General features: G+C 36.2%; 1 pseudogene; it reads right to left on the reverse strand.

Annotated features, from left to right (window-relative positions):
- Positions 1–1,111: 1,111 nt before the first annotated feature.
- LOC147381891 (homeobox-leucine zipper protein ROC2 pseudogene) lies at positions 1,112–25,249 on the reverse strand (annotated as a pseudogene).
- Between the last annotated feature and the right edge of the window lie 46,840 nt (positions 25,250–72,089).

The following is a 72,089-nucleotide window of genomic DNA, read 5'->3' on the forward strand; positions in this document are numbered from 1 at the left end:
TGTGGGTTGTGGTTTATGGGTTAGGGTTGTGGGTTGGATAATGAATTGGATATGGTTAATGATTTGGTGGGCTTGTAGTGTTGGGCTTGGGGTTTAAAATTGATTTTGGGTTTTAGGGATTGGTTGAGGCGAAGCGGTGGTAGTTAGAGGGGGGTAGGTATCCCGAGTCTGACATTTTAATTTTTTAATTTTTTTAGATTTTTGCAATCATAAAAATGCCACGTGTTGGCGAATCGGGCTTTTTAGGCCCGTTGGTGATATTTATCAAAAATTTGGCGTTTTTAATTTTTGGAAGGGAAGCGGTGAATAATGGGAAAGCGTAAGGTAGGCCGAGTCCTTTTGGTGGCCTCCTAAACCATTGAGAGGTTTTAGGGGTCTCGGGTTGGTAAAAATGTCACTTTTCAATGACTTGGGCCTTTAAGGCCCGTTGGCCCATTTATTTAGAAAATCGATATTTTTGGGCCCTTTCGAGAAGTGGCCCGTTCAAATTGAAGTGTCTACAGCTGCCCTTCTTTGCAGGAATTGCGTGCAAAGAACTGCAAAGAATAGACTAAATCCCTATTTGTACGGGCCAGAAAAGTTCTGTACAAACACGATCTCAAATTATCGATTGTATTGAAGATTTTTGTGGAAAAGGGCTGCTCAAGCACGGGGTCTGATAGAGTTTTGCCTTATTAATTCATTGATCTCGATGGCGCGGAGCTCGTATGAGATCTTCGATTTGATGAAAATTTGATAAGTTTTGAAATTCAACTATTTCTTCGATCGTGTTTTGACAAATCGGAGTTGAGTGCAACTCGAAAGGTTTTTGAAATTCTTTTAATTTTTTTTTTTTTTCACCTTCTTTTGTTGATCTTGCTCTTTTCTATCATAAGCTAAACCTCTCAATTCATACATTGTCCCTTGATACCTTTGATCTTTTCAATGGTGCAAGCACTGAGGTTGTTAGCAGTCGCCACAAATCCAAGAGAGAGTTTTGCAGTTGGAGCACAAGCAATATGGTTGTTAACAGCTGTCACTGATCCACGAGAGAGTGTTACTGTTGGAGCACTCGCAATATGGTTGTTAACAGCTGTCACTGATCCAAGAGAGAGTTTTGCTGTTGGAGCACTCGCAATATGGTTGTTAACAGCTGTCACTGATCCAAGAGAGAGTTTTGCTGTTGGAGCACTCGCAATATGGTTGTTAACAGCTGTCACTGATCCAAGAGAGAGTTTTGCAGTTGGAACCGAATCGACCAAGATCTGGAATGCGACAGTCAATAGAGATCCACCAGACCCAACTTCAGTAATTCTACCTCTATTTACTGTTAGCCCATCGGGGAGTATAGCAAAACCAAGGAGAATGAGTGCTACACAGTCTGGGTCTCCCCCATTTAGAACCACGTTCATTGCAACAATATCAACAGGAGCATAGATTACAAAAGAGCCCGTTGCATCGGTGCTACTCTCTTGTAATATCAACATGTTGTTCTGACTGGAATTGGGAGTATTAACTCGTAGTAGAGAAACACAGTTACAGGATCTCTACCATTAGCAATATGTGCCATTTCTTGAACAGCACCGCCATTAGAAAGAATGTCCCACTCACTTTCTAAAGTTCCCATCGCGAAGGAAATTGAAAACTCCCTTTGGTGGGACTGGAAGCCGAAAGAAGTAGCTGCACTTAGCACAATACCAGGAGGCCTGCCGGGATCATCTATGCGTTTTCCAATCATGGCCCTTACATCTTCAGCGCCACTCCCGGATAATGTTTTCCATGTGTGAACAGTAGAAGCACTTACACCAGAACAAAAACTCATCACCATTCTCTCTCAGCTAACTTCAACTCTTTCGCCCTTCTTGACTTGTGATCATACCAGCATCTCCAGCGGGCATGTTACTAGCCATAACACTTGCAAGGCGTTCACCTTGTCGATCTAGGGTAGCAACCCAACGCTTTGCGCCAAACCCAAGGCTGGAGTTAACCAGTATTTTATATATACTATGAACTGCTTTATCATCCACTTCTACGTGTTCGACCCGTATAACCTTGGAGTAACCATTTAGCATTTCTTGGATTAAATAGCATGATGGCCTTCTTCAACATCTCGATCTCGGGCTAGGACAAAATGATCCAAGGAAACATCGACCACCGTCCAAATCCCCTCAGTGTTTTTACAATACCTTACAAAGAAATTTTCTCAAGTCAGAACCAGAGGTGAAGGGACTTGAAATTCTGCTGTCATCACTTGAAGGACTCCATTGTAGTTTTTCGGCTACGCCTATGATATGACTTCAAGAGTGGTTGCTTTTGAAATAATGTTAGAAAACATGGTGGACCACTGATTCACATCCATAAGGATCTCAACAAGTTAATGTGATTCATGATAACAACGGCAGTTTCTTCGAGAAGCTTCTGATTTCAATCCAAATAGTTTTTGTCCAATTCCCTCGGGAATGTTTGTATGTACTCATCTTCACTTAGAATTCATAAGCATCGTTAAGGGCACGCATTCATAAGGGTTTCCCTAGTTAGGTTATTCTTATAAACTCTTCCATTGCTGCAACTATAAGTCCGATGATCAATGGTTTATCTACCTCAGTAGGCCCGGGAGTGATCTTAGGAGGGGCTTGCCTGCGGTCCCTTCTTCGATGCCTTCGCGTCTCGTCTAGTGAGTCGTGATGATGAGTCAGGCTGAAAAATTGATGATGAGTCGGGCTGTCCGGCTCCGTGCTTTGTAAAAATGCTTCGACTCTTTTTTTCATGATGTTTGATTGATTTCATTACAAAATGTTGAAAGATTAATGCAAAGAAAATAGGTTTTGTACTTACTTGGCCTCAGGTGTATCTAATGCTTTGAAAACTTGAAGTTTTGAATAAGTCCTAGATTTTTTCATCATCGGCCCAAAATAGTAGTTTTTCTTTTTGAAATTTTTATGAAATATCTTTATCAAATGAGTAAGATAAATTCAGAGTTTGTAAAATCTTTGGTTGCGACGATCTTGGTATTTTTACCAATCACAGAGGATATAAACGTCAATTGCTCTTTTGATTCCTTTAGAGTCATTCCCAGTGCCCTAGTATTGGAAGACTATTATCCGTTTGGGTCTCGGGATTTTGGAAAGATTTTGCCGTTCACAGTTTATACTCTTGCGGGCAGAGTTGTTTTTTTTTTTTTTTTTTTTTGTTTTTTTTGTTTTTTTTTTTTTTTTTTTATAACCTTATGGCCTCTGATGCACTAACGGTTTTCATCAGATCCGGTTTCCACATTTTTAACGCATCGACGTCCTTTTTGGGATTTTCATCGTGCTGGTGGCTTTGATCTTGCCATAGTCTGATTCTTTTACTCATAGCGCCCTTTCAGGTTTTCACTATGCCCTTTCACCATGCTTGTATTTTTCTAGATTTTTCGTTACAATTCTGCTCGAAGTCTCAGTGTCTTTGTGGCTTGGTGACTTAAGTTGAGCTGCAAGATCGACGACTCTACTCTTGTAGGGGTACTCTTTTTTTTCGAATATCCGATCTGGATTCCCCTCTCGAGTCTTCCAACGACTGACAATACTTTGAGGTCCGGACTAAGTTGCAAGATCATTGGTGTTGCCACTGTCGTTATGTTGCCCTAGAACATTTCCTGATCAAAAAGGACTTTAAGTAGGACGAAACGTTGGCTTAGGCTTATGGTAGTAGAAGGTTACAAAAAGGTTAAGGTCTGGGTTTTAGTTTATCTAAAGTGGAATAAACATGGGGTTCGTCTATTTTTGTTTCGGAAAAGTGATCTATGTCTCCTCCCAACGTCTATCGAACTTGTTTAGGCTGGAGATTTGGGTCGAGCCAAGATCAAGTGTTCGAGTTTTTGACTTTCTTGATTTTTTTTTTGTATTTTTAGCCGTTCACAGTTTATCCTCATGCGGGCCAGGAGTACTTTGATGCTTTTGATTTTTCTATTTTTTCTGATCTTTTTTTTTTTTTTTTTGTAGTTGTTGACTTACCCCAGTCTTAGGTTAAGAAATGAACGTGATGGCTCAAAGGGGTGACTAGGGTGTGATGGTTTGTTTGGGATAACAAAAATAGCCTTTCGACATCTCAGGGTCAAGTCTTAGGCGTAATATTCTTAATAGTGTCAGCATTGATCGGTTGCGGGAAGACTTGTCCGTCCATTTCTGTGAGAATCAGAGCTCCTCCCGTCATTACCTTCTGTACGATGAATGGTCCCTCATAGTTCGGTCTGAACTTTCCTCTGACGTCTTCTTGGATTGGCAGAATCTTCTTTAAGACCAGGTCTCCTGGCGAGAAATCCCTAGGCTTAACTTTCTTGTTATAGGCGCGAGCTATTCGTCGTTGATAGATCTGTCCATGGCAAATGGCTGCAAGGCGTTTCTCTTCAATCAGATTCAGCTGATCGAACCGAGCTTGAATCCATTCAGTTTCATCTAACTCTGCTTCTTTAAGATTCGGAGGGAAGGAATCTCAACCTCTACGGGTAAGACTGCTTCCATGCCATACACCAAGGAGTACGGAGTTGCCCCAGTTGAAGTTCGAAATGAAGTCCGATAAGCGTGAAGGGCGAAAGGCAACATGTCGTGCCATCTTTTTGTACGTAACTGCCATCTTCTCGATTATTTTCTTGATGTTCTTGTTGACTGCCTCGACTGCTCCATTCATCTTAGGTCTGTAGGGTACAGAGTTGTGATGGTGATCTGGAAGTCTTCGCACATTTTGATCATATCTTTGTTCTTGAAGTTCTTGGCATTGTCAGTTACCAATCCGCTTGGAAGTCCATACCGGCAAATGATGTTGTTCTTGACAAACTTCATGACGTTGCTCCTGTAACATTGGCGTATGATGCAGCTTCCACCCATTTGGTGAAGTAATCGATAGCAACAAGGATGAAACGATGCCCATTTACAGCTTTTGGCGAGATCTGCCCAATGACGTCCATGCCCCAGAGTGAGAAGGGCCAAGGAGTAGTCATATTATGTAGTTCTGAAGGTGGGGCATTGATCTTGTTGGCATATATATTTGGCATAGATGGCATTTGCGGACATGCTTATAGCAGTCACTTTCCATTGTCGACCAATAGTATCCCATCCTCATGATCTTCTTAGCAAGCATATGACCATTCATGTGAGGTCCGCAGACTCCCCATGTACAGTCTCAATTAGTCGTTTCGCTTCTGTTTCGTTTCTGCCACGCACCTAAGTAAGATCTCATGGTGCGACTTTTTGTACAGAATACCGTTGCTCAAGAAAAATTGTCCTGCTAGCTTCTGAATGGTCCTTCTATCATTTGGCGTTGCGTCTGAGGGGAGTGTTCGATCTTCAAGATATGCCTTGATGTCAGAATACCATGGCTTTTCTTCAGATTCTTCTACTTCAACGAGTAAGCAATAGGCTGGCTCATCTTGAATTCCAATCTCAATAGGGTCGATGATTAAGTCTTCTGAGATGTTGATCATAGAGGCAAGTGTAGCTAGTGCATCTGCAAACTGATTCTAGCTCTCGGCATGTACGTGAATGAAATCCTATCGAAGCGTGAGCTTAGTTCTTCCAGATATTCGTGGTAAGGGACCAGTCTTTGCTCTCGGGTCTTCCATTCTCCAGTCGTTTGATAGACTACTAAGCTTGAATCTCCGAAAACATCAATTTCATCTACCTCGAGATCCAGTGCTGCCTTCAACCCTGCTATGCATGCTTCGTATTCAACCTCATTGTTGGAACATTGAAATTTTAGTCTGATTGCGATTGGCACGTGGGATCCACCTGGCTTGATCAGAACTGCCCCTATTCCGTTTCCTTTCTGATTGGCTGCTCCGTCGAAGTACATTTTCCAGCCTGGTTCATCATTATCGTCTTCAACCTCAGTGATCAGTATGGCTTCGTCAGGAAAGTTCGTCTTTAATGGCTCGTAGTCAGGCAACGGGTGCTCGGCTAGGTGGTCGGCGATTGCTTGCCCTTGATGGCTTTTTGAGTGACATAGGTGATGTCAAACTCAGATAACAATAGTTGCCATTTTGCCGTGCGACCTGTTAATGCTGGTTTCTCGAAAAGATACTTCAGGGGGTCCATTCTAGCAATAAGCATAGTTGAGTAACTACAGATAGTGGCGTAGTCGTTGAGATGCTCAGACTAATGCGCAGCAAGTCTTCTCAAGTGTTGAATATTTGCTTCATACTCGGTAAATTTCTTGCTGAGATAGTAAATGGCTTGTTCTTTCCGTCCTGATTCATCGTGTTGCCCTAGCACACACCCCATTGACGTTTCTTGTACCTAGATGTACATCAGCAAAGGTCGCGCCTAGAGTAGGAGGGACTAGGACTGGTGGATTGAGCAGATATTGCTTAATCTTGTCGAACGCTTCCTGACAGTCCTTGTTCCACTTCTTTGGCGTGTCTTTCCTTAGTAGCTTGAAGACTGGCTCACAGATAGGCGTAAGCTGCACAATGAAACGGCTAATATACTGTATCCTCCCCAAGAATGCCCGAACATCTCTCTCTGAAACGGGTGCTTTCATCTCGAGGATATACTTGGTTTTTGTCGGATCTATCTCGATGCCTTTTCTCTGCTAACGATGAAACCTAGTAGTTTGCCCGATGTTGTCCCGAATACACATTTTGCAGGATTTAGCCTTAAACTGTATTTCCTCAGCCTGTCGAACAACTTCTTTAGATTTACCAGATGATCTTTTTCAATGCTGGATTTAGCAATCATGTCGTCTACATAGACTTCCATTTCCTTGTGGATCATATCGTGGAATAGTGCGGTCATTGCCCGTTGGTAAGTCGCCCCTACGTTCTTCAGCCCGAATGGCATGACTTTGTAGTGAAAAGTACCCCATGGCGTGATAAATGCAGTCTTTCCTGGTCTTCTTCCGCCATTTTTATTTGGTTATAGCCTGAAAAGCCGTCCATGAACGAGAATATGCCATGCCCTGCTGTACTATCGACTAGAGTGTCGATGTGTGGAAGTGGGAAATCATCCTAGGACTGGCCTTGTTTAGGTCCCAATAGTCAACACACATGCGTACCTTCCCATCTTCTTGGGTACTGGGACGACATTAGCCAACCACTCAGGATACGTAGAGACTGCAAGAATCCGGCTTCGAACTGTTTCATGACTTCGTCATTGACCTTGAGAGTCCATTCTGGCTTTAATCTTCTCAATTTCTCTGCTTAATCGGCTTACTTCCGGAGGCAATTGGTAGCTTGTGTACGACAAGATCTGTGTCCAATCCCGGCATATCCCTGTACAACCATGCGAAGACCATCTTGATAATCTTGTAAGAGTTTTTTTGATTTCTTCTTTTGTTGTGACGTTAATAAGCCTTCGATCTTGACAATTCGTGGGTCCTCTTTGGTACCAAGATTGATTGAATCTGTATCCTCAATATTTGGCTGAATCCTTTCTCGTGACGTTCTCTACTTTCCAGTCTTCGTCTAAGACTCTTTGATTCGTCTCTTCTTATCCGTTTCTCTCTCATCTTCTTCTATCCCCATGAGGTCAAAGTCGAGTTCAAGATTGAAATCATACTCGTCCCTTTCAAATTCTGTTTTATTGGTACTCATTCGATTGAGACATATCCCTTGAAAACTCTTTTTTTGACTTTTGAAAAATATCTATTTTTTTGTAATTTTAAAAGTTTTGATTTTTTTGACTTTTGAGAAATTTTGAGGAATATTATTTTTTTGTTACTTTTCGAATACCTGAAATAAGAAGAACAATCATGCGAATTCGTTAATAAAGATAGGGAGCCCCAAAACAGTCTTTACCCGAGGACGAGGACTCGTTATGATCCTCGGGCAAACTAGATTGTTTAACGGCATTTTTTTTTTTGAGGCCTCAACAGCCTCAAGGGTCAATGGGAATTCCTCCCAATTGTTCAAAACTTCCCCTTCTCTGAGGGGCGGATGAGATGTGAAAGTGATGTGTTGGGTGATTTGGTCGGTGGTTCGGAGATAACCATGATCTCCGATTGATTTTTGTCAGATTGGGGCATGGTCCCTCCCAAGCTTGGTGGGATGACGACTGATGCCCAGTCAATGCCCGTTGAAAATGGTGAGTCTTCCTTTTGGTCGGTAGTGATTTCCACGTTGGTGGATTTTAAAACGGTCTCGGATAGACTTTCGTTGGAATCCCCATTGAATAGAACATCAATGCCTTCTACGAAGGATGGTTGGGACTCAACAACTGAGTCTTCTTGAAAGTGCAGTGGTGCGATTTTTACCGTTTTTGCCCTTTTTGCCAATGGTGGTTCCGATAGGTTGTCGGGTCTGATATGAGACTTTGAGAAGCTAACGCTAATGTGAGGGACTCGGCCGAGGTTCCAGACATTCGATTCCCGATTTTGCTTTCTTGCTAGTCGAAGTTCTTTCTTCTTTTCTTTCATTTCTGCTATATCCTTCTTTTGTGGGCCTAAACCCCAGACCAAAATAATGAGTATCCTTTCTTGCTTCGACCGGTGTAGCTCTTCCTTTCTCCTGGTCCCAACCCTGCTTGGGTCGATAACCTGCCCTCTTCATGATCCGACCAATCATAAGGTTTGCTCTTGATAGCTTTGCTCTTACCTTCTCCTTCCCCTTCTCGATGTGATTGACAGCCGCGAATTGGTACGAATGGTAGAGTGCCTTGTCCTTCGTCATCTCTATATCAATAAATGGCACGTCCGGAGCTCTGCCGGCCGGGATCAAGTTTTCTGCCAAAACGGATATCATTCTCTGTCCCATGATGAATTTGACTCTCTGGTGTAGAGAATAAGGTACTGCCCCTGCTATGTGGATCCATGGCCTGCCCAGTAATAAATTGAAGGTTGTCGGTATTTCCATGACTTCAAATGTTACTTCGAAGGTGCACGGGCCTATTGTGATGGGTAAATCCACCTCTCCAAGGAGTCTCTTCTTGAGCTGTCAAAGCCTCGGACGACCTTGTTGTTGGGCTTCACATGAGACCAATCAGCGTTGAGCTTCCGGAAGGTTTCAAGTGGACAAACATTAAGCGCTGAGCCATTATCAATCAGCACCCTCGCAACCATCATGCCCTTGCATATGACCATGATGTTTAGTGGCTCGACGTGCCCCGTTCCTCCAAGGCACAATTCATCTTCAGTGAAAATAATGGGATTGGGGGCCATTATCTGGCCAATCGTTTGTTCTAGTTGCGTAGGTGAGGTAGTTGCAGGTACATGCGATTTTTCCAAAACTCTCAGTAATGCCTCTTGGTATTCTTCTGACTTTTGCATTAGACCTAGGATACTGATTTGAGCTGGCTGTTTGTTCAATCTGTCCACTATATTATGCTCTCTCTTGAGGACGAGCTTAATAAAGTCTGTGGCTTCTTCGTCTGTCACTTTCACTTTTTCTTCCGTCTTCTCCTCCTTATACAGCTTACCCTTTCCCTTTTGCTTCTTTTCTCTTCGTCGGTCACCCCTTTGCCTTCTTCCTTGATTTTCACCCCCATTTTTCGATATTTTTTGTATCGCCCTGCCCTTGTCATATGCCCAATGTCGGCCACCATTGCTTTCTTCATGGCTTCCCCCGGAGGTTGTGGTGATGGTTGTCTCGTAACTCCAGGGAACTGCCTGGATAGAGTTATAAGGGAATGGTTTGGGTGAGTGTATGGTCATGGGAGGTGGATCGGGTTTTACATTGAGGATGAGAGAGGTGGTGGCGATGGTTTGATGGAGTGTATGGGATGATGAGCGGTGGTCGTGAAGATGAGGTGTATGGTATATGGAGAGGGGGTCGAGTTGATCCTTGGGAATATGGTGGTGTGTAGGGTATAACAAGGGGAGGTCGGGTTGAATTTTGATGATGGGGTGATCCGTAAGGTATAACTAAAGGGTCGGGTTCGGTAGCGGTATTTTGATGAGGGGGATGGATGGTGAGGTTGGCCATTCTGAGAGGTAGCTGTGAATTCTGCGATGAATCTGTATAAACGGTTGACTGTGTTAACCGTTGACGTCCTTGATTCCTTCGTGAAGCGTACCCTGACTTTTGCACCGATAGGCGCTATCAAATCCGAGGGATTGAAGTCGAGTTCTCCGCAGATGACATTTACCCTATGCCCACTCCCCTCTCCATTGTGAGTAGGTAGGGGGTTTTGATTGATATTCTGTTGTTGGGGTGGGTTGGCAGGTCCATCCAGTATGAGTGCTTTTTTATCTATCAAATTTTGCACCTGGTGCTTGAGTTGCCAGCACTGATCAGTAGAGTGCCCCGGTGCACCCATGTGAAATTCACAAAACAAGCTGGGGTTATACCCTGGTCCTTTCGCAGCCTCTGGATTTGGTGGTCGTTTCGTGAGGTACTCTCCCCTAAGCAAGAGCGGAAGTAATTCTGTCAACGTCATAGGCAATCTGGTGAATACTCTGTTTACCCTGTTGGGTCGTGCTTGTTGATTTTGCCCATACTGTGGTACTGGTTGTACTTGCGGAGGAACTGTCTGAAAGAGATTCTGCGGTGCTGGACCCAAGCAGTTCGAGGTACTGGCGCCCAAGGGACTTGTGGTGCCTGCGGCCTCTGAACTGGTGCCTGAATGAAAAGAGGTTGGCTGGGTTGTACATTGTTGATTTGAGTTTCCTCTTTCTTTTTGACAAAAGGCACGAACTTCTTCTGTGCCGATGTCCCTGCTGCTGCACTTAGGGATGTGAAGTCAAATATTAAACCAGTTCGGATCCCATCCTCGACCGGTCTGCCACTTGAACAAGATTGGAGAAAGTGCCCGTGGTATGTCCAACCAGATGCGTATAAAGGCATGCCCTAGTGTTGAGATGAACGTGGTGTTCATCTCTTGTTCAGTCATTGCAGGCCTCACTTGTGAAGCAGACTCCCGCCATCTTTGGGCATACTCTTTTACTGTTTCCCTCTGTTTTCTCACCATTTTAGCCATGTCGTTTCGATCCAATCCCACATCCGTATTGAACCGATAATTATGCCAGAACATTTCAGCCAAGTCTTGCCAACTTTTGATAAGCGTATGGTCTAATCCGGAAAACCATTTAAGTGCTGGCCCTGTCAAGCTTCTTTGAAACAATTGCACCAGTAGCCTGTCATCTTCGCCGTATTGGCACATGGATCCGCAGTATAGTTTTAGATGTGACAGAGGACACCCCACCCCACTGTACTTCTCAAACTCCGGACATTTGAACTTGACCGGCAACTGTGCATTAGGATAAAAGCAAAGGTCCCTGAATCTTGTTCCTCCTAAAGTATTTGTACCCTTCATCCGTCTCATTTCTTCTTGGAGAGACTCTATCTGCTGGGCCATTTTGTTATCAGTGGCATTTTTGGCCTCAGGCACCCTGAAGTCACACTCATCATCTGGGATTACCACCGGAGGTGGTTGATTCTGTGGGATGTAAAGTGGAGGGCCCTGATACATTGGCACCGTAGGAGGTGTGGTAGTCTGTTGATCTGGTCGTGTCTGTTCAAGGGGTTCTGGATTTGATCCAGATGCTTGGTGCTGAGCGGCTTGCGCTTGTAGGAAGTTAGTATTACTAAAAACAGCCATCAACATTTGTTCTTGTCTTTTCGTTGTTTCTATTAACTTCGCTATCATTGCATTAGCTTCAGCAAGTTCACTTGTCGCAGGTTGTGGGTCCTCTGAGTTGCTCATAGTTGATGTAGATCGAAGGAAATACGGAGGCTTCTCAGGTTGTTGTACTTCTTTCGTTTGGCCACCTTTGGGTACAGAAGACCAAGCATTACTATCTTGTTTACAAAAAGAAAAATGCCTGACATTTTATTAGGTTGGGTAAAAGTTATTTATTTTAAAGCGAACGAGTTTTAAAGAAAGAGTTCTTTGGTTTGGAGCCGACATTAACGCGAAGTTGGCATTAACACGGGGACTAGCAAAATATTTTGAAAAAGAATTACATCAACACAGAGTTGGCATCGACACGGAGTCGGGAAAATATTTTGAAAAATGTAATTCATCAGCACGGAGCTGGCATCGACACGGAGTCGGGAAAACATTTTTGAAAAAGAAATTTCATCAGCACGGAGCTGGCATCGACACGGAGTCGGTAAAATTTAAAAACGATTTCATCAGCACGGAGCTGGCATCGACACGGAGTCGGTTAAAGCATTTTGAAAAAGTGAAATTTCATCAGCACGGAGCTGGCATCGACACGGAGTCGCTGAAGTATTTTTGAAAGAAGAAATTTCATCAGCACGGAGCTGGCATTGACACGGAGTCGGTAAAATTTAAAAACGATTTCATCAGCACGGAGCTGGCATCGACACGGAGTCGGTAAAGTATTTTGAAAAAATGAAATTTCATCAGCACGGAGCTGGCATCGACACGGAGTCGGTAAAATTTAAAAACGATTTCATCAGCACGGAGCTGGCATGACACGGAGTCGGTAAAGTATTTTGAAAAAGTGAAATTTCCAGCACGGAGCTGGCATCGACACGGAGTCGGTGAAGTGATTTTGAAAAAAAATTTCATTAGCACGGAGCTGGCATCGACACGGAGTCGGTAAAGCATTTTGAATTTCATCAGCACGGAGCCGGCATCGACACGGAGTCGGTAAAGGTATTTTAAAAAAGATTTCATCAGTACGGAGCTGGCATCGACACGGAGTCGGTAAAATTTAAAATGATTACATCAGCACGGAGCTGGCATCAACACGGAGTCGGTAAGACTTTGAAAAGAAGATTACATTTTGAATTTTGTACACCAACCCATTAAACAATTCATTTATGCCATGATTATCCACAAATATACTGAAAGAAATTTCATTGAACTATTGAAATTGTTTGACAAATAGGATTTTCATTGAATTACAACTTTCAAATAATCCTGTTTTACATTCTTTTACATGGACGCTTGGATTTGTTTTGATCGTCATCAGGATTGCTGGGACAATTAGGCTTGCTTCTTTTAGTTCTAACGACTGACTCTTTGAACTCTGCTGGTCCATCTGGATACCCTAGGTGCGTTTGTTCCAAGCCTTCTCAATGAGATGCACTAACTTTTCAGTCAATGGTTCGGAGAAAAAGAATTGTTTGTGTTGAGGTAGCAAAACTCTATAGGTACTCCGTACTGTTCTGGGATCAGAGCAGGTTGGTAAAAAGATGTCTCATCCAGTCCGATCAAACGGACATAATAGGATCCTTTGGTACCTAAAACAGGGTAGTCCGTCATCCACCAAGGGCATCTCAAACCAATATGACGTGCAAGACGAGAATCCAACCATTTGCCCCAAGCCTTGACTGAGTTGTGACGCACTAACATGTTTCTCTTGGAAAAGTGCTCTGGCCTATACTCGAGGGTTGAAAGAATGTCCACAATTTTGAGACGGTCGCAGAGCCACATATAAAGAGGCGAGGGCTTCCTTTGAAATCCCTTCCCTCACCATTTTTTATGGCATCCAAACCTGAGAAGGTTTCAGCTAGAATAAGAGGTACGGGATTGGCTTTTCTAGAGAGCTGGGAAGCTATGTCTATGAAAGACTCAAGAACAGTTTGACCCTCACTTTTGGAGGTCAGTATGTATTTGGCTAAGATCCCTAAACACAATCGATAGTCTCTAGTGGCTCTCCAAGCATCTGGCTTTACATTGATGGGATGACTGCGGGAGTGGTATGGACTCAATAAGGGTATTAAATCCAATCTCCCGTTACGGACTAAGGCCTTGGCTTCTTCTTTTGAAATGTTTAGGCCTGTGGCGAGTTCACCCGAATATCCTGTTTTCAATGAAGGCCTGACTAGAGGACCTGAAGTAGATATCCCCATGATACCACAATAGTCTTCATGAGTAGGACACAAGTGCATATGCCCAATGTGGAAGATGTGAAGATATGGGTTCCAACGCTTGGCCATAGCGCGCAAAAGATTCCAATCTATCTCAAACTCGTGAAAGTACAGGGTGCATCTCAACATGAATTTTGCAAAGTTGAATTTCTCTACGGTGTGCATCCCTGTGATGGTTGTTTTGACCAATTGGTCGATTGGGTTATTGCCTGCAGCCAGCATCCTGAGTTGACACAAGAGAATGTTCAGTACATTTTCAACGTCAATGTAAATTTACTTTTCTTTTGAAAATCTTTTTTCTTATGGAAAATACTTTCTTGAAAACACTTTTCTTTTTTGAAAATTTGATTTTCATTTTGATTTAAATGGCCCGGCCTATCATGATCATTGGATCGAGATGGACTGGGTCATATTTTTTTGCAAGAAATGGATTCTTTATTGGGTCGGTGTACCCATTTTAATTCTGAAAACAAAATTTTGACCCTTGAGGACAGTCATACACTTTGATCTTTTATTCACATACATCCACATACATCAATCATCAAGTTCTTTCAACAACCCGGGAACACCCGCGATAAGTTCGAGTCGTGACTTACAGGGAAGGTTTTTAGACTCTAAGCTTACTACTGCAATGCATTTTTATCTGGCTACTCTTGCCCAAGCACACCTATATACCTCTCAAGCGTACTCAATCAGACGGTACATGGTGACTTGGTTTGATATACCGTATAGGTGACAATCTAAAATTTCAATTCACTTCTCTGAAGCCAAAAACAGTCAGTTTGATCCCCAGTTGAGAGGTGGCGCACGATGCTGAGCAAAGGCCCGCTTAAGTACCTCTCTCGTCTAGAATAGACGTAATCTATCCCCCTCGTACAGTAGGGTACAGCGGGGCAGGATCTTGCTTAGGCACTGGTTTTGACCAAGAAGTGCAATTGATGTACTTGGATTATCTTTTATATACCTATGGGTATGAGTCAAGAGTTGTAGCTTTCATAAATGGTTTTCGCATCCCGCGAGGGGACCGACCACGTACTAGTACTACGTTGGCAATCGGGACATGTGACCGTGCGGCTTACAATAGGACAAAGGCTCAGGTCGCTCCAACATGGGTGTATCGAATACCTTTCAGAATCACCTGATCAAACGGTATTGATTCCCCAGTTTTTTATACCTTACGGTACGTGATTGGAGTTGTGGTTTTCATGAATGACGTCGCATCTCCGAGGAGACCGGGCCACGCACTAGTGCCACGTTGGCTATTAGGGACATGCAAGCTTGCAACACAGCAAAGTAAACGTGCTAGTGGTGTGTGCAAATAAGATAGGGTGTGCCCAGGGTATTTTCCAAATGAGTAGGCCCGTTGGCCAGATCACAGCCTTTTAGATAATTTGTCCGTAACAGTCGCACATTCATCATCAACCATCAATTTTTTTTTTTTTTTTCATCATTTTTTTTTCAATTTTACGAATGAACTAATCATAAAAGGACTTCTCATTTTTTTTATTTTTTTTTATAGTCCAACCAATGATCACTTAGAATTTCATTTTGATCAATCAAAAAGTGGCGAGCGGTACGCCCTAAGTTTGGAAAAGATGATCCGTTTTGATCTTTTGAAGCATTAAAACTTAAAATAAAAATAAATTCCAAGAGGAAAGTTTCCAAGACAATGTAAGGAACAAGTTGAGCAAAAAAAAAACAATTTTTTATTTATTTAATTAATTTTTTTTTAATTAATTTTTTTTTGTGCTCATTTTGAGGCACATTGCCTCTGGTTTTTGGCTTGGGCCAAATTTTTTTTCCTTTTTTTATGCTCTTTTTTTCCTACTCATTTTGTATCGCGACGAGACGTCAAACGAAAATGATAGCGTAAACGATAGTAAATGAGCTCAAAAACCGATTCTGACTTGTCAAAATGTTGCTGACTTTGTCACATTTGGTAGAAAATTTTGTTCTACCCCCCCAGATATGCACTAATAGCTAATCGGAGATCGGACGAGAAAGTTATGATCATTTTAAGTTCGACTGTCCATTCGGCCAAAAAAGAAGAAAAATGACTTTTATTTTTTTATTTTTTTTTATTTTTTTATTTTTTTATACACATTTTGAGGCACATTGCCTCTGGTTTTTGGCTTGGGCCAAAAAAGAAATTTTTTTTTTCATTTGTTTGATGATACGCATGCTTAAAATGACATAATCGGAGAAATAAAGTGAAAATCGGATTTTTTGTTTTTTTTTTTTTCAACCGAGTAAATAAATAAAGGAAACCTACCTAAAAAATAAATACAAACACACAACAAGTATTGTTAGCTTGCAAAAATAAAAATAAATAAAAATTGAAACCTTCCTTTTTTACCAAAATAACGAGTTGACACGAGGGTGGAGTCTTTACTCCCCAGTGGAGTCGCCAAGCTGTAGACACGTGATTTCGTCATTATGACGACTACATATACAATGGTTTGGAGTCGCCACCATTCATATTATAAGTGGGTGTGAATGGTCACCCGATGTGCATTTTTTTGAAAAAGTGACATTTTTGACGTTTTAGCGACTCTCGATGGATAGGAACTAATCGAACATTTAGATTCGGGGTAAGCGGCTCGGTTGGAGAAAAGGGAAGGTGTTAGGCACCCTTTTCTCCCCACTAAAGAGTGGTAACCTCAACTAACTCGGTCATTTTTTATTTTTAAAAAAAGTGTGAAAGATAATGTGCCACGTGGGTGCATTTGTACCCTAAATAGGGGTTCATTTCAGCTTGATCATAGGGTCATTCCATTGATGAAATGACCCTTATAGACCTTTAGCCTTGGGGTCCATTCATCCTAAAAAATAAAATGAAGGGGAGAGGGGTGATAGAAGAGGGAGGAGGAGAGGGTGTAGAAGAAAGGGGGGGATTGCTTTGAATCAACCTTGTATCTTCTTTCTTCTTCTTCTTTGAGTCTTCTTGAGTCCTTAGTATTTTAAGCAAATACAACTTTTGTATGGTTGAAGGAATAGAGAAGAGATGATGAGAGAGATGAGTGTAGTAGGTGGTTTTTTTGTGTGAGACTTGAGGATGATTAGTGAGAGAGAATGGTAATCTTGGTGAGAATTGGTGATGGTTGTTAGTAGAGAGAGTGTTGGGGAGAAGTTTTGTAATGAGAAGTTGGGGGCCATTTTTGGGAAGAGGAGGAGGGTATTTATAGATGTTGAGGAGTTTATTTTAGGGATATAATGGGGTGAAGTGAAGAAAAAGGGTAGAATGGTTATGAGTTTGAGAGAGAAGTGAGTGTAATTTAGAGGAGATTGGAGGTATTTAGGGAAGGGGGGTTAAATGGGTGAGTTTTGACCCAAATGGTTTGGATCCTACCCAACCCATTTGGGTGGAGTGTTTGGTGAGGTGAGTTTAAGATGATGGTTTGTGATTAAATGGTATTTGATTTAAGAGAATGGAGAATTTAAAGAGGTGGTTGATGATATTTTGGGAGGGTGAGGGAGATGATGCCATGTGTTAAGGTGGGTGGAAATAAAGGGTTGGGATAGGTTGATGGGAGAGGTTGAGTGTTTGACTTGAGAGGATGGTGTAGGTTTAGGTTGTAGATGTAGATTTTATAGGGAATGATGAGGGTAGATTAGGGGAGGTATAGGTTAGGGATGTGGGTAGATGTGTTTGATTTGAGAGAAAAGGTGATGGGTTGATGTGTGGGTAGATGGGATTTAAAGCAAATTAATGGGGGTAGGTAGTTGGGTGAGCGAGGTGAGATGGGGTGATGACATGTGTCATCTTTTGATGATAAAAGAGTGATTGGTTGATGTGGGTTGTGGTTTATGGGTTAGGGTTGTGGGTTGGATAATGAATTGAATATGGTTAATGATTTGTGGGCTTTGTAGTGTTGGGCTTGGGTTTTAGAAATGGTTTTGGGTTTTAGGGATTGGTTGAGGCGGAGCGGTGGTAGTAGAGGAGGGGTAGGTATCCCGAGTCTCACATTTTTAATTTTTTTAGATTTTTGCAATCATAAAAATGCCACGTGTTGGCGAATCGGGCTTTTTAGGCCCGTTGGTGAAATTTATCAAAAATTTGGCGTTTTTAATTTTTGGAAGGGAAGCGGTGAATAATGGGATAGCGTAAGGTAGGCCGAGTCCTTTTGGTGGCCTCCTAAACCATTGAGAGGTTTTAGGGGCCTCGGGTTGGTAAAAATGTCACTTTTCAATGACTTGGGCCTTTAAGGCCCGTTGGCCCATTTATTTAGAAAATCGATATTTTTGGGCCCTTTCGAGAAGTGGCCCGTTCAAATTGAGGTGTCTACAATCCCCTTGATTACAATGCAAATGGTTGTATACTTGCCTTACCCACTATGTAAGGCAAGAAATTGCACAATCCAAGTAATTTGATAATTCGAAATCATTTCACCTTAATAAATAGAACATGAAGAATTTTGATAAAACATTTCAACAATCAATTATGTGAAGTGATTTACCGAATAATGAAATAATGTCAAAAGGATCCTTCTGACATTAGATTAGAAAACATTTTATACAGTGTCAAAAAGATTCTTCTAACATTAGATCAGAATGTATTTTTAAGAATGTTAGAAAGAGCTTTCTAACATTGAATTTTTTCATTATATTTAAGTATCTATATTGTAAAACCCCGAGTTTTTAATTCGTATCTCGAGAAAAAAAATAAATAATGAAATATTAAAAAAATCTTAAAAGTGGGACTTAGAAGTAAAACTTTAGGACATTTCTGATCATTTTTATTGGAATCTGACCTAACCAATGGATTCAAAATGATCGAAAAACATACTTTACCCTGTAAGCATGCTCAAATGCGAGTCCGAATATAAAAATTGCAAAATCCTCGATTCCGAGTCGGACCATGCTAAAATAGTAACTTTTTGATAGGACAAGAATTATTAAGATTCGATTATACCATTGGGTCGTAACAAAAAATTATTGAACATAGACTATTTATTTGTCATTTTTGGAGATTAGGAAGTCGAATTATCGTCAAAAACAAAAACGACATCAATTTTAAGGGTCACCTCAGGTCAAAAATGTAAATTTTTGTTAGGGATAAAATTTATAGAAATTGACCATATTATTAGATCCGGAACGAAAAATTAGATGAAATAGAGTATTCATTCGTCATTTTTGGAATTCGAACGGTCAAGTTATCGTCGATCAAAACAATAGGCAAAATATCGATTTCGTCCCAAGATATATATAAATAAATTTTTTTAATTTTTTTTCACTTTCACCTTCGTTTTAAATAACCCAAAAATCAGCCAACCTTTTTAAAAAAATTTGTTTTTTTTTTTAATTTTCAACCTCAGATCTGTTGCAAACTGTTCGTCGTCGACGATCGACGCAGAAGGGAGAAACGTCCGCAGGCGTGTTCTCTACAAAACCCACCCAACCTCTTTCCATTTCACTTTCTTTTTCATCCTGTATCATCAAAAATCAGTCGTATTTATATACGGCGTCGAGATCTTCGAAATCACAGGGTCGGTTTAGAAAATCAGCAGTCTCGAAATATGAGTTACCTTGATTTCCGTGTCGATCGCCTTGATTTTTCGTGCACGTGCTTCAATTCCGTTGCATAGAGATAGTAAGTAACTCTCAATTTCTATTAGTAATCGTAAATTGTGAAAATTGCATTTAGGATTTTATTAAAATTTTGTGGTGAGTTTCCAAAAATATAGAATTCAATTGGTTATTTCAAATTCACGTCAGAACTTGCATATTAGATATGTTTAATTATATTTCTTGACAAATTATACGTGGGTAGGATATTTCAACTGGTTATTTCTGTCAATTGAGTCCTGTGCACCGTTCGGACCCCGTTTTGATCTAAGTGTTGTACTTTTTCAATATTATTGATGAAAATGAATTTCATAATTGGAAAAATGATTTAATATTCAATGAACTCATATTGATTTGATGAATATAAGAAAATTGATATTTTGTTTGACAAATTAAAAACTGTGAAATTTGAAAAAAGGGAAAAAAGGTATGAAAACGGTAAAATATCAAAGTCATACCCGAGGGGTGATGTCTGCATTTTACATTGTTGTGTTGTGTGTAGGTTGGTGAACGGATATCCAAGGATAATGTTACTGGTTGCATATTTATTTACTTTCTGTTAGTGCGAGGCACTGTTTACGTTTCTGTTCCGTTATTTATTTTAGACCGGTTGGCCACAGTTGCATGGTAGGAAACTGGATATCCATTATCAATCTTGTATTTTTAATTTCTCTTTTTTCAAATGAAAATTATATATGTATATGTTGCTATTTTGTGAGTTGTTAAAGAGTCTGTGAATGCCTGAAGGGATAGTGCGTCATATCATCCGGAGTGGTGTACTCTCTTGAGATGTATGGTAGGGACCACCAAGCTCATATGTGGTATGAGACGCGTATGAGAGTGGAGTCACAACTGGAATCCGTGTTTATTCCTCTCTATCTTTACCAATGAACTTGTAATGTAAATGTGGTCGTATATAAATAGTTTGTATATTTGGGAATCACATGCACGTCTGACAGGCATAGAAGAAGATGATTAGTCAGTGATCACTAACAATCTATAGTAGTCGAAAATTCTGACACATCAAAAATAGACCCATTGCTTACGATCACATCAAACGGCCAGCCTGAGCCGGATAAATGGTCAACCAAACGTGGTAAATGCAACAACCGGCCACAAAATCATGAACTAAAAGTCAGAGAAGAATTGTAATATCATGTCCCGACTGGGAGCGATCCAATCATGAATCCCAACTCTCTAAGTCCAATACTCCACCATAGTGTATTATGTATCTGTTGCCTTACTTTGATATATAAAATGAAATGCATGTTTAATATTTCTGTTTGGTCAATTAGATTTGTATATAAAGAAAATGAAATAGTGTGTACTGTTGATTGATGTAATGTCAGTTTTAAAATGTTTAGTTGCTCATCCCTAGCTATATGTACTAATTAATCGTAGTTTCTTCTGTAAAATTTTATATATTTTAAAATGATTTAGTATGCTTATTCTTTCATGCTAGAAGAGATTATTGGCAGAAATTATTTTCTTCCTTATTGGGTAATCATTGTTACTCACTCTTTCCTTCTCCAATTTTTTAGTTTAAGATTCAGATCTTGGCGAGGTAGGTATAGAGCACGAGTGAGGATCATCTGGTGGGTCAGATAGATAGTTAGAGTCCCTTACTTGGTGAGTATTGGGGTTATACCCCTAATGGTGTCAGATTCGTCTTGGAGTATTATGATTTTTTTATCGAGCATTAGGACTTTTGTTAGAGTGAAAAAATAGTTGTATAATTTTGTATTTTGTTATCCTTCCGTACTCTGATCTATCGTACGTAGTTAAATGTATGTAGGTTTCCGCTATTGTAATATTTATTATGCATATATGCAGGATTATATGTCGTTTATCAGGTGCAGGTTGATCACCTTCGAATGCTAACATAAACATAGGAGACCATGCCAAAATTTCGAGGTGCCACCTAGTACCTCGAGATCTGACATAGGGATTTGTGTTAACGTTTGGCGGGGCGCCACATATATGATCAAATATATAAATTAATCCACATAGCCATCTTATCAGCCATCCTCTCCATCAATTTCCTTAGGGCCTAGGCCCAACCAAGAATCATAAAAGTTGCTAATGCGACAAAAGGAAATACGCAAAATACTTCATCTCCAACAAATGTCTCCATCCCCATCGATAGATTAAGACAAAGTTGTCACGCCCCAAAATCCCAACATGAATCCCTATATGATTCATCAGTCAGAATCTCGAGGTGTGATGTAATCAATCATACAACCTGCTAGAACGTTCACAAGTAATAATACTTATGAATATATATATATATATATATATATATATATATATATACGCAACGGAATAAACATTTAACTAACATTTATACAAGACTGTAGAGTAAATAGAAACAATCATCAAATAATATATCATCCAATTCCTCAGTCTCATAATATATGGAATTACAAAAATTTTAAAGGCTAACATGTTTCTTATCTACAATCAAAAATCGCTATGATCCTCTACTAGTCCTCAAAGACATGGCGGCAACAAGACATCAATCTGATCTTCATCGGGGACCTCCTCAAAAGACTCATCAAATAACGGCTCCTCAAGAGCTGAATAATCTGAAATGTGAAGGATAGGGTGAGTAACAAGGGAATGTTACTCAGCAGGATGAACGCCGTTTTAACAACGAGTCATACATGCACGAGTAATCATCAGAACAATTAAATGATGCAAGTTTTCATAATGTAACATATGATAAATGTCTAAGCATACTCAGTAAACAGTTATAATAACTTTAATCTATCATTTTCAATCATTTAAAGTAGCATATGCATATTTTAAATGAAAACATCTAACAATCATTACAAAATAAGGAAAAGATACAGAATCAGAACACGGCGGTGTAATCGATAAGAGAATAGAAGAACATGTCGATATAACCGCCTCAGCTATGGTAATATGATATTCCAAACTTAACCTCCGATGTGGAATCCCATCGTTATAATATGATTTTGTGGCCAGTCTATCATACCACGGTTGGATGACCATTTATCCGACTCAGATTGGCCGTTGACCAAGAATCCAATACTGAGTTCAACTAACAGTGAGGTCGACCGTTTAATGACTACAGACTAAAAGTGATCACTAACTAGCTTAGGAGACCCCTCGGGTAAAAGCCTATCAAGAGGAAATGCATGTGAACCCCACCTAGATCTACACTATACAGAGACCGTCTTTACATACAACGTTCCCCAAGAAATAAGTAGGAGAAATTCCTGGATCTCATAAGCTGTAATATGCTCTAAGTATCCCATACTACAGAAGAGCATATGACATCTAACACTATCCTAAATTGACTCGTCGCTTCTGGATACACAACAACGCGTCACTCTTTATGGGTTTTCTACGAACCTTTTCTAGTAAACAAAATAGTTTATTTTGTGTATAGTATAGCATTTCTTTTAATCGAAAATACAAACAAAGTCTGGTAGTACCCTCTAGTGACAGTTATCTGTCATTTCCATCCATCAACCATCTCATATCTCTATCTATCTATCACATTTTACGTGGCATGGCCACTATGTAGAACTGGAGGCACTGTCCCATCAATTAGTCGAGAAGATATGTTCTCTCTATCCATCCATCAATTAAATCGATCAATATATCATCTAATTTCTTACATATCTATCAAAGTAATTTCACCTTTGAAGAAATTCGAAATCCATAAAGCATCAACCAATTCCATTCGATGGTTTTTGTTGAGTCGAAAGACTCGAAAATAAGGATAAAACCATAAGACTTAAAAGTTGAAAATCTGTGAAAATTTGGCTAAGTGTTGAAAAAATGATTTTTCAAAGTCGAAATTTAAAACGGGTTATTTCTTCCTTTCTTTATTTATTTAATTATTAAAAAATTAAATTAATACTTAACTGTTTTTAATGAAATAAAAGTAGAAAATGGGTATACATACTATATGGAAGCAAAAAAAAAAAAATTAGAACCAAACTCAACATTTGGATACTTTTCGAGTTGCTAATTTTTCGTCAAAACTTGATCAAAATCGATCCAAATATTATACCAACTATAAAACACTCATATTACATCAAATGAACTAAAATCAATCATAAATAAGTATGCAAACATGATTCAAATCATTCAAATATGTATAAACTTAATTAAACAATCAATTTATCAACGATAGCATTGATTTTCTATGAAATTATCGCATAACTAGAAGGTAGAAAGGAAGGCAACCTACCTCAAGCTATATTCAACGATTAAACGGAGTTTAAAATCGCGTCCGGTCAATCTCCAAATTTTTCTTCTGACGAAAATCAGATTTCTTTGTGTCCACTCGTAACCCTTGGCGAGAGGAACAACTTTCCTTCTTGCGGCTAAGCTCGGATCGTTCTCGTTTGACGTAAATCTTGAGTTTCAAATATCGAGGGAAAAGGGTAGAGATTTGTTTGGAGAGAAGAATAAGAAAAATCTAATTTTTCTAATAGAATTCAGATATTTATATAACTTAGTTGGGACATACTTGTCATTTTGATAATTATTTTTCCTGAATACCAAATTAGACAAACTTATACTCTATTTCGGGTGATTTTTCAACACGAATCTAATGGTATGATCGGTTTCCTCAAATTACGTCTCTAAAGTGTCGTTTACCTATTGAGAAAATATCTAATGCGAAACTTGAGGATTTGATAACTTTTTCAATCGACTTCAGATTTACGCGTGCTTATAAGCTAAAGTATGTTTCTCTAGCCTTCTAAATCTATTGGTGAAGGTAATTTTTCTCAAATATTAAAAATTAAGAATCTATACTTTTAAATCAATGCACAGATCTAAAATTCTTTCCTCGAGATACATTTTAGGATTTTCAGGTCATTACATCCTCTTCCCCTTAATAAGAATTTCGTCCTCGAAATTAAACATACCTCAATCGAAGAATAATTCTAGAAATTGAGCACGTATCTCCGTTTCTTTCTCCCAAGTCGCTTCCTCGACATTGTGATGTCTCCAAAGCACCTTAACCAACGGAATAGCTCGTGACCTCAACATTTTCTCTTTACGGTAAAGAATCTATACTGACCTCTCTTCATATGATATGTCTTCCTCTAGATTCAAGGACTACCAGTCAATGATCTGGGATGGGTCCGGTTCATACTTTCTCAACATCGATATATGAAATACATTATGAACCCTTTCTAATTGAGCAGGCAAAGTCAACTTGTATGCAACTGTGCCAACTCTGTCTATGATCTCAAACGGTCCTACATACCTCGACTTTAGTTTACCCTTAATCCCAAACTTACTGATTCTTCTTCTTGGAGAAACCTTCAAGAATACAAAATCATCGATTACGAACTCTAACAGTCGTCGACGATGATCTGCATAACTTTTATATCTACTCTGTGCTACCCGCAACCTTTCTCGAACTATCTTAATCTTCTTGGTAGTCTCTGAGACGATGTTGGGTCCGAATAGAATACTGTCTCCAACTTCTGCCCAACAATTCGACGATCTGCACAGTCTGCTATGTAACGTTTCAAATGGTGCCATGCCTATACTAAATTGGTAACTATTGTTATAGGCAAATTCAGCTATTGCCAAGTGATTCTTCCAGTTACCTCCAAAATCTAGTACACAAGCCCTCAACATGTCTTCCAATATCTGATTAACACGTTCTGACTGCCCATCAATCTGTGGGTGGAATGCTGTACTCATCTTCAACTTCGTACGAAATGCAACTCGAAAACTCTGCCAAAATTGTGATGTAAAATGTGGATCCCTATCAGATACAATAGAAACTGGGACTCCATGTAACTTCACAATCTTTGAGACATAAATCCTGCTCAGCTTATCCACAGTGTAAGTCATCTTGATAGGTAGAAAATGAGCAGACTTAGTAAGTTTATCTACAACCACCCATACAACATCAATCCCATCATTGGCCTTCGGCAATCCACTAACAAAATTCATAGTCACGTGCTCCCATTTTCATTCCGGAATAGGAAGTGGTTGCAATAACCCTGCAGGTCTCCTATTCTCAGTCTTTACTTGTTGACATATCATACAACAACTCACATACTGGGCAATGTGCTTTTTCATTGCCGGCCACCAAAAATTTCTTTTCATGTCCTGATACATCTTGGTACTCCCTAGATGAATAGAAAAATGCGAGTTATGGGCTTCATCCATTATGTCCTTTCTCAACAAAATGTCGTGAGGAACCCAAAGTCTATTCTTGAACCGTATACTACTATCATCATGAATTCTCCAACTCTGCTCACCGAAGTCCTCTGCTTTCTCCTGGTACCCTTCCAATTCTGTATCCATCTTCAGAGTTTCAATAATCCTCTCAATGATCTAGCGTTGTACTCTCATGTGAGCTACATCGGATTTCTGCTCATCTATTTTTGAGGGAATGTTGAATGCGTAAGCGGTTGCAGTTTCTAGCATTTTTCATTCCTCAATCCTTATGTGAGCAAACACCCCATCTTTCTTACGACTCAACGTATCTGCTACTATATTAGCCTTACCATGATGGTATGCAATGTAAAGTCATAGTCTTTCAGGTACTTCATCCATCGCCTCTGCCTTATATTCAATTCCTTCTGCGAGAATAAATACTTTAGACTCTTGTGATCTAAATATACTTCGAAGGTCTTCCCATACAAATAGTGTCTCCAAATCTTGAGTGCGTGCACTATAGCCGCCAACTCTAAATCATGGGTTGGATAGTTCTTCTCGTGGATCTTCAACTGTCTCGATGTGTAAACAATTACCTGACCATCCTGCATTAATACACACCCAAGTTCTATATGAAAAACATAAGCATAAATGACATATTTCTTTCCTGACTTAGGGATTATCAAAACGGGTGCCGTGGTTAGTCGAGTCTTCAACTCCTGAAATGCTGTTTCGTAGCTATCAGTCCATTCAAACTTGACCCATTTCTGAGTTAACTTCGTTAATGACGAAGCTATCTTCGAGAAGCCTTCTACAAACCTACGGTAGTATCCCGTAAGTCCAAGAAAACTCCTGATCTCAATAACTGTAGTAGGTCTCTGCCAGTTCATAACCGCTTCAATCTTCGACGGGTCCATCGATATCCTATTCTTGGAAATCACATGACCCAAGAACTTCACTTCATCTAACAAGAATTCGCACTTGGAGAATTTAGCATACAACTTCTCCTAGTGCAACCTGTGAAGTGTGACATTCAAATGATCCTCATGCTCAAATTCCTTCTTTGAATAGATCAAGATATCCTCAATGAAGACGATAATGAAGACATTCAAGAAATCCCAAAATACTCGCTATATGAGATCCATAACATCGCAGGTGCATTAGTCAAACCGAACGGCATTACTAGGTACTCAAAGTGCCCTAACCGAGTTCAGAATGCTGTCTTTAAAACATCCTCCTCTTTGATCCTCAACTGGTGGTATCCCGATCTTAGATTAATTTTTGAGAAGTACTTGGCACCTCTTAGTTGATCAAACAGATCATCAATCCTGGGGAGTGGATACTTGTTCTTTATCGTCACTTGGTTCAATTTTCGATAATTAATGCATAATATCATTGACCCATCCTTCTTCTTTACAAACAAAATTGGAGCACTCCAAGGTGAGCTGCTCGGATGAATGAAACCCAAATCTGTCAACTCTTCCAATTGACTTTTTAGCTCCTTCATTTCTGCTGGGGCCATTCGATAAGTTGGAATCGATTTGGGTTTAGTTCTTGGAATTAGTTCGATTGAGAAGTCAATCTTTCTAATTGGGGGTAACCTAGGTAACTCTACAGGAAAGACATTGGGATAGTCGCATACTATTCGGATTGCCTCCACCTTTAGTGACTCTTCGTTCCCCTTACTAACAGTAGCATTCATGTTATACAACCTATCCCAATTATTCCCATTCTTAGATGGTTCTATCACTCGGATTACATGATTCCGAATTCCCTTAAACTTGAACTTAAACTCTGGCTGTCCTGGCACACCAAACTTAACTGTCTTTGCATAACAATCTACAACTGCATGGTATGCAGCTAGCCAGTCTATAACTAGGATGATGTCGAAATCTCGAAATTCTAAGACTATCTAGTTCAGTTCAAATGAACTATCTCCTATCTTAAAAATGTATGAGTTACACACCTGATGTGGTATTATTTTGTTTCCCAAGGGAGTCATCAATGAAAGTGTCATATTGGTGTTTATTGTAGAGAGTTCTAACTTATCTACCATGCCAGACGACACAAATGAATGCGTGGAACCTGAATCCATCAGTACATGTGCTAAACAGTTGTATAACATAATTATACCTTCCATGGCATCCTCGGAAGCTGTAGCATAGACCCTTACCTGGGTCATTGAATCACGGGTCTGCTGGGGAATCTTGGGGCATTGTCTCCTCAGATGTCCCAACTCTTTACATTCATAACATCTGACCGGCTCCCTACTAGCTTGACTTGTAGGTATCCTTTATGACAGTAGTGGAGGTCTAGCAGTCTAAACCTGAGGCCTCGAAGTCTCTCCCTGGCCTTTAGTCATCTGACTATGCGAACGAGTAACATGACCCCTACCTACACTGGTGCTGCTGTCCTCTCTGGAAATTGGCCTGTAGATACTGGGGGTCGGAAACTGCCCTGACCCTGTAGTTGGCTAGTTCATTGTTGCCCTGAACTACTGGGCCTATAAATCATTTACCTCTTGGCTGGTGGGGGTACCGTTCTCATCCCAACACTCTGCTCATGGATGAGTTCATCTGCCCTCTCTAGCCTTTGGGCTCTCGTAACCACCTCGAAGTAGTAGTAACCTTGAAGGTTGCCATCCTACTTCTGAAAGTGATTTTCAACCTTCTAACGAACTTCTCGACTTTCCTCTGGTTGGTAGAAATCAACTCGGGAGCATAACGAGCCAATTGAGTAAAGCGGGACTCGTACTAGTCCATAGTCATGTTACCCTTTGCCAACCGATCAAACTCCATCCTCTTTATGTCCCTTGAGCTAGCGAGAACATACTTCTCTAGGAACATTCTTTGAAAGATCGTCCAATTATTCTGAATCTCCGATTGGTTGTCTTTCATCGAAGTCTACCAATGTGCTGCACCCTCTGAGGCATAAAAGAGGCACACAGGACCTTCTGGGTGTCTGAACACTCCATAGTGCACAAGTATTTATCAGACTCCTCCAACCATTCTTCTGTCATAACGGGGTCCGCAGCTCCATCAAAGCTGGGTGGCCTCATACTCCTATGCTCTCTCAAAAGAGCACCTGTAAGACCCTGATATGGTGGTCGCACCAACTACACATGTCTCAGTATCTGTGCTGGTAGAGGTGGGGGTATACCTTGATCAGGTGTGGAGTCAGGGGTGTGTTCCGGAGCAACCTCAGGTATATGTGCACCTGACTGGTTCTGGCCTCCTATCATCCCGGTTAACTGTCTCATCAAGACTGCCTGATCTTCTATCATTTTCATCTGCCTTTCTTGTATTCTTTCCTAGTTCTGGGACATCGCAGTTATGGCTTCCATCATCAATTCCATCTCTGTTGGTTGTCTAGCCTCAGATATCTCTGCATCTGTAGGTTGGGGCCTCTTGCTTGGCCTACCTCTACCAGCCATCTAATAATATCTACAATTTAAACAATCTCTATAATTTCTCCAAATCCAAAAAATATTTCATCAAACTTTAGGTAGAGTACTAATTACACATCAAGCATTTATGCATTGAAACATATTCCATTTAACACTACTTAGTCCATTAATTTATCAAATAACTATTGTCTCATATTTCAAAACCTTAAGGAATTTCCAATTATTCTTAATCCTAGCTTCAATCTAGACTCTAATAGACTTTTAGACACAGAAGAGCTCTCGTCCCATCCAGAACTAATATTGAGCTCTGATACCACGTTGTCACGCCCCGAAATTCCAACATGACTCCCTATGATTCATCAGTCAGAATCTCGAGGTATGAGGTAATCAATCACACAACCTACTAGAAGATTCACAAGTAATAATACTTATGGAAAATATATATATATATATACGCAGTGGAATAAATATTTAACTAACATCTATACGAGAGTCTAAAGTAAGCGGAAACAATCATCAAACACTGATATCATCCAAGTCCTCAGTGTCATAATATATGGAATTACAAAAATTTCTAAGACTAACATGTTTCTTATCTACAACCAAAAATCACTAGGATCCTCTACTAGTCCTCAAAGACATGGTGTTGGCAAGACTCCTCAAATAACGACTCCTCAAGAGTTGAATAATTTGAAATGTGAATGATAGGGTGAGTAACAAGGGAATGTTACTTAATAGGATGAACGTCGTTCTAACAACGAGTCATACATACACGAGTAATCATCAGAATAATTAAATAATGCAAGTTTTCATAATGTAACATACGATAAATGTCTAAGCATACTCAGTAAACAGTTATAATAACTTTAATCTATCATTTTCAATTATTTAAAGTAGCATATGCATATTTTAAATGAAAACATCTATCAATCATTACAAAATAAGGAAAAGATACATAATAAAAATACGGCGGTGTAATCGATAAGAGAACAGAGAAACACGCCGATATAACCGCCTCGGCTATGGCAATACGATATTTCAAACTTAATCTCCGATGTGAAATTCCATCGTTATAATCTGATTTTGTGACCGGTCTAGCATACTATAGTTGGATAACCATTTATCCGGCTCAGATTAGTCGTTGACCAAGAACCAATACTGAGTTCAATTAACGGTGAGGTCAACCGTTTGATGACTATAAACTAAAAGTGATCACTAACTAGCCCAGGAGACCCCTCGCGTCGAAGCCTATCAAGAGGCAATGCAGGTGAACCCTGCCTAGCTCTACACTATACAGAGACCGCCTTTACATACAATGTTCCCCAAGAAAAAATAAGTAGGAGAAATTTCTAGATCTCATAAACTGTAATATGCTCTAAGGTATCTCATACTACCGAAGAACATATGACATCTAGCGTTATCCTAGATTGATTCGTCGTTTTCAGATACACAGCAACGCATCACTCTTTATGGGTTTTCTACGAACCTTTTCTAGTAAACAAAATAGTTTATTTTCTGTATAGTATAGCATTTCTTTTAATCGAAAATACAAATAAAGTCTGGTAGTGCCCTCTAGTGACAGTTATCTGTCATTTTCATCCATCAACCATCTTATCCCTCTATCTATCTATCACGTTTTACGTGGCATTGCCACGACGTAGAACTGGAGGCACTCTCCCATCAATCAGTCGAGAACATACGTTCTCGCTATCCATTCATCAATTAAATCGATCAATCTATCATCTAATTTCCTACATATCTATCAAAGTAATTTTACCTTTAAAGAAATTCGAAATCCATAGAGCATCAACCAATTCTATTCGATGGTTTTGGTTGAGTCGAAAGACTCAAAAAACAACGATAAAATCATTAGACTTAAAAGATGGAAATTTGTGAAAATTTGGCTAAGTGTTGAAAAAATGATTTTTTAAAGTCGAAATTTAAAACGGGTTATTTCTTTATTTATTTAATTATTAAAGAACTTAAAGTAATACTTAACTGTTTTTAATGAAATAAAGGTAGGAAATGGGTATATATACAATATGAAAGCAAAAAAAAAAAAAATTTAGAACCAAACTCAACATTCGGATATTTTCTGAATTGTTGATTTTTCGTTGAAACTTGACCAAAATCGATCCAAATATTATACCAACTATAAAATACTTATATTACATCAAATGAACTAAAACCAATCATAAATAAGCATGCAAACATGATTCAAATCGTTCAAATATGTATAAACTTAATGAAATGATCAATTTATCGACGATCGCATGGATTTTCTATGAAATTATTGCATAACTAGAAGGTAGAAGGGAAGGAAAACTACCTCAAGCTATATTTAACAGTTGAACGAAGTTTAAAATCGCCTCCGACCAATCTCTAAATTTTTCTTCCGACGAAAATCTGATTTATTTGTGTTTACGCGTAACCCTCGACGAGAAGAACAACTTTCCTTCTTGCAATTAAACACGGATCGTTTTTGTTTGGCGTAGATATGAGTTTCAAATATAGAGGGAAAAGGGTTAAGATTTGTTTAGAGAAGAGAATAAGAAAAATCTGATTTTTCTAATAAAATTCAAATATTTATATAACTTAAGTTGGGACATACTTGTCATTTGGGGAATTATTTTTTCTGAATGTCGAATTGGATAAACTTATACTTTATTTCGGGTGATTTTTCGACACGAATCTAATGATATGATCGATTTCCTCAAATTACGTCTCTAAAGTGTCATTTACATGTTCGGAAAATATCTAATGCGAAACTCGAGGATTTGATAACTTTTTCAATCGACTTCAGATTTAGGCGTGCTTACCGACTAAAGTATGTTTCTCGATCCTTATAAATCTATTGGTAAAGTTAATTTTTCTCAAATATTAAAATTTAAGAATCCATATTTTTAAATCAATGCATGGATCTAAAATTCTTTCCTCGAGATACATTTTAGGATTTTTAGGTCATTACAAAAGTACTAAATGCAATGAAACAAATAGCAAGAAAATAGAAGGGGCCGGCTAAACCAAGTAGGAAAAATCGAAAGAGTTAATTTTATGAATTGTTTTGCTTAATTTATTTTTTTATATGAATACAATGTGAGAAGGAATGATTTTTCTAATATTATATAAAATACAATCTGATCTCATGTCAAAAAGATGCGTTTAGGGATATAGAGTTTATTAATTATATTTCAAAGGGATTCTTTATGAGAAATTTTGATCATTTTATTGTAATAAGGTCAACATGTGAATCCTATTGATAGAAATAATTTATATTTTTTATACTGAACGTAAAGATAAATTAAGATTTTCAATTCTAATATACAAATATTGGTACAAATACAAGCGAGTATCTATTTTATTATTTCTATCAATATATTTAATATTTGTACATATGTTGAAAAATGTAAGCCTTTTAATACTTACAGGTGTTGTGCATAAGGATGACCAGGTGAACATGGATAACCTTCAAATAGGACTTGAAGGTGAGTCGATATAACTATTTAATATTCACGGTCTCATTTTAAAGAATTTGAAAGATGTAAAATTTACTTATGTGCTCCTTATGATATAGAAAGTGATAAGAAAATCCAAAAAACTCCTTATGCATGATGACCTGGGAGTACCCAAAAGGATGTCACGACATTGTGAAAGAAAAAGACATAAAAAGTGCGAGCACCTGTTGTGAAACGTACAAAACTTGTGAGTGGTAAGTTACATTTTTTGTGATTTAGATTTTAAATAATTTATTTTTAAAGTTGTGTTGTAAAACCCTGAGTTTTTGATTCGTATCTCGAGAAAAAATAAATAATAGAATGTTGAGAAAATCTTGAAAATGGAACTTAGGGTAAAATTGTAGGACTTTCTTCTAATCATTTTTAATAAAATCTAATCTTACCATTGGATTCAAAATGATTGAAAAACATACTTCAGTCTTTAAGCACGCTCAAGTGCGAATCCGAATAGAAAAGTTGTTAAATCCTTGATTACCGAGTCGGACTAGGCTAAAATAGTGACTTTTTGCTAGAGAAAGAATTATTAAGATTCAATTATACAATTGGATTCGTAACAAAAATTTATTAAACAAGATAATTTACTTATCATTTTTGGAGCACAAAAAGTCAAATTATCGTCAAAAACAAAAACGACGACAATTTTAGGGTCCCACTGGGCTAAAAATGTAAATTTTTGTTAGAGATAAAATTTATAGATATTGACCACACCATTAGATCCAGAAAGAAAAATTAGATAAAGTAGAGTATTCATTTGTCACTTTTAGAATTCGGATGGTTAAGTTATTGTCGAATGAAACAAAATACCAATTTTGTCCCAAAATTTATATAAATAAATTTTTTAATATTTTTTTATTTATATTCATCGTCTTCCCCAACCAAAGTCGTGACATTTAAACAAAATATTTCAATTTTTTACCGATTTTCAACCTCATATTCACTACAAACGGTTCGCCGTCGACGACCGACGTTGAAGGGAGAAACGTCCACAGCCGCATTCTCTACAAAATCCACCCAACCTCTTTTCCTTTCACTTTCTTTTTCACCTCATATCGTTAAAAGTCAGCCAAATTTATATACGGGGGTTTAGAAACTTCAACCTTGAATTGCATCCGTTTCGGGATCAAACCGTCCTCCGTTGCAGAAGGAAGAAAAGATGACGACGTCGAGATCTTTGAACTACCAGGTTAGATTCAGAAATCAGGCACTTCGAAGTTTGAGCCTTCTAGATTTTCATACTAATCACCTTGATTTTTGCGTCCGTGTTTCAATTCTTTCGCATAGAGATTATAAGGAACTCTCGATTTCTATTAGTAACCGTAAATTATGAAAATTGCATTTAGGATTTTATTAAAAATTTGTGGTGTATTTCCAAAAATTTAGAATTTAATTGATTATTTCAAATTTTGCCAGAACATGCATATTTGATATGTTTAATTGTATTTTATAATAAGTTATACGTGGGTAGGATATTTTACTGGATTTTATGTTGGCCAGTTGGGTTTTGTGCACTGCTCGGACCCCATGTTGATAAAAGTTTTATAATTTTTCAAGTTAATTGAAAAAAAAATTTTAAGGTTTGAAAAATGATTTAATATTCAATGAACTCATTGAGTTGATGAATATCAGAAATGAAATATTTTGTTTGAAAGATTGAAATCGGTAAAAATTAGAAAAAGGAAAAAATGGTATGAAACGGTAAAATGTCAGAGTCACACCCGAGGGGTGATATCTGCACTTTACATTGTTGTGTTGTGTGTAGGTTGGTGAATGGATATCCAAGGATAATGTTACTGGTTGCATGTTTATTTGCTTTCTGTTAGCGCAAGGCGCTATTTACTTTTTCGTTATATTATTTAATTTAGGCCGAGTGGCCACACTTTCATGGTAGGAAACTGGATATCCATTCTCAATCTTGTATTGTTAATTTCTCTTTTATTTTCAAATGAAAATAATATATATATATATATATATATATATATATATATATATATATATATATATATATATATTGTGAGCTGTTAAATAGTCTGCAAATGCCTGAGGGGATAGTACGTCATATCATCCGGAGTTGTGTACTATCCTGGAATGTACATTAAGGACCACCAAGCTCATACGTGGTATGGGACGCATATATGAGTGGAGTTACATTTGGAATCCGGGTTATTCCTTTCTATCTTTACCAGTGAACTTGTAATTAAAGTTGGTCGTATACGAATGGTTTGTATATTTGGGAATCACATGCACGCCTGATAGGCATAGACAAAGATGATTAGTTAGTGATCACTAACAATCTATAGCAGTCGAACGTTCTGACACATCGAAAAGAGACCCATTACTTACGGTTACGTCAAACGCCAGCCTGAGCCGGATAAATTGTCAATCAAGCGTGGTAAGTACAGCGATCGACCATAAAATCAAGAACTATAAGCCAGGGAAGAATTGTAACATCATGTCCCAACTGGGAGTGATCTAGTCATGAATCCCAACTCTCTGATTCCAATACTCTACTATAGTGTATTATGTATCTGTTGCCTTACTTTGATATATAAAATGAAATGCAAATGTTTCTATTTTGTCAATTAGATTTGTATATAAAGAAAATGCTATAGTGAATACTGTTGATTGATGTAATGTCAGTTTTAAAATGTTTAGTTACACATCCCTAGCTATATTTACCAGTTAATCGTAGTTTATTCTATAAAATTTTTCATATGTTAAAATAATTTAGTATGCTTATTCGTTCATGCTAGAAGAGGTTATTGGCAGAAATTGTTTGTTTCCTTATTGGGTAACCATTGTTACTTACCCGTTCCTTCCTTTTTTTTTAGCATCAGAGCGTAAAGTTGGTGAGGCGAGTGTAGAACCAGCGAGTGGGGACCATCTGGTAGGTCAGATAGACGATCAGAGTCCGTTACATGGTAAGTAGTGGGGCTATACCCCTTAGTGGTAACGATTTGTCAAAGAGTATTATAGATTTTGTTCTGAGCGATAGGACTTTTGTTAGAATGAGGAATTTCTATATAATCCTGTATAAAAATTTCTTCTTCCACACTATGATCTATTGTACGTTATTATCAGTATATAGACTTTTGCTAGTATTATATTTTGTATGTATATATGCAAGATTGTATGTCGTTTATCAGGTGCAAGTTGAACGTCTTGGATTGCTAACATAAACAGAGGAGACCATGCCAGAATTTCGAGGTGCCACCTAGTACCTCGAGATCTGACATGGTAATTTGTGCTAGCATTTGGTAGGGTGCCATAAATGGTATCAGAGCATAGCATTAGATTCGTATGGGATACAACTCTGCTATGTTTTGAGGAATAGGCTGATACCACAGATATTGGAGATAATTATAGAGTGTTTGTAGGAATCTGATATTCGAGCTCATTAGTAGTTCCGTATTAGAATTACGAGTTTTTTCGTGTCTAGAAGTCTATAGAACTTAGTAAGCCTAGGATAGGATTCTAGGTTTGTTCTATTAGTAATGGAAATGGAATCCATTACTAAGTTTCAAGCTTCGGTAGTAATTAATAGTTATGTAAGAACGATTTCGGCCTTATTCTGATAAGTGCCTTGTTACTAATAAAATCAAGCCAGAGAAGTGGATGAAGCAGAGGTTGAAACGCAACGGAGACGAGACAGATTCTGGATCAGACCACTGACCCGATAATATAGCTAATGTCATTCATGGGACAGATGGCTGAGTCTCATGTCAAGTTCAGAGAGGAAATACGAATAATACAACTACCACCACCTCGAAGCCAAGTGAAAGGAAGACAATTAGTATCTAATAAGAGACAAACAATTACGAAACTAGCAAATTCATAGGAAAAATAATCATACGCGCGGAGTGATATTATAAACATACCAACTCAATAGATAAAATTTTTTTTATAAGAAACAACAACATATACTACTAAACTAGTCGAAAAAAAGAGTTGCGATATATTATGAATGTGGTAAATTGGGATATAAAGAAGAAAAATGTTCGGATAGAAGTCAACCGATTAAGGATGCGTAATTCAAAAAGATGCTAAGCAAACCAATTCAAGTAAAAATAAGGCCACCAGACTTTAATAAAGTTGATAGCGTACTCGTGCCTCTCCGATCAGACAAGACTAGCGATCAGAAGCGAGAAATGGTATACGACTTACCACAATTGCAAGGTTCACCACTAAAATCAAGAATTGAGGGAACATTGGACTTCTTCACAAGAGGCAAACACTATTCCACCTCAGGGACCACTACCATAGGTCGTGCTTTTGAAGAATGAGAGAATTCCCTAACCCAAAGGATAAGTAAATCTAGGAAAATGATTGTAGAATTTTCAACGATTACGTCCACCAAGATTGGGGGTTTTTTTTCAATCCAGTAGAGGTTAATGAGTGGGTTTTGAAGACTTGAAAGATTTTGAGTGCCATATAGTGCCCGAGAGATCAGTGGGTGATGGTGACTACATTCTAGTTGGACGGGGATGCCATTCATTAGTAATATTTTGAGAGGAATGTATTGGAAGATGGATCGTTTGAGTGGGTAGACTTCGAGAGGATGTTTTCTCAATAGATTTATATCTGAGACTGCTCAAGAAATCAAGCACTAAGAGTTTTTGAAATTAGTGCAAGGTAATCTATCAATTACAGACTATGATATGATGTTCACTAGGTTGTCACGATATGCACTCAAGCTTATCCTGACATATCTATAGAAGGCTTGTAGATTCTTTAGAGGACTATAACCTTACCTAAGGGCCAGAAGGTCGATGATTGAGACTATCAATTATAGAGATACAAAGAGTCGAGCTCGGAGGGTAGAGTGAGGGGAGATGGAGTTATAGACCTCTAATGGGTAAATTAGTCGACCTTAGACTTCTTTTCTTCCGAAATTAGATCCAGACAAGAGGTCGATGTATTCGTGGCCAATCTCCCCCAAATCAATGAACCCACAATATAAAACTCATCTACTACCGAGTTGTAGAGTTTCCCCATCACTGAGTTATAGACAGCTGGAACTCCAATGATGCCAATAGGGCCAAAGGAACTAACTAGGCAAGTTCAAAGCATACAGGCTCCAATTTACCAACTGCATACTCCATAGAAACCTACGAAGACAAGATCATTGACATGTTATACGTGTGGTTAGGTGGGACATGTCAAGAGAGAGTGCCTTCTATTACAATCGCGAGCAAGGATTGTGGTCCAGGAGAAAGTACTTGTCTCCGACGAAGTTTTGAAAGTTACGATTTTTAATTATAATATTAAAAAGTGGAGTTATATTCAACACTAGTTCCTCTAGATCATATAATTTTGTTAAGATTTTGCACACTTACTAGAGCTAGAAGCAACTGATACAAGTCAAGTAATGAAATTATCTATACCATTGGGAGGCCTTGCGAAGAAAAAATGAGATTTTTGGAAGGCCATTTAAGAACTTGCAAACATAGGTATTAGAATAGCTGTAAAGTGTGAGAAGACGAGTGCGATTTGTAAGGCTAGTGATGTGACTATGTAGCAAGTGAAATATGTGTGATGTGGGCAAGATGAAGTTAAATAAATAATGTTTAATCGATATTACAATGATATTTAAGTAGTAATTAGTAGAAGTTGTAATTTTGGGGGTAAAGTAAGAAAGTGTTTGTCTTGCAGAATGATTCTACCATCGCAACTCGAGCAAGCCTTCAATGTGTTCCACGTGTCCATGCTGAAGAAGTATTTGTTAGATCTTTCACACGTGGTTAATTTGCAAGATAATTTATTGGATGTGTTTAAAGGAGAAGTGTAGGTTGATTGATATAAGGTAGAATGGAAAGTACATATATATATCGAAATAGAGTTGATGGGATGTAGGATTTATCCCCTCGAGTAAGATTTTAAATTATAAAGATTATACAGAGATTTTGAGGAAATATCACAATAAGTAGAAAATGCAATATTGAATTGAATATAAAGATAGTGGTGCATTTACGGTAAGACTATGCATTGAAGAGTAATATTCATAGTAATTATGAGTAAAACATAATAGACGGTATAATTGGTGAGAAAAGTAAAGATGAAGAATAGAGAAGATGTGAAAGGATTGTGGTTGATAGACATGGTGAGGAAATGATACAAGGTAAATAGATTGTTATCTTAGGGTTATACAAATAATGGATCAGTTGGAGTATGAGTTTGAATTAGAGTGATTAATTAATAAATGTATTGGGTTGACAGAATATGGGAGACATAAGGTTACGAGTTATAAATGAGATTGACTTGGAACTAAGAATAGATGGTAATCGAAAATAGGTATTGTTCATTATACATGTCTTGTTAGTGCAATCGCGACAAAACTTGATAAGGTATGATTTCAATTTCGAGGAAAATTTTTTTATTAAGAGGGGGAAAATGTAAAATCCTGAATTTTTGATTCGTATCTCGAGAAAAAATAAATAGTAAAATTTTGAGAAAATCTTGAAAGTAAAACTTAGGATAAAATTATAGGACTTTAATCTGATCATTTTTAATAAAATCTGATCTTACCATTGGATTCAAAATGATTAAAAAACTTACTTTAGCCTATAACGCTCAAGTGCAAGTCCGAATAAAAAAATTGTAAAATCCTCGATTACCGAGTCGGATCAGGCTAAAATAATGATTTTTTGCTAAAGAAAGAATTATTAAGATTCGATTACACCATTGGGTTCGTAACACAAAATTATTGAATATGAACTATTTACTTATCATTTTTGGATCACAAAAAGTCGAATTATCGTTGTAGATACGTGATTTTCGTCATTATGACGACCACATTTACGATGATTTAGAGTCGCCACCATTCATGTTGTAAGTGGGTGTGAATGGTCACCCGATGTACATTTTGAAAAATTACCATTTTTGACATCTTAGTGACTCACGATGGATAAGGGGTAATCAACCTTGGGATTCGGGTAAGTGACTCGGTTGGAGAAAAGGGAAGGTGTTAGGCACCCTTTTCTCCCTGCCAAGTAGCAATAACCTCTACACAACTCGGTCATTTTAATTTTTTTAAAAGGTGAAAAAGCAAGTGTCACGTGTGTGCATTTTGTACCCTAGATAGGGATTCATTTTCGGCTTGATCATATGGTAATTTCATTGATGGAAATGACCTTTATGAACCTTTAGCCTTGGGGTCCACTCATTTAAAATAAAAATAAAAGAGAAGAAAGGGATGTTAGAAGAAGGAGAAGGAGAGGATAGAGAGAAGAGGGGGGGTGCACTTCGAACCCACCTTGTATCCTTAATCTCCTTTTCTTCTTCTTTTTTTAGCTTCTATATCTTCTTGAATCCTTAGTGGAATGTGAGAGAGTTATTGTGAGAGTAGGAGAGTAGAAGAGAGATGAATAGGGATTAGATTTTTTTTAGTGAGACTTGGTGAAACTTGATAACCATTTTTGGAAGGAGGGGAGGGGTATTTATAGTGTTTGGAGGAGGTTTAGGGGTATAATGGGGTGAAAGTTTAGAAGAATGGGTAATGGCATTGTTTTTAGAAGATGGGGGTATGAAATTTGGAATGAAAGTAACGGTATGTTTTAACCCAAATAATTTGGATCCTACCCAAATCCATTTGGGTAGAGTATTTGGTGGGATGAGATGAGTGATGGTTGATGGGAGAAGTGGGGGTGTAAGAAAGTTGTTTGGAGAAGGAGTGTCAGGTTGGTTGAAGAGGTGAGGTGTTTAGATTTAGGAGAATTGGTTGTGTAAGAGGTTGGTAGATTGGTTTTTGGGAGGAGGAAGGGGATGATGTCATGTGGCATATGTGATGAGAGGATGAGGTGATGAGATTGGTTGATTGGTGATGATGGTTGGTTGATTAGAGAGGAAGGTATGGGTTAGTTTGATGATGATGATGGGAGGTATGGGTTGAGGTGATTTTATTAGAGTGTTTTAAGGAAAAGTGATGGGTGGTGATGTGGATAGTTGATGATGTTAGAGAATAGTGATGGATTAGGGTATGGGTTGAGGTGTGGGTTGTTGATGATGTTAGAGAATGGGGAAAGGTTAGGTTAAGGTAGGTGTAGACACCCCATTTTTGCACCCGCCTGATTAATCAACTCGTCAACCCGATCATAACGGTTCCCAATGATAGATATTTATTCCAATGCTTTATTTTGTTACCAGATATGTTTCAAAAATTCGGATGAGGTATCTTGAACTGACAAAGCCTTAGAAATCACGTTACACTAGGAAAATATGACCCCAGAAACATAGAAATCATCATCTTGCAGACCAAAAAGAAGCTTCACGATAAAAATCACTAAAAATGACCAAATTATCAAAATACCCCTAACATCAAAACAACCCTAGAGCCTACATTACGCTTAGGAAAACCCATTCAAACACATAAAACAACAAATCGAAACCAAATAAATCATTTCGTCAATTTTCACAGAATTCGACAAATTTACGAAAATGCCCCTCATTAAGTTTACAAATATTTCATACAAAAAATTTCATAAATGACAAAATCCAACATTCCCATTGATATCCTTATGAAAAACTGATTCCAAAACATCCTGGAACATTGAAAAATGACTTAAAACGTAAAAAATCCCCTCCGAGGGTAAAACGGTAATTTTACAATTTTAATAATTAAAAATTTTGAAATTAATAAATAAACCATTAAATAATGTACAGTGAAACATTAATAAAATTAATTTAAAAATTTTAACCAAAAAATCGATCAATCAGGCTTTCAGGCAAAATTGTTGATGGTTGCCAAGATATTTATTCAAGGATCCCTCCATCTGGGGGCCCAAAGAATTAAAGATATAATAAAAGGGGGTTCTCCAAAAATTAAAGTCAATCAAGTAAGACTAAAGTCAATCTTATAGTCAATCAAGTAAGGTTAAAGTCAAGATATTAAAAGCCAACCAAGAAAGACTAAAGTCAAAGTATTAAAGTCAATCTCATAAGACTAAAGTCAAAACCCTAATCTAAACTAATCAAGTCAATCTCAAAGACTAAAGTCAAAACCCTAAATTAAAACCCTAAAGACTAAGTCAATCTCATAAGACCAAAGTCAAAACCCTAATTAAAATTCTAAAAGAAACCCTAATCAAACCCTAATTCTTCTAAAAAACTTTATAAATAGGAGCCTCCACACCCTATTTTCGTATAAAAGAAAAAATCCTAGAAAAAGTAGGTCAAGAAGCCTCTACAACCTTCCCAAAACCCTAATTTTGAAGTCCTAACTCCTTACCTAACACCCATACTTCAATTTTAGCTTGAAAAATACCTAAAAGCCCTTCAAAAACACCTCAAAATCCATAACAAATTCGAAGAATCCATATCCAAGAAAGAGATACTTTGCCTCAGAGATCAGAAATCAGATACGGAGACAGAACAAAGTAAGGAGTACGGTACAAGGAGCAGTTTCATCAGATCTAAGGGAATAGAAACTTTGCGTATCGAAGGTAAAATTTCTGTTATTGTTTTATCTAGGTTTTGTCATTAGCAATGTAGTCTTATTTGGGATAAGTAGAGATCGGGATTGGCCGCGCGGGGTTGGTGCCTAACACCTTCCAACCCCATAACGTGATCCCCGGATTCAGTTTTTCTGTAGTAGATTAGTTTTTTTATCCGTTTTGAGTCATTGATCGGTTCCTAGACCGTAATAACTAAGTGGCGACTCCCAAACCTCAAGGGTCAAAAGTGGATCCGCGCACCCCGCGGATCGAGGGAACTTTCAGTGGCGACTCCACTGGGGATCATTGAGGATCAAACTTGAAAAATCCCAAGTATGGGAGCATCGCTAAAATAACCTAGATTTTTTTTATTATTATTTGTTCTTTGTTTGTTTGTTTTATCATTATTTGCATCTTTGTTTTTAAAGTTTTTTTTTATTTTGTTCGATTATTGAGCATGCCATTTTTTACCTTAGATATTTGGCTTTGGCATATTATTCTTGTGAGTTAATCAAGGGCCGTCTAAGGTGATCCTAAATAATGCGATATTTCAATATGGATGATTTTATTGAGGATGGGATGTTGATAGTTGGACAATAAATTTTTTTAAATGCATAGGTAGATTTGTTTATTTTTTAAGAGCCTTAGTGTGCGCTTGATCTGTTGTTCGATTTAAAAAAAAAAAAAAATTCTCTTGCAAACTGTGTTGTCCATTCACAGCAAGAAGAAAAGAAAGAAAGTATAAAAAAAAGGTTTTTTTTATTATTTTATTTAGAGGTTCTGTTAGTACTTAGGCAACTCCTCGTTTTAACTATTGGTTGGTGTGTCCCAAGTGAAAACCGACTTTTTAATTGTTAAACCCTTTTTTAAAAAATCAATTTTCATTTGATTACTTCGTCTCTCCCAAACGTTTCTGTTGTCTCTAACAGAGATTTGAGAAGTTTCAGTCGATTGATGTTCACATCTAAATCTGATCGGTTTTTTCCTATTACTTTGAGTGGAAGATTAAGAGATCAACTGAAAAAATCCTTTGGTTTGTTTCAGGCTTTTAGCGAAAATCTGATTGTGGGTTTTGAATCTAAATCTTGCCATGTTTCGATCGACGAAGGAGGATCTTGTAATTGATGATAGAGATTGAAAACCGTGGGTTCCATTGAGTTTTCTGCGACAGTTTTGGGCTACAACAGAACGGTAATGGCAGATGAAGGTTAAGAGATCACTAAAAAAAAATCATTTTGCTTTGTTTCGGGTTCTTAGCGAAAATCTGATTGTGGGTTTTGAATCTAAACCTTGCCGTGTTTCGATCGAAGAAGGGGGATCTTGTAGTCGATGTTAGAGATTGAATGAAAACCGTGGGTTCCATTGTGTTTTCTGCATTGGTTTTGAGTTTTAAAAATCATTAATGGCAGCGATTTTTTCTTTAATCCGGGTTTGAAATCACAGGAGATCGGTGATAAACGAGGAGTTGTAAATCGATCAAACTGACCTCAACCGATCGGATTGAGAGTCTAGATTAGTTTTTGTAAAAAAAAAAAAACATGAACATGGCTGAAAACCGATGGAGAAGATGGTGTGAGGGTTAAATAAAATCTTCGTTTTACTTAGGACACATCCCCTTTTTTTGAATACGATGATTAGTTGTTATGGCTAACAGCACCCTACCAAATTGCCTCTTGTTTTATTTTATTTATTTGTTTATTTTTTTTTAGTTTTTTTTTTCTACTGTTTTTGCTTGTTGTCCTTTTAATAGTTTTTTTTAAAAAGAAAAAAGAAAGAAAATGTGTTCTTTTAAGTTTGTTTATAAAAATAAAAAAAAATCGATTTGTTTTTTAAAATGTCTCATTTTATTTATTCTTTTTCTCTTTCTCAATTTGTTTAAAAATCATCATAACTTCTCACCCCAACGATTGTTATTTCATTCTTAATCCAATATCCTCAGAAATATCAATTTGGTTAGGGTCACCCCAAAATGACCCTTAATTAGACTATAAAAATTACAAAAATTGTGCCTATTGCAATGATCGGATCTAGTTGATTATCATATGCCATATTCATTGATTAATTTGCCATGATTGATGTATGAAGGTGATGTGCATGTTTAAATCTTAAATAGGACCATATGAATATGTTTCTGATCGATGTATGCCTGTACCTGTTTGGTTTAATACGTTTGCTCGTACGGTTTAATTGAGCCCTTGGACCCATGTGTTTGAAAAAGGCCCCGGGCGCACCCCACCCTGTGTTGCACACACCACATGCACGTTTACTGTCTTGCACACTTACACGTCCTATATAGCCAACGTGGCACTAGTGCATGGCCCGATCTCTTTGGAGATGCGACGTCATTCATGAAAACCACAACTCCAGTCACGTACCTTAGGGTATATCAAACTGGGGCATCAATATCGTCTGATCAGGTGATTCTGACATTTTGTACAATGTCAAAATGATCGTTCTTATATTACAACATAATATATTTTATTCAATGTCAAAAGGATCCTTCAGACATGAATTCATAGTGTATTTTATATAATCTCAGAAGGCTCCTTCTAATATTAGATCAGAATATATTTTATACAATGTCAGAATACTCCTTTTGACATTAGATTAGAATGTATTTTATGAAATTTAATATAATACAGTCTTTGGCTTTATAGAATATCCTTGTCGCCTTGTAGTTCATCGACATTCATATCATTGGAACATCTCTTCTAAGGAATGATCCATCTTCCATCAACACAACCATTCTATCAGCCATCCTCTCGGCCATCCTTATAACTATCCTATCAGCCATCCTCTTGGCCATCCTTACAATTATCCTATTTGTAATATCTCAAGATTTAATATGTATCTCGAGGAAATCAAATGGTGAAATTTTAAAAAAATTCTAAGGAGACTTAGGGAAAAATATGAGTATTTTGTTTTGTTCATTTTTAACAAAATCTGATTTTGTTATCGGATTCAAAATGATCGAAAAATATGTTTTAGTATGTAAGCATACTCGAATTTGAGTTCAGATTAAAAAGTTATATAATCATCGAATTCGATGTTGAGTGTGACTTAAAAGGATAAATTTTCGTTAGAACGATAATTAGTAAAATCTGATCACACCATTAGGTCTGCAATAAAAAATTATATAGAACAATAGATACATAATTCACAATGGTGGAGTAGTAGAATTAGAGAGTTGGGATTCACGACTGGATCGCTCATCGTCGGGACATGATGTTACAATACTCTGTTGATTTTAAGTTCCTAATTTTGTGATTGGTCGATGCATCATACCACACTTGGTTGACCATTTATCTGGTTCAAACTAACCGTTTGGCATAACTATGAGCAATGGATTTCTTTTCGATGTGTTAAAGCATTCAACTACTATAGATTTTTAGTGATTGGTGACCAATCATCTTCGTTTATGCCTATTAGATATGCATGTGATTTTCAAAATATACAACCACATTTACATTACAAGTTCACTAATAAAGATAGAGAGGAATGAACTCAAAGTCTTGTTGTGAATCCACTCTCATATGTTTCTCATACCACATATGAGCTTGGCTATCCCTATCGTACATTCTAGGATAATGCATTACTCTAGATGATATGATGCACTATTCCTTCAAGCATTCACGAACTCTTTAACAGCCTAAAAAATAGTTATGTATATATATATTTTTTTTTAGTAAATAAGAAATTAACATTATAAGGTTGAGAATGGATATCCAGTTTCCTACCATGTAATGGTAGCCCACTAGCCTAAAATAAATAACAGTACAGAAACATAAACTAGTGCCTTGCGCTAACAAAAATTAAATAAACATGCAACCGATATCATTATCCCTATGTATTCATTCACCAACCTACACTCAGTACAACATTGTAAAATGTTGACATCACCCCTTGGACGTGATTCTGACATTTCATTGTTTCATCCATTTTTTCATTTTTTGATATTTTCATTTTCCAACTTTTCGAGCACAACATTTCTTTTTCAAACTTTTAAATTCATTTTGAATATTAAATAAAAAAATAACCAAAATTTAGTCAAAACGGGATCCTAATAAATGCTCGAAGTCAAACTAGCAAAATTAAAAAATTTGGTGGAAATTTGGCTAAGTGTCGAAAACATGATTTTTCAAAGTTCTTGAAATTGAAAATGGATTTTGGAAATGAAAGTTTTGAACACGAGATTCGACAGCATGTAATTTTTATAATTCAATTCAAAGTAACGCAAAATATATTTGATTTTGAAAATCTGATGAAAACATAAAAATTTACGTTTTGTTCTTCAAACCAAAAATTAGATTTTAATCTTTTGAGATTTGGATTTTGAACTCATTCCCATTGTTTTGAAATGGGGGGTAAAACGTCAATTTCATTAAAGAATTTAAAGTAAATGGAAAGAAATGTAAAATAAAGGGTAAAAATACACATTTGAGTTGTGGGGAGAACAACCTATAAACAAAAAATAATTTTCTGTCCAAAAAGATTTATAACGGCGGAGGCGTCAACAAGCTGCTCAATTCACAAAAATTGGATTTTTCATCCAATTTTTCGGGTATCCCTTCCATTCTTCGAATCCTTTGTCCCATCCATGAATTAATTGTAAAAATTTGATAACAGCACATCAAATATGTAATTCTAACATGAATTTGAAAATAAACAAAGAATTTCTATGATTTAGAAACACAACACATATTCGATAAAAATCTTAAATGCATGTTTTTGCAATATATGATTATCAATAGGAATTGAAACTCTCCTACCAAAGATCGTGATTGTCAGAAGTACTGAATTAGCATGAAAGTCAAGGATTGACAACATGAAACTCGAGGTTGAGTGGGTTTGGTTGTGAACTAACGATGGTTTGCGAAACTTTCGATGACGATATTATTCCTCCTTCTACAATGAACAACGATCATTCTTCAACTCGATGAAACTTCAAATGGGTGGTATCGAAACCCAGTCATTGTTTTTTATGAGATACGGAGAGAAAGAAGGGAAAGTGAAGATCAAAGGTGGAGAGGTTGTAGAGCTTGTCGATGTCGACGACTTTTCTTCTTCATCGATGATCAATTCGGACTCGATCACAATGGATCTTGATGAGAAAGGGTTGAAACCCTTATATTAGATCGTCTAGTGTTTGGTGTTTTGGAGAAGAAGAGAAAGTAATAAAAAAAAAAGTCAACTTTCTTTTATACAAAAAGGGTTGAGAGTATTTTTGTAATTTTTCTATTTGTTTCAATGGTTGACGATATCTTGACTTCCATGACTCGAAAATTGATTAATGAATACTCTATCTTTAATATTTTTTTCGTTGTATACCTAATGGTGTGATTAGATTTTATTAATTTTTACTATAATGAAATTTCACCTTTTTAGGTCTCTCTTGATACAAAATTCAATGATTTTATAATTTTTTCATTCGAACTCGAATTCAAGTATGCTTATAGGCTAAAGTATGTTTTTTGACCATGTTGAATCTAATGGTAAAGTCAAATTTTATTAAAAATGAACAGAATAAAATATGATTATTTTACCCTAAGTCTTTCTTTTAGAATTTTCTCAAAATTTTACTATTAGGTTTCTTCGAGACATGAATTAAAAACTTGGGGTATAACATTCTCCCCTTCTTAAAAAAAATTTCGTTCTCAAAATTGAAATCATACCTTAGTCTCAAAATAGTTCTGGATACTTAGCCTGCATCTCAACATCTTTTTCCCATGTAATTTTTTTAATATTGTGGTGTCTTCACAATACCTTAATTAGAGGAACAGATTTGGATCTGAGTTGCTTTACTCTCCTGTCAAGTATCTGTACTGCAACTTCCTATAGGATACATCTTTGTTTACCACTAAATCTCACCAATCGACCACATGTGAAAGATTTGGCAAATACTTTTTCAGCATGGACACGTGGAAAACATGTGAACCTGCTCAAGCTGCGATGGTAGAATCAATCTATAAGCAACTGGCCCTAACCTTTTCACTATCTCAAATGGTCCCACAAATCGTGGCTTCAATTTACCTTTTACACCAAACCTAGAGATTCCTCTTCAAGATGATACTTTCAAGAATACTCTATCCCCAACTTGGAATTCTAAAGGTTTGCGTCGTTTGTCTAGATAGCTCTCCTGTCTACTCTAAGTAATTTTTAGTCTATCCCATATTATTTATCCTTGTTAATAAAGTGACAACGACAATGTGTAAAACCCCAAATTCCAATTCATATCTCGAGAAAATCAAATATTAAAATTTTAAACAAAAAATTCTTATAGAAGAACTTATGATAAAATACTCATATTTTATTTGATTCATTTTTAATGAAATCTAACTTCTCCATTGAATTCAAAATGGTCAAAAAACATATCCTAGCTTGTAAGTACATTCGAATTCGAGTTCGGATGGAAAAGTTATAAAATCCTCGAATTTCGTATTAAGTAGGACCTAAAAATAATGAATATTTGTTAGAGTGAGTATGACGCCCCGCCAAATACTAATACAAATCCCAAGGCTACCTCGAAATTCAGACATGGCTCCCTCCTATTTATGTTAGCGTTCCACGAAACTCGAAAGTATCGTAATCTAATATACCACAAATTCTGACTATATAAAAAGGCAACACGAAAAATAACAACGGAAGACTGAAAATATCTAACACGTGAGTATATCAGAATGTGAAAAGTTTACAATATACAAGATTACAAAAAGCTTTCACTCTAACGTGAATCTAATTACTCAACCCCAAAAACTATATACATCTCCTAAGACGAAAAAAATCCTAGTGTATGTAGTCCCGATGCTAACCGGATAACGAACCCTAGTCGTCGATATGACCCACCAAATGATTCTCACTTGACGGCTTTATGACTACCTCTTCGACTGTAAGCTTTGGGCTAAAAAAATGAAAGTAAAGGGTGAGTAAAATCACGATAAAATACATCAAATACATTAGTTCTAACATGAATTTAAAGTAATTATAACAATGTTCTACAATTTTTAAAACACAAAATAAGTTTCGAAACATCCCTAAATATAATTTTCTAAAATCTATGGTTATTAATAAGAATCGAGAGTCCCTTACTTAATTTGTGGTTGTCAATGGTGATGAACCAACACAAAGGGTCGATATTCGGCGGTTTGAAGTTTCGAAATTAGTTGAACTCGGGTGCCAATGGTCGAGTGGGTCATGAAACCCTCTTTGAAGGTATCCTTTCTCTTTCAACGACTCTCCTTCGATTTGGATGAGGTTCCAAGTACTTATAAACAATCATATTTGTTGATTTTTGTGAGAGACGAAGAGAAAGCAGAGGAACTGGAGGTTGGATGGGGTGAGCACGTAGAACTCGACAACGCAGACGACTTTGCCTTTTTCATCGAGGTTCAACTCGGACTTGATTGAAACGGATCTTGCCAAGAATGAGTTGAAACCCTAGGCTAGAAGAATGACTGATTCTTTGTGAGTTGGAGAAGAAGAAAAGAAATAAAAAAAGTTATCTTTCTTTTAAACAAGGGTTAGGGGCATTTTTGACATTTTCTACTTATTTTTATTTTCAACGAAATCCAGACCATTCGAACTCGAAAATTGATATGTGAGTATTCCATTTTGAATAACTTTTCGTTACGGACCTAACGGTAAGTTGAATTTTTCTGATTCTCGTTCTAACAAAATTTCATTGTTTTGGATCCCACTTAATGCGAAATTCAAGAATTTTATAACTTTTTCATCCGAACTTGAATTCGTACTTACTTATAGACTAAAGTATATATTTTGACCTCTTTACATCTAATGACAGGATGGATTTTCGTTAAAAATAAATGGACTAATATCCGAGTGTTTTACTCTAATTTTCTTCTTTCAAAATTTTCCTCAAACTATCACCCTTTGGTTTCTTCGAGATACAAGTTGAAAATCCAGAGTATTACCATTGTGGAGGGTACTTTAGTGGTAAGAAGACCGCTATAAAAATCTTACAATACGGTTTTTTCTAGCCTAATATTTTTCGTGATGCCCACAAGTTTAGCAAATCTTGTGATAGATGTCAGAGATTAAGAAAAATCTCCAAGAGAAATAAAATACCTCAAAACCTATCCTAGTCATCGAAATTTTTGACGTGTGGGATATAGACTTCATGAGACCATTTCCTCTCTCCTAGGATTACCAATACATCCTAGTTGCCATTGACTATATGTCAAAATAGGTCGAAGTTGTCGCATGTAAAACTAACGATCACAAAGTTGTGATAAAGTTCATCAAGGAGACGATTTTTTCAAGATTCGATACTCCGCGAACTATCATAAGTGATGGTGGCTTGCATTTTTGCAACAAGATCTTTGCTGTATTGATGAAGAAATACCTCATAACACATAAAGTTGCCATATCTTACCACCCACAAACAATTGGGCAAGTGGAGATTTTTAATAGGGAAATAAAGACTATCTTAGAAAAAATAGTCAATCCTTCAAGGAAAGATTGGTCTTTGAGATTGAGTGATTCACTCTGGACCTATAGGACTGCATTCAAGACACCCATAGTAATGGAATTCGAGTTGCTGACCCAATAACTCAAGTTGATGTTTCCAAGTCTTCTCAAGAACCATTACAAGGAATTGGCGGTCCGATGACTAGGACAAGGACAAAGAGGATGGAAGAGGCATTACAAGGCTTGATTGTAGAAGTACAATAAAAGAGGTCATTCTAGAAGATTCTAAGGCTAACTTCGGAGATATCAAAGTTTCATCAAGGATGGTCAACTATCTTTTTATGCAAGAGATCAATTTGGAAGATCAATTTGAATATAAGGGTTAATTGGGAATTTTTATGTTCTAATTGTCCTTAGTTTTGAATTTTTTATTTCTTAAGGACTAATTAGACTTTCTTTATTTTTCGAAGGACTAATTAGAATTAATCTTGCTCTAATTTGTCTATAAAAGGGCACCTCATCTTGTAATTGAGACACAATTTACAATTTACATTTTATGAGCAATTCTTTGAAGTTTATTCAAGAAGTTTCTTAAGTCTTCATGTGTTCTTTATGAGTTCTTCCTTGAGTTCTTGAAGAAGTGCATGAATCTTCGACTTATCAAATGAGTGATCATCCTTTGTAACGTCTCAAGGTTGGGGTTTTAAGGACATAGCTTCATTAAGGTTCTAATCCGATCAACTTCATCTCTTATTTCTACACAACTTGTATTTCCGAATTATTCCTAGAAGAGATCATCAAGAGGAGTTTCCAAGAGGAAACATATCACATAGGGATGTCTCCCTACCGGTTAATTTTTGGCAAGGCCTGTCATCTCTCTGTAGAACTCGAGCATCGTGCGTATTGGACGATCAAGCTCCTTAACTTTGATTTTGATAAAATCGATGAGAAACAAAAGTTAAACTAGAGGAGTTAGAAGAGATTAGAAATGACTCATATGATTGTGCCAAAGGGTACAAAGAACGTACCAAATTCTTTCACGATAGGCACATTCTTAGGAGATATTTCATTCACAATCAAATACTTTTGTTGTATGATAATAAACTCCACTTTTTTCCAGGAAAACTCAAGTCTTGATGGACTGGCCCATATATTATCCAAATAGTTTATCCCCATGGTGCTGTTGAAGTCCTTAATCCTAAGGACGGATCCACTTTTAATGTGAATGGTCAACGTCTCAAACTATTTCTCAAGTATGTTCCGCAGGAGGAAGTTCTTCTCCTCGATGACCCCGTCTATCAAAATTAACTATGTTTTCGTCTGGCTAAAGTCTTTAAATTTAGCACTTCTGGGAGGCAACCCACGCACTTCAGGGGACATTGTGTTAAATATCAATAGGACTGTAGGGTCTTTTTCAGGTGCTATCTAACCCACTTCATTTCATTTTGTTAATTTCAATTTTACCTTGGCATATATATGTTGAAATATTGAGGACAATATAATGTTTAAGTTTTGGGGTGTATGGGTCGGATTTTCATTTATTATTTTCTTCTTTTATTTAAAAAAAAATTTGATTGGTGACTTTGTTGTATTTGCCCAAAATCTTAGCTTGTATCTTAAAGCACTTAGTTAAAACTATTTAATTAGTCTTTCATTGGAAGTTATGATCTGGAGTCCCCATTTGTGTTTCTCTTAGGCAAAAGTTAGAGCAAAGTTATCTTTTGGCCTATAGTCATTTCTAATAAGGTTACCAAGAGTCTAGATTATATTAAGAGAGCTTGTTACCTTCTTCCTACCTAGAGTTTAAGTCAAAATTGGGTTTGATGAACTTTGACTTCCTTGTTCAATTGGTTGGCTAATTAGAAGAAAAATAGAACTGGGTTGCATACACCTTGTACAGCAACCATTGAATTAGATTGGGTACCTTGAAAAGGACTGCCTAGTTTTCTTAGAAAAAAAGTGAATAAGTAATAGAAAAAAAAATCAAAAATCCAAAAGTTTATGTAAAGTTCAGTAGGGTGAAAGCTATCAAGTGTAAAAATGTGAGTATACTGGAATATCACAGATAAAATCCTTTAGAGGTATTAAAGTGAATGTCCACACTTCTTACTACCCTAGACAGGATGCTAAGTTTAGAATTAAACCCTAAGTTACTCCAGCTATTCTTGAGTAGTTAGAAGGTTGAAACCCATTCTAGGAAATCGAATCTCTTAAATTTCTGAATTAGAATCACTATCGCTCAAAGGTTAATTTAAGTCTAAATTTTGACGTAGAGAAATAAGGATTGAGATTCTATACCAAGCATTACTTCCAATTGATTGACAAAACCAAAAATAGACTTGTGCTTTTCAATATAAGTTTTGATTTTGACTATTTTTACTTCAAAGTTGTTTTAAATTTTGTGCGTATATTTTCTACAAACCCTCACGAGTTAAACTCGTCTACTAAGGGTAACCTAGCTATTCAAGGGCTTGCAGCATTCGCTAAATGCAGTCGAGGTGCCTGCGAAAGTGACAGATTTATTTTCTAGGGACTAGAAAAAAGATAAGTTTAGGGGTGTGATGAGTGTCTCGAAATACTCAATTATATGCACGTTTTCTGGACATTTATCTTGATTTTTGTCCCTATTTATCCGTATTATGGTAATAATCATGATAAGCCTCGAAACACCATGTTGCATATTAATTAGGCTTAATTATACATAAATAAATTTATTTACTAGATAAATCTATTTACGTGTGTTTTTTGTGCAGAAAATCAACATTTTGGAATCAAAATCTCAAGACAAAAGTATTTGGGCCCACTTTGGAATGTCCTAATCCTTAGGAATGCCCTAATACTAAACTCATGTTCTTTTCTTTTATCTTTTTATGCAAAGAAAAGTGGAGGTTACTTTTAAACTCTTCTACACATATTTTTCTCTATAAATAGAGCCTCAATCTCTAGAGAAAGGGTCTCTCTTGATTCTTTTATCTAAGACTCCTTTAATCTAAGGGTCTTAGCCTATTCTCTTATTTTTTGTATTTTTATCTTCTAATTATTTTCTTTTTAGCAAAATAGTCTTGTAAGAAATAGAAGAAGAAGAATTTGTAAGTTTCTCCATAAAATAAAGAAAAGTTATTTCATCTCTTATCTTCCCTCTCTTACAATGACATTAAGCTAAGCTCCCCTCCATTGAAGAGTGGAAAAGCCCAGAGCAAGTTCTTGTGTTGTTACTAATTTCATATATTTTTTTTATTTAAAATACTTATGAGTTCTCTTTACGATTTCTTACATATTTTATTCTTAATATAGAAACTTTATACTTAGATTAGATCAAGATAAAGCTTGCTTAAACTAGATAATTGATAATAGGAAGTTTTCAAAGAATTCTACTTTGTTTATGTTCCCTCATTTGATCTCCTTTGCAAAACTTTTCGATCTAAGGAGTTAACACCAAGCCCTTACGATTGAGTTATAAAAAGGCTAGAAACTAAGAATTGCTCATCAACATGTTCTAGGTAAATCCACCTCCAATGGTGTTTTAAGTTCATAAGTTTACTTGCTTTTAATTTCATTTACTTTGATTAATTTTCTAGCAACTTTAAATCTTCTTGATAAGTTCAAAAATACAAAGAAAAATAATTTTAATTTCTTTTGGTTAATTCAAATTTTATCCTCTTAGCTTAACTCTACTCCCCCTTTCTCTTGGGTTCTATCCCTTACTTGCCCCACAAGTAAGGTAAAAGTAAGATTAATATTAACTCCAATGGGAAGAACAACGATAGTCTCATCATTAGACAACTTAGTATGTGTTGCATAAACAAAAGCTGTAATTGAAAGTTCCCTTTCTAAATATATAACTTTATTCATACATTTAGATATGTTCAAGGTCATCATGCGATATCGTTTGGCAAGATAGTAAGCTCTAGTCTATTTTTTCTAATCAATGGTACTAAACCATTTGTAATATTCGAGTTGAGTGTCGTGCAACCCAAGCCTCTCGTGTTCAAATGCTGGAATACTATATATCTCTTCCATCATCTAAATCTTCTATTTGGCAATGTTATCTTTGAATTCACGTAGGAAGTTATCACATACATGTCTTAAACAAAACCTATGGATGACATTGGGAAATACAAGAGAGACATTCTTTAGAATGCCTAGGTGAGGATTAGGTATCAATACAAGCTGACTTTCAATTCCAATAACTCTATCTACAAGGATTCGAAAAAACTATGACCATGAATTGGTATTTTCACTCTCAATGACTGTATAAACTATAGGGAAGACTTTGTTATTACCATTTAAGCCAATTACAACTAAGAGATGGTCATGGTATTTACTTTTTAAGTAAGCTGCATCAACCAGTATAATGTCTCTTATGTTATTTTTATAACTCTTAATATAAGAACCGAAAGTAAAAAAAAATCTCGCAAACCTATCTTCTCCTCTACATACAAGTACAGTGACGACATCAGGATCAACAAGCATTAACTTTGTATAATATGATGGTAATATATGATATGACTCATCCTATGAATGACCCAACTCCGATATAGCAAACTTTTTTTCCTTCTACGCCTTACGATATAAAATTGTAGCACCGAAGTATTTTTGAAGATACGTGATGTGGTGCCCCCAAAATACTAACACAAAGTCCCATGTCAAATCTTGAAGTACTAGGTGGCGTCCCAAAATTTCGGTATGGTTTCCTTTATTTATGTTAGCATTCTAAGGTACTAAATACCTATCAGCTGATAAACAATATAAATAATATCCTGCATATATATACAAAATAAAATAATAACAAAAGCCTATATACATTTAATAATGTATGATAGATCATAGTGTAGAAAAAGAAATTAATATATAAGATTATATAGAAACTCCTTACTCTAACAAAAGTCCTAACGCTCCACCAAAATCTATAATACAACATGGACTAACTTACACCACTAGGAGATATAGCCCCAGTACTCACCAGGTAACAAACTCTGGTTGTCTATTTTTGACCTACCAAATTATCCTCACTCATGTTCTATACCTGCCTCGCCAAACACCAAATTTGGAACTAAAAAATATGGAGAAGGAAAAAGTGAGTAACAATGGTAAACTAGTAAAGAAGTAGACAATTCCTACCAAAAATCTCATCCTAGTATGAACAAGTATTTTGAATCATTTCAAAAGTTTTACAGAATAAACTACAATTAACTGGTACATATATCCAAAGATGAGCAACTAAATATTTTAAAAGATTCATATTACATCAATCAATAGTACTCATTATAGCATTTATTTTTATATTATTTTAATTTATAATAGTGAAACAGTAAATACATTTTTCATTTTATAATTCAAAATAGAGCAACAAATACATAATACACAAGGGTGGAGTAGTGAAATTAGAAAGTTGGGATTCTACGACTAGATTACTCCCAGTCGAGACATGATGGTCCAAAATAAAGTATTACTTCCTGATTTGATGGCTGGTCATTGTTTACCACACTTGTATGACTATTTGTCCAACTCAGATTGGCCGTTTGACTTGATCGTAAGTAATGGGTCTATTTTTGATGTCTTAGAACGTTCGATTACTATAGATTGTTAGTGATCATTGACTAATCATTTTCGTCTATGCCTATCAAGCGTGCATGTGATTCTCATTATACATCCTCATTCGTGTACGATCACTTTTACATTACAAGTTCATTAAAAAAGATAGAAAGGAGTAATCCAAATTTTAGTTGTGACTTCACTCTCATACACGTCCCATACCACGTATGAGTTTAGTTGCCCCTACCGTACATCCCAAGATATCACACCGAATGATATGACAAACTATCCTTTTAGGAATTCCCAAACTCTTTAATATTTCACAAAATAACTACATATATATATCATTTTTTCTTTCAAAATAAATAAGAAATTAACATTACAGAGTTGAGAATGGATATCTAATTTTCTACCATGCAAAGTGGCTCATTGGCCTAAAATAAATAACAGTTCATCGTGCATAATCGTAAATAAACATAAAAGTCACCTCGTGACAATAAAAGGTAAATTAACCTTGGATATATGTTCATCAACCCATACATAGCATCACAATGTAAAATACAGACATCACCCCTCAGGTATGATTTTTACATTTTACGGTTTCATCCTTCTTTTTTCTGATTTTTGTACTTTTCAAATTTTCGAACACAACATTCATTTTTTGATATTCATCAACTCAATATGAGTTTATTGAATATTAAATTCATTTTTCAAACTTTGAAGTTTTTTTTTATTAATTAAATTGAAAATTTACAAAACTTGGATCAAAACGGGGTCTGAGCAATGCACAAGACCTAATTGGCAAAATATTTTGTTACTCATCCCTAGCTATATGTACTCGTTAATCGTAGTTTTTTCTATAAAACTTTGCATATTTTAAAATGATTCAATATGTTTATTCGTTTATGTTATGAGAGGTTATTGGCAGAAATTATTTGCTTCCTTATTGGGTAACCATTGCTACTCACCCTTTTCTTCTTCATTTTTTTTAGTTTCAGATTCAAAACTTGGCGAGATAGGTATAAAGCACAAGTGAGGATTATCTGGTAGGTCAGATAGACAACTAGAGTCCATTACCTGGTGAGTACTGGTGTTACACCCCCTAGTGGTGTTAGCTCATTCAGGTAGTATTATGGGTCTTGTTCTGAGTGTTAGGACTTTTGTTAGAGTGAGGAATGGTTGTATAATCCTGTTTATTATTTATCCTTCCGTACTCTGATCTATCGTACGTTACTAGATGTATATAGGCTTCCGTTAGTATTATATTTTGTATATGTATATATGCAGGATTGTATGTCGTTTATCAGGTGCAGGTTGAACGCCTTGCAATGTTAACATAAACAGAGGAAACCATGCTAAAATTTCGAAGTGCCATCTTGTGCTTCAAGATCTGACATGGGGCTTTGTGTTAGCGTTTGACAGGGCGACACAGGGCAGAGTCAGGAGATGCCACGATGTTAGGACCTGAGATGGTTGAAAAAACTACCGAGCCAATATGCATTATACGGGACAAATTAAGAACTACTCAGAGTAACAGAAGAGCTATGCAGACAAACGGCGTAGACCTTTAGAATTTCAAGTTGGGGATAAGGTATTCTTGAAAGTATTACCCCAAAGAGAAATCTCTAGGTTTTAGTGTAAAAGGTAAATTGAAGCCGCATTTTGTGGAACAATTCAAAGTAGTTGAATGGATTGGATTAGTAGCTTACAGATTAATTCTACCACTATAGCTTGAGCAGATTCACAACGTGTTCAACAAGTCCATCCTGAAGAAGTATTTGCTAGATCCTTCACATGTGATTCATTTACGGGAGTTAGAGGTAGACGAAGATGTATCCTACAAGAAATGTGCAATATAGATACTTGACAGGAAGGTAAAGCAACTCAGATCTAAGTTTATCCCTCTAGTCAAGGTATTGTGGAGACACTACAACGTTCAAAAAACCACCTAGAAGAAAGAGTAAAAAATGCAGGCTAAATATCCAGAGTTATTCTAAAACTAAGGTATCATTTCAATTTTGAGGATGATATTTTATTTAAGGGGGGGGGGAGAATGTAAAACACTGAATTTTTTATTCATATATCAAAAAAAAATAACAAATAGTGGAAGTTCGAGAAAACCTTGAAAGTGGGACTTAGGGTAAAATTTTAAGATTTTATTCTAGTCATTTATAATGAAATATGACCTCACTATTAGATTCAAAATGGTTGGAAAACATACTTTAGCTTATAAACACGCTCAAATGCGAGTCCGAACAGAAAATTGCAAAATCCTCGATTTTCGAATCTGACCAAGTTAAAATAATGACTTTTTGTTAGAGTAAGAATTTTTAAATTTGATCACACCATTAGCTTCATAATGAAAAATTATAGAAAACAAACTATTTACTTATCATTTTTGAAGCACTGAAAATCGAATTATAGTAAAAAACGGAAACAACATCAATTTTAGGGTTCTATCGGGCTAAAAAAGTAAAAAAAAAATTAGAGGTATAATTTGTAGAATTTGACCATGCCATTAGATTCAAAATGAAAAATTATACAAAAAATAGAGTATTCATTCATCACTTTTGGAGTTCGGACGATCAAGTTATCATCAAATGAAATAATATATAAAATATCGATTTCGTCCCAAAAGTTATATAAATAATTTTTTAAACGAAATCAGTATTCATCATCTTTTATATGCGTCCAAATCCAGCCAAAGGTTTTAAAATGAAATTTTAATTTTTTTTTTCAAATTTCAACCTCAAATTCACCGCAAACGGGTTATTGTTGACTTTTGACGTAGAAAGAAAAAACATTCGCAACATTAACCTCTACAAAACCTATCAAATTTCTTTTTGTTTTCTCTTCTCTTTCTTTCTATTTCATGGAAAATCAACAGTATGTGATACGGGAATTTTGATTTTTAAACCTCAGATTTCATCTATTTTGAAGCAAAACTGTCTTACGCCATAGAAGGGAGAAAGGACGATGACATCGAGATCTTCAAAATCATCGGGCTAGGTTAAAAAATTAGCCTCCTTGACGTCCGACCCGCATTGATTTTTGTATTGATCATCTCGATTTCTGCGCACATGCTTTAATCTTATCGCACAAAGATTTGTAAGGATTCTCAATTTCTATTGGTAGCCGTAGATTGTAAAAATTGCATATAAGATTTTAACGAAACTTTATGATGTACTTCAAAAACATAGAATTCGTATGGTTATTTTACATTCACGCTTGGACTTGCATATTTAATATGTTAATTGTATTTTATAACAAATTATACGTGGATAGGACATTTCATATGGATATTTTCACCAATTGGGTTTTGTGCACTGTTCAGACCCTATTTTGATATGAGTTTTATAAATTTTCAATTGAAATGATAAAATGAATTTCAAAGTATGAAAAAAATTTGATATTGAAAAATGAATATTTGAATGAATGAATTCGAAAAACGAATGATGTGTTTGAAAATGTAAAACGTGTAAAAATCTAAAAAAGGGAAAAAAGGGGATGAAACGGTAAAATGTAAGAATCATACCCGAGTGGTGGTGTCTGCATTTTACATTGTAATGTTGTGTATGGATTGGTGAACGGATATCCAGGGATAATGATATTGGTTGCATATTTATTTACTTTCTGTAGCACGAGGTGCAAGTAATGTTTCGTTCTGTTATTTATTTTAGACCGCGTAGCCACAATTGCATGGTGGGAAACTGGATATCCATTATCAACTCTGTAATGTTAATTTCTTATTTGTTTTCAAATAAAATAAATGATATATATATATGTAGCTATTTTGTAAACTATAAAAGAACTTGCAAATACTTGAAGGAATAGTATGTCATATCATCCGGAGTGATACTATCTTGGGATATCCGGTAGGGATAACCAAACTCATACGTGGTATGGGACGCGTATGAGAGTAGAGTTACAACTGAATTTCGGATTTATTCTTCTCTATCTTTACGAGTGAACTTACAATGAAAAGGTGGTTGTATATAAATAAGATTGTATATTTGGGAATCACATACACGCCTGATTGGTATAGACGAAGATGATTAGTTAGTGACCACTAATAATCTATAGTAGTCGAACGTTCTGACATATCAAAAAGAAATTCATTGCTTATGGTCACATCAAACGGTCAGCCTGAGCCGAATAAATAGTCTTGCAAGTGTGGTAAATAGCGACCAGCCACAAAATCATGAACTAATACTTTATTATGAAACATCATGTCCCAATTGGGAGCAATCTAGTCGTAAATCCCAACTCTCTAATTCCACTACTCCACCATTGTATATTATGTATATGTCGTTTTATTTTGATATATAAAATGAAATGCATTTTTAATGTTTCCATTTGGTCAATTAGATTTGTATAAAAAGAAAATGTTATAGTGAGTACTATTGATTGATGTAATATGAGTTTTAAAATGTTTAGTTGCTCATCCCTGACTATATGTACTAGTTGATCGTAATTTCTTCTGTAAAATTTTGCATATGTTAAAATAGTTCAGTATGTTTATTGGTTCATGTTAGGAAAGGTTATTGGAAAAAATTGTTTCCTTCCTTACTAGATAACCATTGTTATTCACCATTTTCTTCTAATTTTTTTTAGTTTCAAAGCCTGTAGTTGACTAAGTGGGCCTAGAACCAACGAGTGGGGGACCATCTGGTAGTTCAGATAGACGACTAGAATCCATTACCTAGTGAGTATTGAGGCTATACCCCCTAGTGTTGTCAGTTTGTCTAGGAGTATTATAGATTTTGTATTAAGTGTTAGGATTTTTGTTAGAGTGAGAATTTTTAGTAGAATCCCGTATATTGTTTATCCTTTCGCACTCTGATCAATCTTACATAGCTAGATGTATATAGATTTTCACTGTTATTTTATTCTTGTATGTATATACAAGATATTATTGATTTTTTTTATTAGGTGAAATAGATTGAACGCCTTGGAATCCTAACATAAATAGAGGGGACCATGCCGAAATTTCAAAGCGCCACATAGGGCCTGGAGATTCGACATAAGACTTTGTGTTAGTGTTTCGGGGGCATCACACTGGAAGATTTCGATGTGCAAGTGGATAAATTAAACTCCCAACTTTACTGTAAACATGACAATGTAAATAAAAAAATCAAGGGAAAAATATATATGAATTTTTAGGTGTGAATCATCCTATCGTATGTTTAGTTTCATATACAAACCTAATAGGTGATGAATCTTGAACTCGTCTAGTATCACCACATCCCTTTGTTGGATTTATTGAAATAGGATCATCTTGACCATTATTTTGTAAATGGGATTGGAAGAATAATAAGAGATGAATCGTATTGAGATGACTTAGACTATAACAAGTTCTTAACTTAAAATAAAATTAAAGAAAGAACAAACCTACTTGAACATCTTTTTATTCTCAACAATTTCAAAGTGACCATACTCAACTCTAACGTTTTTTCCCTTCTACATGTGTAAAACCGTAAATCATTCATATTAACAACAAATAAAACATAACAAATAATTATTTTATTATGATAGATACGAGTTCATGATGTCCCATACCTATTTTCAAACATATTCTATATATGCATGCGGTTGGTATCATTTTCCATTTCAACAAGACGTCGAGATTTCTTGATGAAAATATATATGGTTTAAGAATCTTTCGATACTCCAAAGAACATCTCTTTAACATCTACATCATTTTCTATATCTATCTCAACGAATGGAGGGATAATTCTATACAAGTATTTTAACTTCAAAAAATTTCATCTTGACAACATAAGGTGACTTCAAATATCATGTCAATTAATATTTTAAATGAAATATCATGTCCAACATACTTATTCTTGTATTATTACTATATTTAAACCCGCCAAATAAATCTACAATCTCTCTATCATGAAAGCATATCAACAAAATCTTTTTTTATCAATTTACTAAATTCTCCCTACGCATGATATTTTCATACTAAGAGTGAAATTATTTGTGATCAAATGGGACATCTATAAAAATATATCAAAAAAATGGTACACATTCTATCATGCCTTTAAGATGCAATACATCGAATACATTAAATGCAACTTGATAATCAAGTTCTAAGACACTAACAATTGCAATTCTAACTCATAAGAAATATATCATCCAAAATTCTATTAAATTTTAACAATTTAATTTCAATAAAACTAAATAATGAAAATTTATCATTGTATTTATTTAAACATTAAAAAATCTAATACAACTCTAGAGAACCAAGAAATCCTTCCATGGTTGAACTTATCAAAACATAAAATCTTAACAAATCCAAATCAATCCAAAAAATTAGTCATTAAATCTTATGATGAGGAAATTTCCATCGATCCTAAACCTTCTAAAACTCAAAATCCTAATTGTACCTAATCCAATTTACAATCTAGGGTTTAAATACCCCAAAACACATACACAAATAATTTCAATGCAAGTTTCTCATGATCTCCACAACAAAGAGAGAGACTTGCATCGAAATTATTCTCACGGTCTCCACAATGGAGAGAGATAGAGAGACAGAGAGAGAGGTTGTATACCTAAATTCAAATCCTTTGAGCTTTGCAAGTTATTAGATGGAAAACCCAAATACCAATGATAAAAAAACAGAAATGTGAAAGAGGAGAAGAAGACTTCTTGGTAATTTCAGTCAAAATTAAATAATAAAAAAGGTATTTTCAGGTAAAAAAACTATTTTACTATTTTTACCGATTTGTTAAAAAATTATTTCCAAAAATAGTAAATTACTGTTTTCAAAAATAATTTCTACAGTTTATTGATTTGGTAAATAGTCGATATTTCGTGCATGTTTTGATAAATTTGCATTTTTTTCTCAACTTTTTGAGACCAAACACAAGCTCATTCATGGCTCATGGGTAGCCCCAAAAAACTACATTTTTATTGAGTTGAATTAATTGAATATGAAAAACTTCAGCTTACCAATGAGGTCGATTACAAGCTTAGTGCGTTCCTTCAAAGAAAATGATTTTTGTTTGCACCTAACTCTGTTAGCAAACCTAAAAAGGTTTTCAATGTAGATAACGTAGGGTTTTAATAATGAAGGTTTTGTAGAGGTTATGGTTTGCAGAGGTTAGTGTCTTACAGTAGCTAGGGTTTCGTAAGTAAAGAGAAGAAGATGAAGGTTGAGAGAGCTAACAAATAGAGAAGCTTAAGTTAAGGTTGAAGACGATATGATTGCATAGGGTTAGGATTGTAGACGATGAGGTCGAAGCTGAATTTTTTTGTGTGATTAAAGACGGTGAGACTGCATGCGTGCAATTGAAGACAATGATATTTCAGTTATGTTATTCAATTTTTCATGCTATTTTTAAAAATTTTGGTAGTAAAGACTGTGGCGCCCCGCCAAACGCTAACACAAATCCCCATGTCAGATCTCAAGGTACTAGGTGGCACCTCGAAATTTCTGCAAGGTCTCCTCTGTTTATACAATCCTGCATATATATACAAAATATAATACTAGCGGAAGCCTATATATATCTAATAACGTACGAAAGATCAGAGCGTGGAAGAAGAAATTATAATATAGGATTATATGAAAATTTCTCACTCTAACATAAGTCCTATCGCTCAAAACAAAATCTATAATACTTTTGGACAAATCAACATCACTAGGGGTGTATAGCCCCAATACTCACCAGGTAACGGACTCTGGTCGTCTATCTGACCTACCAGATAGTCCTCACTTGTGTTCTACACCTGCTTCGCCAAGCTTCGGATCTGAAACTAAAAAAATGGAGAAGAAAAGGGTGAATAACAATGATTACCCAGAAAGGAATAATACAATTTCTGCCAATAACCTCTTCTCACATGAACGAATAAGTATACTAAATCATTTTAAAATCTGTAAAATTTTAGAAAAGAAAGTACGATTAACTGGGACAAATAGCTAGGGATGAACAATTAAACATTTTAAAACTCACATTACATCGATCATCATTATTCACTATAACATTCTCTTTTTATACAAATCTAATTGATCAAATGGAAACATTAAACATGGATTTCATTTTATATGTCAAAATAACCAACAGATACATAATACACAATGGTGGAGTATTGGAATTAGAGAGTTAGGATTCACGACTGGAGCGCTCTCAGTCGGGACATGATGTTACAATTCTTCTCTGGCATTTAGTTCCTGATTTTGTGACCGATCGCTACATTTACCACACTTTGTTGACCATTTATCCAGCTCAAGCTGGCCGTTTGACGTGACCGTAAGCAATGGGTTTCTTTTCGATGTGTCAGAACGTTCGACTACTATAGATTGTTACTGATCACTAACTAATCATCTTCGTCTATGCCTATCAGGCGTGCATGTGATTCCCAAATATACAAACCATTCGTATACGACCACCTTTACATTATAAGTTCACTGGTAAAGATAGAGAGGAATAAACCCGGATTCCAGTTGTGACTCCACTCTCATACGCGTTCCATACCACGTATGAGCTTGGTGGTCCTTACCGTACATCCCAGAATAGTACACCACTCCGGATGATATGACGCACTATCCCTTCAAGCATTCACAGACTCTTTAACAACTCACAAAATAGCTACATATATAGATTATTTTCATTTGAAAACAAAAGAGAAATTAACAATACAAGGTTAATAATGGATATCCAGTTTCCTACCATACAAGTGTGGCCACCCGGCCTAAAATAAATAACAGAACAGAAACGTAAACAGCGCCTCGCGCTAACAGAAAGTAAATAAACATGCAACCATTAACATTATTCCTGGATATCTATTCACCAACCTACACACAACACAACAACGTAAAATGCAAACATCACCCCTCGGGTGTGACTCTAACATTTTACCGTTTCATACCCTTTTTCCTTTTTTTCGATTTTTACAATTTTCAATCTCTTCAATAAAATATCCATTTTCTTATATTCATCAACTCAATATGAGTTCATTGAATATTAAATCATATTTTTCAACTATAGAATTTATTTTTATCAATAATATTGAAAAAGAATACAAATTTTATATCAAAACGGGGTCCGAGCAGTGCATAAGACCCAATTGATGGAAATAACCCATTAAGATACCCTACCCATGTATAATTTGTTAAAAAATACAATTAAACATATCAAACATGCAATTTCTGGCGTGAATTTTTAAATAACAAAAGAATTCTATATTTTGGAAATACATCAAAAAAATTTCAATAAAATCCTAAATGCAATTTTCACAATCTACGATTATTAATAGAAATTGAAAGTTCCTTACAATCTCTATGCGAAGGAATTGAAACACGTGCACGAAAATCGAGATAAATGATGTGAAAATCGAGGTAACTCGTACTTCTGGACAGTTGATTTTCGAAACCGGTGCGGTGGTTTCGAAGATCTCGATGTCGTCGTCTTTTCTCCCTTCTACGGCGGAGGATGGTTTGATTCCGAAACAGATGAAATCCGAGGTCGAAGTTTTGAAATTCCCATATATATGTACGGCTGATTTTTGACAATACGTGGTGAAAAAAATGAGAAAATGGAAGGAATTTAGGTGGGTTTTGTAGATGTCGAGGCTGCGGACGTTTCTCCATTTTGCGTCGGTCGTCGACGACGAGCCGTTTGCGAGGAATCTGAGGTGGAAGATCGAAGAAAAAAATAATTAAAAAAAAAAAAATGGGTTGCTGTTGGACAGGTTGGAGAAGACGAAGTGAAAAGAAAAAAAAATAAATAAAATTTTATTTATATAAAATTTGGGATGAAATTGGTATTTCGCCTATTATTTTGATCGATGATAATTTGACCATCCGGACTCCAAAACTGACAAATGAATACTTTATTTCGCCTAATTTTTCATTCTGGATCTAATGGTGTAGTTAATTTCTACAAATTCTGATCCTAACAAAAATTTATATTTTTGACCTGAGGTGACCTCTAAAATTGATGTCGTTTTCATTTTTTACGATAATTCGATTTCCTGATCTCCAAAAATGATAAATAAATAGTCCATGTTCAATAATTTTTCGTTACGAACCCAATGGTATGATCGAATCTTAATAATTCTTTCTCTAGTAAAAGATTACTATTTTAGCCTGGTCCGACTCGATAATCGAGGATTTTGTAACTTTTTTTTTGGACTCATACTTGAGCGTGCTTACAAGCTAAACTATGTTTTTCGATCATTTTGAATCCAATGGTGAGGTCAGATTCCATTAAAAATGATTAGAAACATCCTAAAGTTTTACCCCTAAGTCCCACTTTCAAGATTTTCTTAAAATTCCACTATTTATTTTCCTCGAGGTACGAATTGAAAACTCGGGATTTTACATTCTCTCCCCCTTAAAAAAAATTTTATCTTAGAAATTAAAATCATATCGTATCAAGCTTTGTCACGATTCCACTAACACGACATATATAATAAACAACACTTATTTTCGATTACCATCTATTCTTAGTCCCAAACCAATCTGATTTATAACTCTTAGACTTATGTCTCCCATACTCCGTCAACCAAGACATTCATTAATTAATCACTCTAATTCAAATTCATACTCCAACAAATCCATTATTTGTATAACCTTAAGATAATAATCAATTCACCTTATATCACTTCCTTACTAATATCTATCAACAACAATTCCTTTAAATCTTCTCTATTCTTTATATTTACTTCTCTCACCAATTACACCGTCTATTTTGTTTTCCTCATACTTACCTTGATTATTACTCCTCATTGCATAGACTTACCGCAAACACATCACTACTATTTGCACACCATGTAATACTCCTTAATAAAATAATATACAACCTTCACACTTATTATATCCCTACTATAATACAAATATCTACTAATACTAAATTCACAAACTGCATTAAAATCTCTATTCCCAATATACCAATATCTTTATATTCAATACAGTATTACATTTCTACTTACCGTGACATCTTCTCGTAACTTTCATGATTTAAAACCTTAATCAAGAGGGTAAATCTTACATCAAATAAATTGTTTCGCAACTAACCACGTGTGAAGGGCCTGCCAAATACTTCTTCAACATGAACACGTGGAACATCCGGTGAACTTGCTCAAAATCTGTTCAACTACTTCAAACGATCCCATAAGCTGCAAGTCACACGCTTTTTTTCTCTACTCCCAAAATTACAGTATTGACCAGTTACTGTTTAAATATCATTGTAATATCAATTAATCCTTATTCATGTAACTTTATATTTTGCCTAAATCATACATATTTCCACTTATCATCTAATATTGACAGTACCACAATTAACCTTTACAAATCTCACAACTATCTCTCTTGACTTTCAATTCATAAGCAATATTGCTATCTTACCTTCTTCATCTATTTCTCACAATTCCATTAAGTCACCATTAATGCAATCTTGTCACAAAATCATTCATTCTCGCATTTTACATTGACCTACCTTATTTTCAAAATTACATTTTCTATCTAACTATTCACTACCATAATTCTAATCCTTTTAACGTTATTTTTAGCTTATCCAATTACCAAATCCAACATGTTCCAAATACTCATTCATTTTGATGGCCTACCAAATTTTAATTTTAGATTGCACACCTATACTTTGTAGGTTATTATCTAATATTTCTAAAAAAATCTCCTTCTTTTTTTTTCACAAGGTATCATCCTAAACATGACTTACCAACAAATATTTTTAGCCTTTATGCACACAAACCCAACATCATATTATTACCATGTTATAAATGTACTCATCCCCACAACACATATTTCCTTGTGTAATGTTCTTTTCTACCCTACTCTACTGTGCATATCTCGTCAGCATTCTTTGTCTCCTAGTACTCAACAACCTTTTGTCAATCATAGTCTTCTGGTGGCGTAGACAATTTTATTACTTGGCCTATCTCGACAATTTCTAACTTTAATAAGTATGCATAATCTTATCAGAAGCATATGATATAAAGGAAACATCATTGAATAGAAATCCAATTTTCTAACATCATAATTATAAATCGTACCTTCCAAAATTTCGTTAAAGATAGGTACTTTCTCTTGGGTCACAACCCTTGCTCTCGACTGTGATAGAGGGCACTTTCTCCTAATATGTCCCACCTGATCACATGTGTAGCATGTCAACGATCCTGTCTTTGTAGATCTCTGTGAAGCCCAATTAGTGGATTGGGGTCTGTAGGCTCTGAACCGGCCTTGTTGGTTCTTTTGGCCCTATTGACATCATTGGAGTCTCAATTGTTATATGACTCGGTGATGAAGAAACCCTGTAACTCGATAGTGGAGTAGGAGCTCGGTCTTGAATATACCGGTCTCTTGGCTAGATCTGATTTGAAAGGAAGAGACGTTTGGGATTGACTAATATGTCCCCGGGATATCTGTAATTCCATTCCTTCTTGCTTTCGACCGCTAGTTCGGTCTGATTGCGGTGGCATAAGTTTTTCATCAATCTTGTTAAAATCCAGTGGCCTTATTGTTCCTTGAGTTGGCCCATCTAACATTTTTCTTAGCCATGGATCTTTAATAGGTTGACGTCGACCGGAACATTGCTCCCCTCTATGTCCTAACTTACCACATTCGTAACATGCCACTACTCTTTCTTTTGACTGATTTAATATTATATGTTGTTGTTTCTTGTAAAACTCTTCCATCTTTTGAGCAGATATTTCTATAGTCTCGCTTCTTATGCATGGTTGTTTTCCCCGTGACTTTGCTAATTTCGTAATTGTTTGCCTCTTATTAGATTCTAACTGTCTTTCTTCAAATAGGCTCTGAGGTGATGATTGTAATATCCCTAATTCTTCTCGCAGTCCTCCCTGTGTTAGGATGTGTATCCTTGAATCCTTTTGGGATTTATCCTTAAGATGGTGGTCGAGCTTTTCTTTTATCCTTTCTAATCTCTTTGTCAGTTGACCCACCATAATCATTTGAGCCTCAAACATCTCCGATTGTCTCATTTCCATACGAGCCTGCTTTTGGGATAACTCCGAGACTGCTTCTATCAACTGTTCTAACTTGGTGAGTTTACTCGACCCAGGTAGGTCTTCCCCACCAGTTTGACTCCTTGTCACGGGTCCAGTTGCACCAATATTTCCTTGCATCTTTCCTAACCTGTAAGTTCAGAAATCTTCACTTTATCAGAAGCAAGGCACTTCTCTGAACCACACCAACATCATTCTCATAGAAGCATTAACTACTAGTATAATAAGGAATCTAGTAATGAATACCATTTTCATTACTAACAGAATGAACCTATAGTCTTATCCTACGCTTGCTAAGCTCTAAGGATTTCTAGACAAAGAAGAGCTCGCAATCCCAGTACGGAACTACTAATGAGCTCGAATATCAGACTCCTAATGACACTCTGTGATTATCGCTAATGTCTGTGGTATCAGTCAACTCCTCAAAACAGAGTAGATCAGTATCCCATATGGATCTAATACTGTGCTCTGATACCATCTGTGGTGCCCCGCCAAACGTTAACACAAATCCCCATGTCAGATTTCGAGGTACTAGGTGGCACCTCAAAATTTCAGCATTGTCTCCTCTATTTATGTTAGCATTCCAAGGCGTTCAACCTGCACCTGATAAACGACATACAATCCTGTTATATACAAAATATAATACTAGCGGAAGCCTATATATATCTAATAACGTACAAAAGATTAGAGCGTGGAAGAAGAAATTATAATACAAGATTATATGAAAATTTCTCACTCTAACATAAGTCCTATCGCTTAGAACAAAATCTATAATACTTTTGGACAAATCAACACCACAGGGGGTGTATAGCCCCAATACTCACCAGGTAACGGACTCTGATCGTCTATCTGACCTACCAGATAGTCCTCACTTGTGTTCTACACCTACTTCGTCAAGCTCCAGATCTAAAACTAAAAAACTGGAGAAGAAAATGGTGAGTAACAATGGTTACCCAAAAAGGAATAATACAATTTCTGCCAATAACCTTTCTAACATGAACGAATAAGTATACTAAATCATTTTAAAATCTGTAAAATTTTAGAAAAGAAACTACGATTAACTGGTACATATAGCTAGAGATGAGCAACTAAACATTTTAAAACTCACATTACATCGATCATCATTATTCACTAAAACATTCTTTTTTTATACAAATCTAATTGATCAAATGGAAACATTGAGCATGGATTTCATTTTATATATCAAAATAACCAACAGATACATAATAAATAATGGTGGAGTATTGGAATTAGAGAGTTAGGATTCACGACTGGATCGCTCTCAGTCGGGACATGATGTTACAATTCTTCTCTGGCTTTTAGTTTCTGATTTTGTGGCCGGTCGCTGCATTTACCACACTTGGTTGACCATTTATCCAGCTCAGGCTGGCCGTTTGACATGACCGTAAGCAATGGGTCTCTTTTCAATTTGTCAGAACGTTCGACTACTATAGATTGTTAGTGATCATTGACTAATCATCTTCTTCTATGCCTATCAGGCGTGCATGTGATTCCCAAATATACAAATCATTCGTATATGACCACCTTTACATTACAAGTTCACTGGTAAAGATAGAGACGAATAAACCCGGATTCCAGTTGTGACTCCACTCTCATACGCGTTCCATACCACGTATGAGCTTGGTGGTCCTTACCGTACATCCTAGGATAGTACACCACTCCAGATGATGTGACGCACTATCCCTTCAAGCATTCACAAACTCTTTAACAACTCACAAAATAGCTACATATATGTATTATTTTCATTTGAAAACAAAAGAGAAATTAACAATACAAGGTTAAGAATGGATATCCAGTTTCTTACCATGCAAGTGTGGCCACCCGGCCTAAAATAAATAACATAACAGAAATGTAAACAGCGCCTCGCGCTAACAGAAAGTAAATAAACATGCAACCATTAACATTATTCCTGGATATCTATTCACCAACCTACACACAACACAACAACGTAAAATGCAAACATCACCCCTCGGGTGTGACTCTAACATTTTACCGTTTCATACCCTTTTTCCTTTTTTTCAATTTTTATAGTTTTCAATCTCTTCAATAAAATATCCATTTTCTGATATTCATCAACTCAATATGAGTTCATTGAATATTAAATCACATTTTTCAACTATAGAATTTATTTTTATCAATAATATTGGAAAAGAATACAAATTTTATATCAAAACGGGGTCCGAGCAGTGCACAAGACCCAATTGATGGAAATAACCCGTTAAGATACCCTACCCACGTATAATTTGTTAAAAAATACAATTAAACATATCAAACATGCAATTTCTGGCGTGAATTTTTAAATAACAAAATAATTCTATATTTTGGAAATACATCAAAAATTTTCCAATAAAATCCTAAATGCAATTTTCACAATCTACGATTATTAATAGAGATTGAAAGTTCCTTACAATCTCTATGCGAAGAAATTGAAACACGTGCGCGAAAATCAAGACGAATGGCATGGAATTCGAGGTAACTCGTACTTTGAGATGGTTGATTTTCAAAACCGACCTGGTGGTTTCGAAGATCTCCATGTCGTCGTCCTTTCTCCCTTCTACGGCGGAGGACGGTTTGACCTCGAAATGGATGAAATCCGAGGTCGAAGTTTCAAAATTCTCATATATATGTACGGTTGATTTTTGACGATACGGGATGAAAAAGATGAGAAAATGGAATGAATTTGGGTGGATTTTGTAGATGTCGAGGCTGCGGACGTTTCTCCATTTTGCGTCGGTCGTCGACGGCAAGCCGTTTGCGAGGAATCTAAGGTAAAAAATCGAAGAAAAATATAATTTTTTTAAAAAAAATGGATTACTGTTGGATGGGTTGGAGAAGACAAAGTGAAAAGAAAAAAAAATAAATAAAATTTTATTTATATAAAATTTGGGACGAAATCGATATTTCGCCTATTATTTTGATCGACGATAATTTGACCATCCGGACTTCAAAACTGACAAATGAATATTCTATTTCGCCTAATTTTTTATTTCAGATCTAATGGTGTAGTTAATTTCTACAAATTCTTACTCTAACAAAAATTTACATTTTTGGCATGAGGTAACCTCTAAAATTGATGTCGTTTTCGTTTTTGACGATAATTCGACTTCCTGATATCAAAAAATGACAAATAAATAGTCCATGTTTAATAATTTTTCGTTACAAACCCAATGGTATGATCGAATCTTAATAATTCTTTCTCTAAAAAAAGATTACTATTTTAGCCTGGTCTAACTCGATAATCGAGGATTTTGCAACTTTTCTATTCAGACTCATACTTGAGCGTGCTTACAGGCTAAACTATGTTTTTAGAT

This window comes from Akebia trifoliata, unplaced genomic scaffold (assembly GCF_017979445.1).
Source record: "Akebia trifoliata isolate Shusen 1 unplaced genomic scaffold, ASM1797944v1 Contig00176, whole genome shotgun sequence".
In the NCBI taxonomy this organism is placed as follows: domain Eukaryota; kingdom Viridiplantae; phylum Streptophyta; class Magnoliopsida; order Ranunculales; family Lardizabalaceae; genus Akebia; species Akebia trifoliata.